Genomic DNA, 72,089 nt, shown 5'->3' on the forward strand with positions numbered 1-72,089 from the left:
TCATTACTTATTGTCTTTGAAACAATTTTCCATGCTGATTCCAGATCTTTCTGTAGTGCTCCACAGGTGCACTACTTTCTTGGCAACTGGATAACTCTTCTGATATTTCTTTTCACTCCTCTGTGTCCTGACCTCCAGTGTCTTGATTTTGCTTGCCTTTTTTGCATCTCCATTTCATCGTGTGTTCAAAATTCTTTCCCTGTACTGTTTCTCATTAGAACAAATAATTTATGGACATCTACTGGATGGATTGGTACTGACATCTGCTGAGAATTTCATGTCAATACCACCTTTCAAAATATATTTACTTAGAAAAGTATTCAATGTTTGTTTTACCTTCTGTATCTCTGACCATCACTGTAACAACAAAGGCTGTGTTGAACTTCCTTCCTTATCCTGTTTGATCATGCCAATGACGCAAATTCCTGAACCCACACAGCACAACACAAATGTAAAACGAAACCAACGTCTGCTTTCAATTCCTGTATGCTGAGCACACTGTTACGCTCACATAATTACAGACAGCTGAGGGCAATGACCGACATGTTTCGTGATACTGGAAACGAAGATCGGGTTGTTTTAGTAGAGTCTGAGGAGAGGCACGATGAACTTCAAAGTAGGAAAACTTTTTAATTTCCATTTCATTTTGTGTCTGTGTAGCTGTGTGTGTGTAGCAATGCTGTCTGTTTTCACGATGAGGCTGTTGCACAATGGAGGAATCTTGTGAAAGACTGTTTCTTGAAGTTTCTCTGCCATATATTGAAGTTGTGACATAAGAATCTTCTTTGTTTGTCTTTGGTTGTAATCAAAATTGAATTTTTGTGGCTGTGGTGGTTAGTACAGTTTTCAGAAGACGACATCTGCATTTGTTCTGTGTTAAATGTAGGCTTCAGAATTGGGGGAAGGGCGATAGGTGATGTTTATGTGCTCAAGCCCACTGACACTCAGCATATTTCATCCAGCATGTCAGACCTGTTAAATGTAAGAAGCAGAAGAGAGATTTTATCACTGTGCGTAAGCAGATTTTTCATTCATAATTCAAAGATTTAAGAAAAATTCAGTTGCGAGGACACAACAACCTTTTGGAAAAGCCTGGACCCCAAAGACACAGCTGTTACTGTTCAGTTTCTAACAGAGACAACTGCTTTAACTCCCTCACTGCCCAAAGACTTCAAAAATGAAATGATCAATGTCAGTAACTCTTTTCAATATCTTTCCTCTCTCCAAACTGCAGCTGAGCTCAGACCAGTGAGAGCAATGAAACCTCCAGCTTATGTTCCAATGCAGGTGAGGACCTATGATGGGCCCTCTGGACAGCCTGGAGGATCTGTATTGGTTCAGCACACCAGTGTGAACATCGTCACTGAGCCTCCAAAGGACCATATTATCTGGTCCCTCCTCTGCTTTTTCTACTCAAACCCCTGTTGTCTTGGGCTTGCAGCTCTCATTTATTCTATCAAGGTGAGGTTAAATAAATCAGTTTTTTGAGCATCTGTTATTCTTCTGAGTGTTTGTGTCTGTGTGTGTGCATGAAAAAATATATTAATATTTACCTGTCTACTTACTATGACCTACATTATATTGATTTTACCACATAGATCAAGTTAATATCCATGGTCTCCAACTACACTTTTACAATCTATATTTTTCTGTCGTTTTAGGCCAGAGACCGGAAGGTGGTTGGAGATTTGGAGGGTGCACGGCATTATGGGGCCACTGCTCGCCAGCTTAACATCACCTCCACAGTCCTGGTTGCCCTTGGACTCCTGATATTCATTATTACAATGATAGTTGTTTTTGCACGGGTATCTCGTTAAGCCCTCAAAGTAACACACCCTGACAAAACGCTTCCTTTTAACAGATTGCAGTGCATTGCTTGCTGCTGTGACTTTGGATTTGGATGATAAATATTAGCATCAATTTTATAATCAGTCTTCATTATGAGATTTTGACTATGATTTGTCTCTGTTGGCAAGTCTTTTGTTTGGAAAAGATCACATTTCATATATATTGTTTTTTCATATTCCAGTGAAGGTAAATGTATATAAAGATGATTTTTAGCCAATTAAATTAATGTTTGTGCCTATCTATCTACACCCAGGTGAAAAATAAGCACACTGCATTTGGCGTCTGCTAAATTACATACGGAACAATGAATGACAGTATACGGAATTCTTCTTTGTTCACAAAAACCTTTTTTCTGTAGCTGTGGATCATGCTGCATATTCACTGACGGGGATCTCAGCTCATTTGTGGCAGGAAAATCTTTTTATTGAGATGTTTCATTTTCCACTCACTAATATTCCACAGAAACAGTGTGGACATTTCATCCCCTTAGAATTTGTTCGATTTAGAGAATTTAGAGTTGATTTGTAAGCTATATTATAATAAATATAATCTTTGAGATTTAACCCTTTAAAGCCGGTCGGAGCGGACACGCTCCATTTTGCGTAACTATTTTTAAATCCCGGTAGCACTGCAACCACGTAAGCTAGCGCAATAATTTTTTTTGCATATGAAACCAGAGGAGTTGTACTTACATCTTATGCCATCAGCTTGTCCTAGGTCATAGTTTCCTTCCACATATAGCTTTGCAAAAACTGCATAAAAATCACTTGCAGCAACAAAAACATAATATTCCAGAAAAACGCTTTGCTGATCCGATCAGCTGTTTGTAACACTTCCTACGTCCATCAGCGTGAACTGTCGCATGTCCGCCATGACCTGCCCGAAACCGGAAGTGACGTCATTTTGCGCCAATGTAGTTTTTTTTTTACCATCGGGGACTTATGAGCCTATACTTGTGTTTTTAAAAGTTATGTTTGACTTTATGACTTTCTGTGTCATTTCTGGGATGCTTAGGACTCATATTGCACTGCTGGAAATAGTTTATTTTGATGCATATGCTGTTATTTTGCAAATTTGCATTATAATATTTATTTTCGTTTTTCCTGCAATATATGAAAATTGGTGTATTTCAAAAATAAAACTATGAAGACACTTAAAATTAATCTTCTGTGATGGGAAACTAGTTTGTGCAACTTTTTTGTATTTACAGTTTTGAGGGATAAGCCTCTTAAATTTCTCTAACTAGAAATATATGTTAAAAAAACAAAAACAATTTTCAATTTTTTTGTAGTTTATTGCACTTTTTGGCAATTTATGTAATTACTATGCACTTAATGCAGACATATTATTAAAGTTTGGGCTATAATGGTTGTATTGATGTATAGCAACTTGAAATGCTCCCAAAAATGGCTCCACAGCATGTAAAAATATAATATAAGCTCTGGTGGACTTGGTTCTATGGTAGGTCTTAAAGGGTTAAATGGTGTTGGACTGTAACTCATTAAAAATGTATTTCCTAGGGTTGGGTTTTTTGTTTGTTTTTTAGATTCCATTGATTTCCAGGAGCTCTTGTAGCCTCGATAGCAATTCCTTCTTCCTTTTTAGAAATGAATATTGTAGTTTAATATCTTAGAATGGAAATAGTCTACTTCTGAGGAATTGTTGTTTTAAGGTTTATTTCCAGTAGAGTAGATTTTTTGGTCGTTACACTAAACTGACCATCTTAACTCAATAAATGTATCACACTTGGGAATCTTCTTCTTCCACTGCCCACTTTAGGAGTTGCAACAGCAGATCATCTTTCTCCAGCTCACCCCATCTCTTGCATCCTCCTCTGTTACACCAACCCTCTATACACTATACCCTTGAATCTTTTCTGTGGTCTTCCTATTTTCCTATGAAGCCATACTTCTACTCACTGATGTTCACTTCTCTCTCCCTGAACTATCTTCACCAACTCTTTCCCATAGCTTCATTATATGGCACAGTTTTGCACATCTCCCATGTTCTCAAAAACCAGAACCAGTACACTTCTTCTCCATTCCTCTGCCATCCTCTCACTCTTCCCAGGAGGGTGGCACGGATGCCCCTCCGGTGGTCCTCCTTGGGGTCTCACACTCTTGGGCCTGGATCTCCTCCATACCTGCTTCATGCCCTGGGGAACTGGGCTATGGCTCCCCATACCCTCTAGCAGATCGTTACATGGAGAAACCTTTTGAATACAAGCGTGCTCATCCATACAGGTGTGCACACGGGTGTTCACTGTTCATAGACACAAAGTACACTTTTCTTGGCTTCTACCTAGGGATGGGTATTGATAAGATTTTAACGATTCCGATTCCATTTTCGATTCTGTTTAACGATTCGATTCTTTATCGATTCTCTTATCGATTCTTTTTTTTTTTTTTAAAAAGGAGAACACTAAGGTCGATTAGCTCAGAGCTTTGTTTTATATCTTCTCTTTGAACAAGATAGAAATTTAGGAGTAACATGGCCTTACAAACCCAACAGTGAGATCTTGAGAGATCCAGCCTACGGCTCTTCAATGGGGTGTCACAGGGTCCCCAGGAAAAAAAATTGTAAATGTAAAATAATAAAATAAATATTCTTGTGAGACATATCACATATTGACGGGGTCGGGTTATGTTAAAAAGTATAAATTGTTATACTTTGTTCATTGGTTCAAAGGTACCCCACACTTCTTTTTTTTGTTTGCTTGTTTGTTCTGGTGTATTTTTCATTTGAACTGTTACTCTGCCAGAGTACTCATATTTACAAGATGGCATTGAACGCCCCATTGGTGTATCAGGAAAACTATTTTGTAGGTATGTTCCTTGAAGGGGATTGAAGTCGTTCTTTTTTCCACCGCAGCGAAGGGCTAGGAGTAGGAGAGGAGCTGCTGTATGTTTTTGTTATCGAATCGATCTGATTGTGAAATAAAGCATATGCAGTGAGAAAGCAACTCCAGGAGTCATCCCTGCCTTAAAGCTGCAACATTCTTCTGTAGCAATAACAAAGTATAACATAAATTGTTCTGTGGCAATTACACAAGAATATCCAGTAATGTCCCTGCCCACAATTAAACACATTCACTTACCAAAAATCGGGGGCATCTGCTGTGGCAAATGGGTGCAAGCCTTTGACCACAAACTTAGACACTGCTCTGTGACATTAGTCTATCCTGGCCTGAAAGGAGACGCTACCGGTAGACTGCAGCGAGAACTACCAGCGAGCGCCAGCCAGACTCTGTCTGTCTCTCTCATCATGGTCACCTACATGTACAGTAATGGCAGGTCTTGTAATAAGGCAGATTGCGCTAACATAATATGCACTGTTAGTTGATTATTTACCTGCCGCATTAACGGGAGAGGACGTGCAAACGTTAGCGCTGCTGCTGGGTTGAGAGTCACGAGTCCGGAGCGGAATTAAAAACGCGTGTCATCGCGTGTTTTGTGAGCAAATGCTTTTGCATATTCGTAGTGTTTCCTCCCTTAAATGAAATATCTACTTTGCAAGTTGCCCTGTTGTCATCGGTTCTCATAAAGTATAATCAAACTTTTGAGCGTTTGAGCCGCTTAGGCGCCGTGTTTCCTGCCAGGTAAATGACGCTCCGCAACGTGGTGACGTCATTCGGGGCGACTGGAATCGATAAGGGAATCGTTTGCAAAAATGGCAAACGATTCCAAGGAATTGAAACAGTGGGAACCGGTTCTCAACAAGAACCGGTTTTCGATACCCATCCCTAGTGGTGACGTCATTCGGGGCGACTGGAATCGATAAGGGAATCGTTTGCAAAAATGGCAAACGATTCCAAGGAATTGAAACAGTGGGAACCGGTTCTCAACAAGAACCGGTTTTCGATACCCATCCCTACTTCTACCTCAAAGCAAATTGTGCGCTGTCGATCCTGCATGCTCCACAACAACATTCAATATTTAGTATTAACTGTTATTTACTGTTAGCTAGAATATTGTGATGGTGTTTTTATAATGTTGCTCTTTCTTTGCTTGTTTTCTCTTTTTTCCTGTTTTTTTTTCTCTCAACGGGTGATCCGGGAGATTTCTTTCTTTGTAAGTGCCCTTTCTCACTGTCCTGCTTCTCCTCTGTTTTTCTTTTCCTTCATCTTTCTTTCTCCCTTTCCAATCCCCAATCCATGTCTGTCCCATCTGTAACAACTGAAAATAAAATAAAACAAAAATAAATAGTAACAACAAAGGTCGATCAAATGGACCAATATGGCAAGGCCGTGATGCTCCACTTGTTAAAGTAAATCCTTCCTGGCTGTCAGACAACAATTCTGACGGCTAAAGAACCAAATAGGACAGGCAAAAAAAAAAAAAGGGATTGCGTCAAACAGTCTGGTCTAATGGTCCACTGCTAAAATATCCATTTAATATTATTATATTAATTATAAAATAACTGAGTTACAAACTACAAAATTAGTTAGAAAATGTAAAGATAAATAAAGATAACCTTACGCACCCCTATGATATGCACCGTATTTTGGATGGAATCCAATAGAATGATACTCCTGGTGGTAACACACATTCCAGCCATGTATTCCAGCCCTAACCCTAACCTTAATCCTAACTTAACCCTACCCATAATCTTATTCCTAACTCTGTCTCAGACCTTCGGACAGTGCACATCTCTATTGAGAGCCCTTCAACAGCCACAACTTCACTTTTTTTTTCTCTTTTCATGTGCTTCTCACCTAAGGAAAGCCAAATCTTGGCCAAAACATGGCAGTACAAGCACACGCATCATTGATTATTTTATTTGAGGAGTTTTAATGTATTTTTTTTTCATTTCAGTTTTTTCTATTTCATTTTTGTTCATTAATAAATATATAAATAAAGTTTTATTTTCATATAAACACATAAAAATACATTTATTAAATAACATAACAGATTAAATTTCATTTTATTTACTTAGAATAACAAAGCAAACAGGGGACACAAAGTACACACAAATAATAAACAACACAGGACGAAACCTCACGAAAAAACCAGGGCTCATAAATATTTTGTACTTGTAAATCAGGATTTGTATGTGTAAAAAGAATTTGTGTGTGCGTAAAAAAGATTTTTGTGAGGACTTTGCCAAAAAATACGTGTGAATAGTGTGAATACAAGTAAAAATGGTAAATGGCCTGCATTTGTATAGCACTTTTCTAGTCCCTAAGGACCCCAAAGCGCTTCACACTACATTCAGTCATTCACCCATTCACATACACATTCACACACTGGCGATGGCAAGCTACATTGTATATTGTATATTATTATTATTATTACTCTCAACAAGCAGCGGTGCTGCCGTTGGGAACTTGACCCATACCAAAGCGCTTACAGACGGAGGATAGTCCTCCCCCAGCTGCTATCAGGGCAGGAGATGTTCACACCCCTGCGTCCAAACTGCAAATGAATCGCGCATGAGCAAAGCCGCTGCTCCCGCACTGACTGTAACACAGTCAGTTCTTATTTTACTCTTATGCTGCTTTGTGGATCACAAGGTTTAAAACTACTTGTAAGCGCCAGACGTCTGCTTTATATTTTTATTTACGATTGAGTTCATGTTTGTTTTATAATTCATAGATTCATTACATAAGTCATCTTTTCAGTATTAATAAATGTGAAAATATATGTGTTTACATAAAGTAATTTTAAGTCACTGTTTTGGGATTGGAACCTAAAAGGGGGTACCTCTCACTTTAAGTATGTAAGTGCAATAGTAGCATGAAACCCTGTATGAGAGGGAAGGGGAGGAGCATGGACAGAGAGGTTAGGAGTCAAACACTAAATGACGTCATTGCGTAATTTGCATATAATTGGTCATGCTAATATAATTGTAACCTACGTTGTTGGAGAGAGAAATAACATCGTGGAAGAGACATAAAGTGAGTAAAAACGTCCTAAATGCATTTAGAATTTATTTAGAACTACAAATTAAATTTATTTTAGCAATTATTGTTTTTTTTAATGTCACAATTCCAACCCTGCTCCTTTATCCGGGCTTGGACCGGCAAAAGTGACCCGAAATAGGCACTCTGGTGGACTTATTTTGTGTGTGTGTGTGTGTGTGTGTGTGTGTGTTTATAAGTAGTTTTAAACCTCGTGATCTACAAAACAGCATAACAGTAAAAGAAGAATTTACTGCGTTACAGTGCGGGAGCAGCGGCTTCGCTCATGCGCGGTTCATTTGCAGTTCGGATGCGTAGGTGTGAACATCTTCTGCTCTGATAGCAGCTGGGGGAGGACTATCCTCCGCCCGTGAGCGCTTTGGAACGGACGAGGTGCCCACGGCAGCACCTGCTGCTTGTTGAGAGTAAAAGCGATACCCGCTTTCAGGTCAAAAAGTCATCATAAATAAGTCTCCAATAACACCAGAAAAAGTCGCCAGATTTGTCACTAGTCGCTTTTTAGAAAAAAAGTCGCTAAGGGGGTCTGAAAACTCGCTAAATATAGCGACAAAGTCGCTAAAGTGGCAACACTGCCCTCCAATAGCCAAACCCATCTGTTCTCTGATTGGATTGTTAAATTTCTAATTGACATGACATTGGCCAATCAGATGAAAGGAAGAAAAATAGGGTCAAAATTCATACTTGTAACTTGAAACTTGAGTGCAGAGTTTCACATGTATTTTTTGGCTAAGTCCTCACACAAATCTTTTTTACACACACACAAAAAATTCTTTTTAGACATACAAATCCTGATTTACAAGTACAAAACTGATTTACAAGTACAAAAAATTTATGACCACAATTTGAGCCCATAGAAGAACACTTCCCAGGAATTTTCCGGGGTCACACGGGGCACGCTGTTGGGGGACGGGCAGTGCCCTTCTTGTCTCCCGGCTGATGACAGGCTCAGTCCTCAGTTCATAACCTTATTCTTAACCTTAACCACAACTTTAATCATATTAGATAGGGTTTTCCAAAGTGATTCATGATGAGAAAGTAAAATAAATGCACACGTGTAGATTAATTCCAAATGGTTCTCATGTTTCCACAAGTGTAACATACTGGCGATTTGTCACGTAGCGTCGGTATGTTATATTTTGGGATGAGGACGTCTGACCAGCGTGATACGTCAGGTGAGACGTCATTCAGGTCTGGTACCTGAAATTAACCTGGTATAAAAATATAAATATAATAAAAATATAGTTTTCATCCATGCATTTTTGCAGTATTATTACTTGACGTCTTAATTTTCTTTGTAATGAAATAGAATAGTGTTTCAACAAGTCCTTTGACAAATGCTTTGACTCCATGCGCATCAAAAAGTTTTAAATATTAAGGTATGTGATTGTCACTCTGCTGTAGTACAGCTCTGCGTTATCTCCTGAGAAAGCGGAGCTGTGCACTTTATATAGAAATGTATAGTTTTTGTAGAATGAGCCTTACTGAATAAAATGCCAGCAATGACAGTATTTAAACCTTTTTCTGCTCCTAAATTTCCCCCTCCATCAAAATGTGAACACCAAGAAAACCAAAGAGATCATTTTCATCTTCAGAAGGCACAGCACTGACTTGGCCCCCCCCTTTGTGGAAAGGGTCCACAACTTCTGGTTTCTTGTCATCCTCATCTCTGCTGAGATCTCCTGGACAGACAACATCACAGCGGCCGTCAAGAAGGCCAGCAGCGGCTGAACTTCCTGAGAGTCCTCAAGAAGTACAAAACAGACTCCAACCTGCTGCTGACCCTCTACCACACCTCCATTAAGAGCCTGCTAACATACTGCATCACAGTAAGGTATGGCAGCTGCACTAAGGGGTATAGAGTGAGGCTTCAGTTGAGTAGTCAAGTTAGCTCAGAAGATCATCGGCTGCCCTCTCCCCTCCCTGATGGACATTTATTCCTCCCGCTGTCTCAGCAGGCAATGAACATAATCAACAACATTTCCCCACCCTGGCTTTGACCTGTTCAACCTGCTTCCCTCAGCGAAGCACTACAGGTGCATCAGCACAAAGACCCACAGACTCAAGAACAGAAGCCATAACCACCCTGAACTCACACATGCACCAATAACACAGTTCCACCGCCTATTTCAAGACTTCCCTCTATAAACCACCACAGAGTAATAACCCAAACTGTATATGCACAAGACTATTTATTTACATATTTGTTTCCTTTTTCCCGGATTTGTTTATTTTGTGGATTTTATATATGTATATATATATATATATTTTTTTCTAAATACTGTTCATATGTATATAGTGCTGCAGAAACTGTGCACCTCGCCCACATTTCTTCTCCCACATGTTAGCACTGAGTTTGAGATGCTCTGTATCTCATTGTACATCTGTATAGTGACAATAAAGGCATTCTATTCTATTCTATTCTATTCTATTCTAAAATACAGTCAGTGTTGATCAGAGGATGATGCCATTTGGAGCCTACAAATAAAGTGACACTATTAACCTTTTCTTTGTAGTTTCAATTATACGAAGCATGTTGGTCCCATTTGTTGAAGAACATCCCCACACCATCATGTTCGTACCTCCAGACTTCACTGTTGGTCTGGTATTTTTGGGATGATATGCAGTGCCTTCTGACCTCCAAAACACGGTGTGTATTGTAGCATTGTCATGGTCCTGGCTCATTTTGACCCAGCGTTCTTAGTTTTCTTGTGTTTTTGTATTTTGTTCTTTATTTATTCCATGGTTTCTAAGTTGTTCTGTTAAGATGTTGCTTATTAGATTTCCCCTCGTTACTTTACTCCCTGTGTGCCCCCTCTGTGTATCTGTGAGTCTCGTTTCTCCTCCTTGTGTTTTATTTCATGTTTTCCTCAGCCCGCTGTGTCTGTGTTCTCTCCCCCTCTCTGGTCTGCGTCTCTGTATACTTCCTGTTTTACTTTGATAGTCTCCCGTCAGTGTGCGTCAGTGTTGTGTTTGCTCCTGCCATGTCTCGCTATGATTATCACTGTCACCTGTGTTCCCCGTTAACCGTCTGTGAATTTATGTCCACGTCTCCCTCAGTTCTGTGTCGCGTCGTCAATGTCTCATCCCTGAAGCTGTGTGATTTTTCCCTGTGTTTCCTCGGTCCTCAGTTTAGCATTCCCAGTCTAGTTTTGTATCATTGTTAAGCCTGCAATAAAGCAGTGATTTTTGAGTTCAATTCTGTTTCCATGAGTTTTGCGTTTGGGTCCTCACCTGCCTGTGCACAGCCAGTTCATGACAAGCATCTCATCTGGTCTCATCTGACCAGACAATATCCTCAGAGTATTTTACAGGCTTGTCTAAATGTTGCTCAGTAAAGTTTAAATGCTCTTCAAGATGCTTTACCTCATTACTTATTTTCTTTGAAACAATTTTCCATGCTGATTCCAGATCTCCATTTCCTCATGTGTTCAAAATTCTTTCCCTGTAGTGTTTCTCATTAGAGCACATAATTTATGGACATCTACTGGATGGATTGGTACTCACATCTGGTGAGAATTTGATGTCAATACCACCGTTCAAAATATATTTACTTAGAAAAGTGTTCAATATTTGTTTTACCTTCTGTATCTGATTGTCACTGTAACAACAAAGGCTGTGTTGAACTTCCTTCCTTATCCTGTTTGATCATGCCAATGACGCAAATAGCTGAACCAAGCACAGCACAGCACAAATGTGAAACTAAACCACCAACGTCTGCTTTCAACTCCTGTATGCTGAGCACGCTATTAACTTCACATAATTACAGACGGCTGAGTCCAATGACCGACATGTTTCGTGATACTGGAACTGAAGATTCAGTTGTTTTAGTAGAGTCTGAGGAGAGGCACGATGAACTTCAAAGTAGGAAAACTTTTTAATTTCCATTTCCTTTTGTGTCTGTGTAGCTGTGTGTGTGTAGCAATGCTGTCTGTTTTCACGATGAGGCTGTTGCACAATGGGGGAATCTTGTGAAAGACTTTTTCTTGAAGTTTCTCTGCCATATATTGAAGTTGTGACATAAGAATCTTCTTTGTTTGTCTTTGGTTGTAATTGGTGTAATTGGTAGTGCAGTATTGGTAAGGTTAGTACAGTTTTCATTTTTTTTTTTTTTTTTTTTTTTTTGGTACAGTTTTCAGAAGAAGTAATCTGCATTTGTTCTGTGCTCACTCACAGAAAAGCAATCAAGATGTTAGGGTTGGGGGGGGGGGGGGATCTGTTTAATGGCTTCATGTAAAAAGCAGAAGAGAGATTTTATCACTGTGCGTAAGCAAATTTTTAATGTCACTGCATGCTAACTTAGTTTGTATCACCGACTGTGAGTGCAGAATCCTCAGAAAATCGTGTGTTCTGTCCCAAAACATTTATTCATATTCATATCATTTACATTATTTATTTATTAATTTATTTAGTGAAGTCAGATTTCAGGATTCACAGATTTAGAAAAATTCTGTTGCAAGGACAATGCAACATTTTGGAAATACCTGGACCCCAAAGACACAGCTGTTACTGTTCAGTTTCTAACAGAGACAACTGCTTTGCCCAAAGACTTCAAAAATGAAATCATCAATGTCAGTAACTCTTTTCAATATCTTTCCTCTCTCCAAACTGCAGCTGAGCTCAGACTAGTGAGAGCAATGAAACCTCCAGCTTATGTTCCAATGCAGGTGAGGACCTATGATGGGCCCTCTGGACAGCCTGGAGGATCTGTATTGGTTCAGCACACCAGTGTGAACATCGTCACTGAGCCTCCAAAGGACCATATTATCTGGTCCCTCCTCTGCTTTGCCTACTTAAACCCTTGTTGTCTTGGACTTGCAGCTCTCATTTATTCTATCAAGGTGTGTGTGTGAATATATACATTGTACCTACCTGCCTATCATATCTTACCATATAAATCAAGCTACATGATCATGGCATCGAACACAACCAAAGCTGAAGTGCAAATTTCTTTTTTAAAAACTACAACACTGAAAGAAATATCTTACATTTGTTATACAGTTTACATCATTTCCTACACTGATAGTAACAAAGAAAATATATGGGCACAAAAAAATCCCCACCAGTGAAAGAGCACCTGGGATTATTATTATAATTGTTTGCATTTACTAAAAACATGAAGCTTAACTTTGTCAAATAATGAAACTTAGGCTATGCTTAACATTTGCAGTTTCAGTTTACAATGGGATAAAGATAATTACATTATAATTACACCATTACAAACTATATGTTTCTGTCCTTCTAGGCCAGAGACCGGAAGGTGGCCGGAGATCTGGAGGGTGCACAACATCATGGGTTCATTGCCCGTGGGCTTAACATTGCTGCCACAGTCCTGTTTGTCATTGTACTCATGATTTTCTTTATTATAATCAGTGCTTTGTTTGCAAATGCACCTGCTTATGCTCACAGAGAACCATACTATTATCATTTTAACAGAGATTAAGTTGCTTGCTTCTGTGACTTGTTATTAAGCCTCATATTCGGTACAAGAAAAAACACAGCTTCAGACCCACTGTTTAATTTAAAAACTAAAGGTGTGCTCCAATAGTTCATTTTGCTTAGTCTCTCAGTTAGGAACTGTGGCAGTAGTAATAAAAGCTGTTCCAGTTACCCAATTACTAAGGAAAGGTGATTTGGTGCTTCCTTTATTGCTTCCTTTAGCATAGGATACACTGGAGCATCCTTTATGAAAATGAAGAAGAAAAAGGTGTCCCATAAGTCATTGCAACAGACCATCCGGCCATTCATGAAAACAATGGACATAATAAACAAAGTTGCACAGATCGTGTGAATGTTCGTTGTAACATTTTTCTTTTCATTTCATGAACTCCTGGTATATTTCAGCGTTTTTAATAACTGTTTGTTAAATAAATACTTGCTGTTGAGTTGCTTTGCATGTAGAATGCAGTATGCTATGTAAGCTCAAGATTTTGATCTACACTGACTGATCAAAGTGTGCTTAAACTTCTCTGTAATAACTGTTCTTTAGTAAAATCTTTCTGTTGTACTACAGTCTTCAGGATTCATTTTTACCTCAGTACAGTCCAGCTGGAGAAAGTGATGGATAGAGGGAATTTTACAGCAGTGAGTTACACTGGATCACATCAGTAAAACACAAGACACATTTTATACACTATGGGGCAGATTTACTAAGTGAGTCCAATTATTGTGATATTGCAATTGCAGTATGATCTATGATCTATTTACAAAGATGCAGGCTGTTCATATCAGTAAAAAACAGCATTCTGTCCAGAATCACAAAAAGTTACCTGAAATCAAAAAGATTAGCTTTTAACAGCTTTTGTTTTCATTGCCCTGCTTGAAAATCATTACTAGATGAGCAGGTTATAGAGGTGTAGTAGCACCCCTTTTAAGAGTTATCATGAAAGAGTCTGATTTTTTTAAAAACAGGAATGTTATACCTGCACATATATTGGCAAAAGTATTCAGGCAACCATTCAAATCATTGGATTCAGGTGTTCCAATCACCTCCATGGTCAGAGGTGTATAAAATCAAACAGCTGGCATGCAGACCGCTTCAAAAAACGTTTTTGAAAAAATGAAGTGATTTGAATTCCAGCATACTGTGATAGGATGACACCTTTGCAACAAGTCCAGTTGTGAAATTTCCTTGCTACTAAATATTCCACAGTCAGCTGTTAGTGGAATCATAACAAAGTGGAAGTGACTGGGAATGACAGTAACTCAGCCACAAAGTGGTAAACCAAATAAAATCACAGGGCGGGGTTAGCAGATGCCAAGGTGCATAGAGCGCAGAGGTTGGCAGCTTTCTGCAGTCTCAGTTTCAGCTGGGCAGCTGCATCTGCACCTTACATCACTAAATGCAATGCAAAGCGTTAAATGAAGTGGTGTAAAGCATGTCGCCACTGGACTCTAGAACACTGGAGACGTTTTCTCTGAAGTGACGAATCACGTTTCTGGGTTTGGTGGTTGCCAGGGGAACGGTATTTGTCTGACTGCATTGTGCATGGTCCAGTTTTGTTCACAATAAGAATACCCAGTGATGCCAGTTGATAAAATTGTGTACATCAGAATCTGCTTTAACTACTTTGTAGAGGTGGAGCAGCTGGCCCTCAACTCCACCAGCTTGTCACTTGGCATCGAGCCCAGTCTTGACAAGATGCTGCATGGCAGATTTTTTCTTGAAGTTTTTTAGATGAGTTTAAAGCTGGCGTTCCCAGAGAGAACCCACGCAAACATGGGGAGAGCATGCAAAATCAAAGCAGAAAGGGTGGAATCGAACTTAGCTTTGAGGCAGTGTTAACCACTGTGACACCATGCTGCCCGGTCTAGTTACTGTAGCTCAGAAAACAATCCTTTAATCTAAATCCATGCAGTATCGCATTTCAGGTAGTACTGATTTAATACTCAGTTCTTATTTCTGACTTCTTATTAAGTTCTTACTCATACGGAGATTGTTGTATCATTGTGATCATTGTGTATAAATGTTCAGTTTGCCTGTTATTAGCTTTACTAAACAAAATGTCAGCAGTGAATCTTCTCATCATCAGAATTTTGTGTTAAGTTCTTCCTGCCACTGAAATTTAATAGTAACTGATGGCCAGGAGATGTCAGCATTTGGTCTGTATAAATATTATGACACAATGAACCTTTATTAAATTAACTTCTTAAGTTAAAAATTTTTATTATGAGATTAGATTTGGCCATTTATGATAAGAGGTGCATTACATCCCCTAACCCAGTGCTCCCCATGGTACCAGTCTGTGAGCCGTTTGGTACCAACTCACAGACCGACTTTGGTTGAGGCTCGGGTGTGAAATTTATGGTTTTCAGGGTTCGTATCGGTTTTTATCATTATTTTTTATCAGTTTTCCTGGGTCTTTCCCCGTGTGTTATGAATAAATTTTCTTTTTTTGGTACTGGTACTGGTTTTATTTTGTTGTATTTATCCACCACACCTTAAAGGCCGATCCGTGAAAATATTGAAACCGGTCCGTGGTGCACAAAAGGTTGGGGACCGCTGCCCTAAACCACAGTATTTTACATTGTCCACTGAAAACTACGAATAAATCATTAATTTGAAAACTTAACATACTGTACAGTGTGTTAAGTGGCAGCTGTGTTTGTTAGGTAATTAATTGTGTCATTACTGTATTTATTGATCAGACCTACCCTACTAAGTATTTTGTCTTGCAAAACTCAAGCCTCAACAACACTGTTTTTCCTTCTTCTCCATCTCACTGGTATTTCATCTGCTTGACTACCAGGTGGCGCTCCAAACAAATGATCCCAACAGCGTCAGTGCCCCACAGACCCAGCTTCAGTTCAAGTTCAAAGTGTTTAGATGCTGCTCCTTACAACAGCTCAGATGAAGACAGTCTCACACAGGTAACAGTGATTTAACAGGATTTGTAAGCATGTGGTCGAGAGCTACAAACTGTGACTGGGTGAGAGTGCAGTGCACAAGTTTCTGTCAAAGTCTTGTCAAAGTCTTGTGCACTGCACAAGACTTTGGGTGTGACATATTTCACACTGGAACTTAAAATGAATTTAAAAATTAAAAAAGTGACAAATAGGAGGTATGGAGCCGAACCTGAATACGGTATTCGGAAAGGCGCAAATAACGTATTTTTTTTCTTTTGCTTTTGCTTTTGATTTGTTTTTGGTTTTTTTTGGTTTTTTTACGAATACTTAATTCGAACAAATATTTTAAAGATATTTATATTCGCGAACAAGAGAAACTTTATATCAAAAGCTGCGTTTCCTCATGAGACCGCAATGCATGCCCGATGACTGAGCGAGTGAGTAACGTGTAAAGACGTAACTGACACACGCTGCTGCACTCAGCAACAGAGAAGGCATGGCTGAGCGAAAAAAGAATGAACTGCATCACTAGTTTTGTTGAATTGATTTTTGTACCTTAACCGGGTTCTGGAGGGAGTTTACAACTTTCAGGAAGCGGAGTTTGATCGGGAGATTAATCCATTGCGCTGCATTATCGACGTCTGCACTGGTGTGCTCTCATGTTCGCTCTGTTTATGTAGCTGTGTTAGCTTTAGACAATAGGCTGCTGACCAATGACTGTAGAAAACAGTCATTGCTGCTGACAGAGTAACGTTAACGTTCGGTTAAAAAGGTTAAAACAATGCTTGTGTAGTTGTTTCAAATTGTATGCAGTTGTGGGCGATATATGGTACGTTTAACCTTCACAGGCATGGTACGTTTAAGTTATTCTGGCTTTTGCAGACAGCAAGATGTAGGTTATAAGCTATTTAACCTATTCAACCAAATAGAAAAGAGTGTGGCTTCTGCTGAGCCATCTCTTGGTCCTCCACTGACCCTAAACAACTTGCTCAATCTCTGTGTGGAAGCATTTCACAGTCAGTCCTGCAGATAAAACCAAAGTGATATGTAACTTGTACAAAATTCAAATTAGCAGAGGCAGATCTCAAACATCTGACAACATCTGCTATCCACCTCAGTGCAAAGCAAATAACAAACACAGTGGGAGAAATGATTTGCCTTCATGTGATGCCCTACTCAGTAGGGATGGGTATTGATAAGATTTTAACGATTCCGATTCCATTTTCGATTCTGTTTAACGATTCGATTCTTTATCGATTCTCTTATCGATTCTTTTTTTTTTTTTTTTAAAAGGAGAACACTAAGGTCGATTAGCTCAGAGCTTTGTTTTATATCTTCTCTTTGAACAAGATAGAAATTTAGGAGTAACATGGCCTTACAAACCCAACAGTGAGATCTTAAGAGATCCAGCCTATGGCTCTTCAATGGGGTGTCACAGGGTCCCCAGGAAAAAAAATTGTAAATGTAAAATAATAAAATAAATATTCTTCTGTAGCAATAACAAAGTATAACATAAATTGTTCTGTGGCAATTACACAAGAATATCCAGTAATGTCCCTGCCCACAATTAAACACATTCACTTACCAAAAATCGGGGGCATCTGCTGTGGCAAATGGGTGCAAGCCTTTGACCACAAACTTAGACACTGCTCGGTGACATTCGTCTATCCTGGCCTGAAAGGAGACGCTACCGGTAGACTGCAGCGAGAACTGCCAGCGAGCGCCAGCCAGACTCTGTCTCTCTCATCATGGTCACCTACATGTACAGTAATGGCAGGTCTTGTAATAAGGCAGATCGCGCTAACATAATATGCACTGTTAGTTGATTATTTACCTGCCGCATTAACGGGAGAGGACGTGCAAACGTTAGCGCTGCTGCTGGGTTGAGAGTCACGAGTCCGGAGCGGAATTAAAAACGCGTGTCATCGCGTGTTTTGTGAGCAAATGCTTTTGCATATTCGTAGTGTTTCCTCCCTTAAATGAAATATCTACTTTGCAAGTTGCCCTGTTGTCATCGGTTCTCATAAAGTATAACCAAACTTTTGAGCGTTTGAGCCGCCGTGTTTCCTGCCAGGTAAATGACGCTCCGCAACGTGGTGACGTCATTCGGGGCGACTGGAATCGATAAGGGAATCGTTTGCAAAAATGGCAAACGATTCCAAGGAATTGAAACAGTGGGAACAGGTTCTCAACAAGAACCGGTTTTCGATACCCATCCCTACTACTCAGTAGTGGAGGATAAAGATTTTCACAAACTTCTCAATGTGGTTGCACCTCGATACCAATCTCATTGGCATTTCTCTCGCACAGTTATACCACAACTTTACCAAGAAGCGAAAACAAAAGTAAAAGAAGCTCTCTCAAAAATTGAGGTGAAATTTGTGCACTGCACGTCTGAGATCTGGATGAGCAAAATTTCCACAAATGCATATCTTTCTCTCAATGGCCACTGGATAGAAAGCAAACAGAGTCCCCTATGAATAGATGAAGATAAACGTGTGACAGCACTTCTCAAGATGGAGGTTCTTAATGGAGATCACACAGCAGCCAACATTCTACCTCACCTCCAGGCCGCTGTGAAACAATGGCAAGATAGTGTTGGAGCATAAATTATTTTGAGTATTTTGTCACAGATAATGCCACTAACATGGTTGCACCAATGGCTGTGGTGCACATTATGTGTATGTCTCACACCTTACAAATAGCGGTAACAGCTGGTCTAAAAGAGTGCCAGGGAGTGATCAATGTGATATTGATTGCTCCCAAGATCATTGGGTTTGTACACAGATCAAACAAAGCTGTGAACAAACTTCACAAAATCCAGGAAGAGCTTGGCCTTTCCAAGAACACTTTGGTGCATGATGTGTCAACCAGGTGGAATTCCTCCTTCCACATGCTCCAGCGGCATGATGACAAGCAGAGACGACCACACCATCATTGATGGTAATGTCATACCATCAATGGGAACTAGTGCAATTATATAAGAATTTCTTTTATTTATGTATTATTCACATTATTTTATTGTATAATGCCTTAGTGCCACTGGATTTTAGCATGTCTCACACTCATGCAGCTAAACAGATGGTGGGGGTCTGGAAAGGAAGTTGGGGAAAGCAGACAACTCCACAGGAAGAGTCTTTTGTCTCTTTGTTCCTGGAGAAGGTATTTCACTGAGAGCCATGCTAGGCTCAGAGAGAGACTCTGCTGACCGTCTGCCCCGCAATCATGCATCCTCTCCACCAAGCTTGGTTTTCTGTGCTTTGTTTTGATTAAAGAATGTTAGCTACCGCTCACCACTTGTCTGCAGGCTTTATTTAATGGAAAACTTCCACAACACAGGCCACTGTGAAAACCATTGACAACCATTTGAGGAGGCCACACACACCCTGTGTGAGGATGTGGCTTCTCTGTCTTCTGTTATCCCTTGTGTGCAGGCTCTCAAGACTGCCTTAACAAACTTAAAGGTGAATGTGGATGTACAGGCTCTTCCAGAGGCACTTGGTGACCACATTGCAGTCTCAGTTGGCTCAGCGTTTCCAGGTTGTCTTTGATACTCCTCAGGTCATTACTTTAAAGCCACCCTACTGGATCCCCAATTTAAGAGCTTGCCCATGTCACTACTTAGTACATCAGAATTTGACAGGCTCAAGGCAGATGTGGCTGCAGAGGTGGATGCAGAACTCCAAGCGGATGATGTTTCTGGGGTACCTGAAGTTGCCAGCTCATCTTCAGTTGAGAGTGAGACCAGTGGGCAAAAAAGCCTCTTTTGGGGGGCAGTGCACAATCTTGCTAAACCAAAAGCCAAATCTGCCTCATATGGTGCTTAAGATAAGATAGTTGAGAACTGCTTAGCTGAGGACAGCACTGAATCACTGACCTCAGATCCTGCAGTGATCTTCTGGTCAAAAATGATGCAGCCACAGAAAGCCCTGGCTTATATGGCAATGAAATATCTCACCTGCCCCCCAACAAGTGTCCCCTCTGAGAGGATCTTTAGCACAGCAGGAGATATTGTGTCCCCACATCACTCCAGACTCCCCTCACATGTGGAAGAGCTTGTGTTCACAAAATACAACATGGAGAAATTTAACTGAGAGTATGTTGGGAGAAGATATCTTCTTCCAAGTGAAATATGGTTAAGTTATGGTTAACATAAAGCATAAAAAGGGGTTGATAAAGTCTAGTTCTTGGAATTCTGTGCAGTAGAAAGAAGCTCTTTCAGTATTTCATGTTTTAGTAAACATGTTTGTGCTTTGTGCATCCACTCAAACATCACTACTTAGCCATCAAACCACAGCAAAAAAAAAGTATGAAGGTTTATGGTGAGATTTAATTTCCATTGTGGTTGGAAACTGTGAAGAAAAAACAGGTTGCACCAAATGCAACAAGTGCATGACTTTTAAAGTTCCTGTGTGTTGGTAAAACCTGCAGAAGCACGTACACAAACTGTTACCTTTTCTATTGTGGTGACTGTGCTAACCGCTGAGTAACTGGCTGCATGTGCTACAGACTGAAAATGCACATGATATACAGATTATACACATTCAAGATGTACTTTGCACATCATTAAAAGACTCTTTGTTTACTGGTGTTATATTATCTTACTTCTTTCAAAGACATTGTTCTATAGTCACTTATTTCTTTTGCAAATAATTATTTATTTATTTTTATTACTTATAGAGAAGATTAAAAAAAAAAAATTCTACACATATACATACTTCTCTTCCGCTCCTGTTCTTTCATGCAGTACCACAGTTCCTCTCTTGGGACCCTATCATCTGCTTTCTCTAGATCCAAAACAACACAATGCAACTCTACCTATCATTCTCTATATTTCTCAATCTGTCTTCTCTCTCGGCTCTTGACGGAGGCGGTCTCATCTTCTCCCTCTCCCTTATCTTTCCTGCTAGCTATCTCCATCCCTCAGAGATCTCTCCCTCTCCCTGTCCAGGATGTGTTCATCCTCATTATTGATTTGATCAATGGTCTTTGATCACTGGACTTTGACCAGTAGTTGTTGATCAATGGTCATGAGAATTTGGATATTAATGATCAAAGAACTGACCTCCCAGCCCATTTCATTCAGTAGTGCTAATTACAGTCATTGTGCATGAACAGAATCAACCTTTTGGGACTTCCATTGTACTTGTGCGTGTGTGTGCATTTTTTCTTGCCTAACATATCCTAATAGAGTGATTCCCAACCTTTTGGAGCCACAGCCAGGGTTGGTCAAGTTACTTGAAAAAAGAAATTAGTTACTAATTACTGATTACTTCTCCAAGAACATAATCCTGTTACTTTACAGATTACTTATTTTCAAAAGTAATTAGTTACTTTATTACTTATTTACTTTTTAAAAACCTGAATACGTAATAAAGCAATAGATCTTTCAGCCCAAGTCTATTTTTTCTTCATAATCCATCATATAAAATTGAATCAAATGAAAAAGTCTGTTTTTAAAACTTGTTTTATTGGTTTTTATATTTTAACTTTATGCACATTGCATTAAGCAAAAATTAAATTATATGCAACAATCTTTGACTGGAAGAAATTTGTTTAACATTTTCTGCATATTCCAGCATCTTTTCACGAAATCAAACTCAAAGTACTTCCAAGCTTTAAATGCTGCATGGCCGTACTCTCTCCCACACTTCATATTATCCATTGTTGATCTACACACTGTTTCTGCCACGGACATGGCGGGTTCGTGTGTCATTGTCATGAGACACTCTCAGAAACAAAATCACGGTTTAGTAATGCAGTAACACAGCGTGCTTACGGGAAAGTAACAATAATCAAATTACTTTTTTGCAATGGTAATCCTTTGGTTTACTCATTACTTGAAAAAAGTAATTGGATTATAATAACGCATTAACGTGTTACTGTCCATCTCTGGCCACAGCACATATTTCAATTCAATTCAATTCAATTTTATTTATATAGCGCCAAATCACAACAAAAGTCGCCTCAAGGCGCTTCATAGATACAGAGAAAAACCCAACAATCATATGACCCCCTATGAGCAAGCACTTTGGCGACAGTGGGAAGGAAAAACTCCCTTTTAACAGGAAGAAACCTCCGGCAGAACCAGGCTCAGGGAGGGGCGGCCATCTGCTGCGACCGGTTGGGGTGAGAATATTTCACATTGGAAAAATCACAATTAACCACCACCAAACAAACATGTTACGAAAAGCATTTTAATTGAAATATAATGTAAATCTACTCTCAGTCTACTCAATTTACCTAACCTAGGATTGTTTACTTAAACACAATGTTCTTGCAGGAATTGAAGAAAGACACCTCAACAACTCTGAGTCTCTCTCTTTGATCATCTTCATAGCAGTCATGCTAGTTTTAAGTGCTTTCTCACTAATCTTGGTTGTTTTTCTCATTATTGCTGCCTGTTTCTAAGTCTGGATCATGTGTTATGTTATGGCTCCACTGCCCGTGGGTTTACCGTTGCACCATTCTGGTTGCCAATATATTTCTAATTTTCATTATTACAATCACTATTGTGTATATATGGGCAAATGCATACATTAAAAATATGTCATTCAGCAACAATAATTATCCTTATACAAAGGGAAAAAAGGAAAAACCCGAGTATCAGATTAAATATCATATTACAGGTTGCGTGAGGCCAAATCACCCACAAAGACATTTAGATTTAAAGTTAACCAGCAGTGCATCCTGTAGGTCAGATATGGGTGAACTGACTGCTATAAAATCATGTGGTTCACCAACTGCTACTGTGGAGAGAAGTGATGCTGGGTTTAACACAGTACATCTTTTTCCTGTGCTGTTTGTGTCATGAACAGAGGTTCTCACGAAAGGAGCCAAAAGCAGACTCAACACAAATTCCGCAGCGAACTATAGCAGAATTAACACGAGCCAAAAGACTAAAGCAGATACAGACCATAGGCGAGCCTAGTTACCACTATAGTGACTGAACAGACTGGCGTGTAGCAGCAGACCGTGCTGGCTGAAGTAGTACTCCTGTGATTACCTGTGATGGAATTCAGGTGTGATGCTGGTGGCCCTGCCTGAGGGCGTAGCCAAAGAGCCATCCAGAAACATTCTCTTGCACGACTGCTCCTACGGGCATGACAGTTTTGCATTTTTCAATAATACATGACGCACCCTCCAGATTTCCAGCCACCTTCCAGTGTCTTCAATAGTAATGTGGTGCTGAAAACACCGTGTTATGATTTTAAGAGAGATCTGTATTTCCATGCTTTTATCTATGGTCAAGTCTTTTATTACCCAGACACATCTCGTCACCAGCTGGAAGAACTGATGCTGCTGTCTCCCTCAAGCTTTATACCTGCATGTGTGAGTCTCAGGCTGGTTGTTCCTTACAATGCCCTCCTGGAGGCCTGACCTCCAGTTTGCTGAAAATGTGAGCGTCATGTCAGACATCAGCAATTATTTAATTATAATCTTAAAGAAGTCCAGCACTACTCAGAACATAACTAATGCAAACAGAAACCTTGAATTCACTCCCACCATTTGAATGCAGCAAAGCTCTTGATAATGCTTTTTAAAAAAAAAAAAAAATCTGCATTTACATGAGCTTTGCACTTGGTATTTTTCTTGATCATTTTCTTGATCATTTTTGAACAGAATGATTCCACGTGTTGCTTTAGAATATGAAATTGCATTATCTCTTCCTTGCTAATGTCCAGTGTTAACGAATTGATTTAGAGAGTTCCACCCACTCTTGTATGGCTTGCATGCAAATATTTCCTCATGTCTTCCATCTGATGTGCAAAGTTGATGATTTAAGAAAGTGCAAGTACAGTGAAGTACAGCTGTGAAAACCGATTTGCCCTGTGCAATAATAAGAAAAGATAGTTTCATCATATCAGGAACACAATGTCAAAATAACATTTAAATCCAGTCAATAAAGGTTATTTCTCAAACTATAAATGGCAGTGCTATGTATGTAAAAGGTTTCATGACTGGTAGTGCTTTCTTTGCATGTTCATATTTAGATGTGACCGTTTGATACATTCTTTGTATCGTACTTTATTTTGTAGTGATGAATGTTGTAGGTCAGGTTTTTATGGGCTTCCTGCTCCCCCCCCCAAAAAAGCTTTAAAAGCCACAACTTCTGGTGACTCTCTTGTTCTTGTTTACACCTTTCTCCTCTCTAAATTGCAGCTGAGAACAGTTTGAGCGATGTATCCTCAAGGTTACCCAACTGAAGCCGTTCCATTGCAGGCTGTGAGTTATGGCGGACTCCCTGGTCAGCCTGGAGTGGTCCAGCACACTGCTGTGAACATCACCGCAGGGCAACAAGTCATCACTGAGCGCCCCAAAGACCATATCATCTGGTCGCTTTTTTCCCTTGTCTACGCAAATCCTTTCTGCTTTGGACTTGCAGCTCTCATTTATTCCATCAAGGTGAGTTTACTGTGACACATTTTACTTTGTTAGAAATCACATCTTTTATGTGCTTGCTGATAAAAGAAGACAAAGTTATCTAAAATTTGGGGAAATTGATGTGTTACAGAAGCCAGAACCTTAAAGACGATGTGGAATAAAAAAATATATATAAACAAAAACAAATATATATGTTTTCAATAAATTAACATGCAATATGGTAAAAGGTTAAAATTACACAAAAGAAAGGAGTTCAGTTAAATGAAATAAGAGTATAAAAAAATATGCATACAAAGTACAAAAAACAATCAAAATAAAATTTAATAGACCATTACATGAAAAAAAAGAATATGATACCGGAAAGAGTTCAGCATGATAAAATCTTAAAATAAAGTGGAAAAACAAAAAATATTCAATAAAAAACAACAAAAGGAAATTAATATTCTGTCTTCATGAAATTAACCACCTAAATTTATTTAAGCAATAAATCAAACAATCGTCTTACCAAAAGTAGTAAAAGCAACACGGAAGATATCAGATGACATTAAAATGTCTGAGTGTAAGAGAGTGTAGTGGACAGTGCAATGAAGTGGCTTTGCTGAGACAGTACAGGACAAAATAAACTATAAACACAGAACAGCTGATTCACTGTAACTGTAAAACTATATAAGCTACCGTCTTTTGCATTTTGCATGTTTAAAAAAAATCTGTGCTTGCAAACAAGAATCTTAATATTTTCTGTGACTATGAAAGGATTATGTTTAACATCTGATGTTCTGAGTCTCTCTGGAATTGAACATGTGTTGGACTCCAGTTTTTAAAGTGTATAAAATACTTTCATCCTTCCAGGCCAGAGACAGGAAGATGGTTGGAGATATGGATGGTGCACGAAGTTATGGCTCCACTGCTCGCAATCTCAACATTGTTGCCACAATCATAGTTACCACTGTAATCCTGATTACCATTATTACATTCAGTGTTATTACAGCTCAAGCAGCTCAAGCAGCTTCCTATTACAGTTACAGTAACAGTTACAGATACAACTATAACAATTAATTACTTTATAATCATTTTATAGATTATACAGTTTGTGAGGTCACATTTGTGTTTTCCTGCTTAGAATAAATTTTACAACCTTCTAGAACCTTTTAATCACATCATCTGGAAAAGAAGACATTTGACAGAAATCTTAAATGGAAGTCTTCTCTATTTCTTTACTGATAAGTTTTATTTTCATACTTTGTTACTTGATAACAATATCCTGTCAGCAAATCATTGAGAATTGAAAAGCTTCATATTTCAATAAAGGTCCCTCTATATTACTGTTTTACATGTTTGTTTGTTTGTTTTGTCTTTTTTTCCCCAACAAGTTTTATATACCAAGAGTGGGCAAAGAGACCAAGTTGTGTGTATTCCGTGTCAGAGAATGAACTGACAATGTTTCATTCATGTGCAGCTACGACTGCCACTTTGATAAGGGGAATGATGTACGTTAACGTCCCAAACTTTGCAGCTCCTGGTACGTCTTAAATGGAAGTCATCTCAATTTCTTTACTGGTGAGTTTTATTTTGAGACTTTGTCACTTGATGCAGAAATCCTGTCAGTAAATAATTAAGAATTAAAAAGCTTCACATTTCAATAAAGGTCTCTCTATTTTACTGTACTTTACACATTTCTGATTAATTATAAATTGGAGGAACTGGATGTCATCAACTGGTGACATAGATTTTTTTCATACCACGAGTGGGTAAAAGGCCAGAGTGGTGAGTTATCCTAGAAACCTAGAAATGTCCCTGGGCCAGACATTTGAAGCAGCCTGTAAGCAACAAGCAACAAACTTCAAACCCATATAAAGGAACTAATGAAAAAAGTCAAATTTATTTATTGCTTCACTTTTAAACTTGATCACATCTGAAAGCATACACAAGAATAAGTGCATAAAAATAACTGAACTGAATCTGAAGTAGCAGTAATAGTTAAAAAAAACAAAAAAAAAAACCCCAATAAATTTTGCTCATATCGGACATCTGAATGTGCACAACGTTAATGATTCAATCATACCAAAGCCATCACTGCAGAAACTCATTACATTATACCCTGATGGAACATAATTTTACCTGTAAGTCAGGCATGGCCTGATACACATCCAGTAATGTTAATATTTAGGCTACAGTTACCCTGTTTACAATAGTCGGAAAAGTTATTTATCCATTTTGTTGTTCTGTACATTGAATGGGAGCTGATTTTTATTGAGTTCATGTGAGAAAAGCCTGAATCACAACTGTATGTTGATTCAAACATAATGAGCATGACTGCAAGTTTGATAAGGGGAATGATGTATGTTTGCATCAGTCCCAAACTTTGCAGCTTCTGTGCCATGGCTACATATGACTGCATGTCAGCAAGTTTGATTAGGTTGTGAACTTTCTCTCCCTCACCTTCATTGGCTTTGCAAATCCATCTCATTGACCACAAACACTCTTTTTTCAGATGGTTGAATATATTGCTCAGAAAGTAGACACTGACTGTGGAGCTGTATTTGTTTTTTTTTTTGGGGGGGGGGGGGGGGGGGGGGTCTTGCCTGCTGTTGAGCAGGAACATTGTGATCTCCTCTTTAAGATCACAAAAACACTCAAGCATGCAACCTTTATGTGGACTGTTGTGAAATGTGGAGCAAAGAGACACTGAAGTCCCCTTGACTGCCCCTTGCCATCACAGCTGAGGGAATAAAAGGACTTGAAAAGCAGCCTTGTGTTAATAATGTGTTGAAAGTGGTCAGCGTGCAAAAACAGAGCTTTTCCCAATCTGCTAGTAAGGATTAGATATAAGTCTGATTATATGTTAGCAGAGAGATCTGAGTAGTGAAAATTTCTGTGCAGTCTATTCTAGTTTTTGTGTGTAGACATGATCCACTATTGACCTGTTTAGTCCTGTCTGAGTTTGAGAAGATACTAACTGTGTTGCCTACCCATGATTGTACTTTTGAGCAGGAAAAATAGTGTTAAATGTTGTAAGAGTTAAACACAGAATTATGATTCATATGATATTTTTGCTGATAGTTAATTATGCTCATACTGATCAGAACATAATCAGTAAATAAAAAGATATTTGAGTTTGGCTAAAATAATTGTGATATCATGTGCAATAGGAAATCATGGAGACTATGTCGACCTCACAGTCACTCCTTTATTTACACCACTGGGGCATGCACAACAAAAACCGACACTGCTCTCCAAAAACTGTTGCCCCCTGGTGGACAAAACCCTGTACACCCCCTGTTACATCATAACAGTAACAAATATGAATAAATATTTAAAAATGTTTATGTTTTTGACAACTACTGAACAAATGTGTACTTACAGCAAGTGTATGGTGAACCCACTGGGACCTGTCCATCTGAACTAATGACTGTAGAAAACATGGATGACCTAAAGCAGCGCACATTTCGGTGCTTTATTTCAGTGCTTTTTTTTTTCCTGAGATGTCATACACTTTGGATTCAGCCAATCATTTTACCTTTCCAAGGATAGTAGGCGGGCCCAGGTACGTACATTCTTTTAGAGCAGCACTACAGATTAAAAATGCCCAAGGCAAAGCAGTCAAAAGTCTGGCTGTACTTCACAGCATAAGATGCAAACTCAGCAGCCTGCAACAAGTGCTTTAAGGTGATACTGTGCAAAGGAGGTAACACCTCGAATCTGATGAAACACCTGGCGACGCATAGTGTTTTTTTAAAAGCCGAGAAACGCTTACTAACGCTTAATAACTTACTGCAAGACCTCACATCGAGCACATCTACTGCGGGTGGGTTGCCTGTTATCAGACGCGGAGTTAGCAACATCCCCCAGGAACCCGAAGAGGAGAGTCCTGGCCCCTAGCCCTGCCAGTGTAGCAGAAATGATGAGGATGATGATGGCAGCATCTTCTCTTCTCTGGGTGAGTAGCTTAATGTTGTTCGTGTGTAATTTACGTAGAGTAGGCTAACCACGTTATTAAATTAATGCATGTAAGGTGAACTAGCAAACACCGTCGTAGTTACATGCGGCTGTCTTCTTGTTTGATGGCAGATACTCCCTTCACCCTGGCCAAAAAGGCTAAAATGACCAAAGAAAAAGTGGCCGAAATTCATAGGGCAGTGACAAAATTTATAGCCAAAGATCTCCATCCATTTTCAACGGTGGAGTCACCATAAAAAAAAAAAAGACTGCTAAAAATAAAAACATAAGAGGCTTTTGGACAAAGTTTGTGTTCTCCATTCTTTAAGCACCGGTTTGAGCACCGTTTTAGCACCGGCACAGTTTCAAAAGTACCGGTTTGGCACTGGTATCGGATAAAACCTAAACGATACCCATCCCTAATTCCCGGTTGTGCTTAGTGACATCGACCTGATTTTATGTGGTACATGGCGCTCAAAAATCTGTCAAATGTTTCAGTATGTGTTATGAAAACACTCGTTGAATCATTAGTTTTGCCATATTTAGATTACTGTTCAGTGCTTTGGTGAAACACAACTGAAAGAAATTTGTATAAGTTGCAAATGGCTCAAAAGGAAGCCGCTTGTTTAGTTCTAAACTGCCAATTTCTATTTAGAACTGCATACACCTGATCTGTCTTAGTCCATTTTTACCTTGCTCAGTTTTTATATTTGCTCTTATACTTTTATGACTGTCTATGTCTAAATTTTATTTTACCATGTTTAATATATTTTTTGCTGCTATTGCTCATGTGTTTTTGTAAGGTGACCTTGAGGGTCTGAAAGGCGCCTGTAAATAAAACGTATTATTATTATTATTAATTTAGTACAAGTGTTAAATAAATGAACACAAGGCTGGTTTGGCTATGTGTAAAAGGCAGGATTAATTATTCCATAGTTAATTATATTAGAAAAATCGTTATAGCAAAAGCACCAGAAATTCATTATAGCAAACTGTTATTTTTTTGCGATATACATCAAAACGCTACGCTAGTCGACAGACAGGCATTTTTTGTTACCTCCTTGTCAAACTAATCTAAATGCAGAGGACAGTGCAGTATAGAGCAATGGTGGCATGGAATTCACTTTTACAGTTTTTGATCCAAGGAATTAACACAACAACTTTTTATAAAAAATTGAGACATGATACATTTACACAGGAATAATCCTTAGAATTTTAGGTTTTGGACATTTTATGTAATTAGTATGTTGGTCCCTAGGGACCAGTGATGGGGATAACGGCGTTACAAGTAACGGCGTTACGTTTTTCAGTAACAAGTAATCTAACTAATTACTATTCCTATTGTTACAACGCCGTTACCGTTACTAACAGGAAAATGCTGTTTTTCAACAAACAAACAGGTGGAAGCTGCGTTCAGCTTACCGCACCTTATATCAGTTCCATGGAAGTAGCTGTAAGTAATCTGGGCGCTACAGCTTTAAGCAGCTGCGCGCGCTCCCACAATCACTTTTTGGCACAACACCTGGAGGTAGGGGGCAAAACAATCGCAGTTTGAGTGCTGCTGTTTGACTGAGGAAGAATAAAGTGGTCGTGGCAAGCAAATCACATGACCACTTCAAGATTACAAAGCAACAAGGTGATATATACCAGTTTTTAAATTGTGTTGATAGGCCACGTAAAACCAGAGTCATGATAAACAATATATACGCTGTTTTTTCCTCAATAGTTTCATCACGTTTAACGTCTAAGGACAGCCCCAGCAAGCACTCTCTGCTTATGACCCCAAAATAAAAAAACAAAACAAAAAACAGCCCTTTCGTGTTGGTGGAAAAATTTACCATGTCGACCAATCAAAAATGATATGGCAACATGACATTTGGTTGTTTAGGAAGAGGGACAGCAGAAAAAGAGAGAGAGCGAGTTTAGAGATGTGAGAGATTTGTGACGTTTAGCGTGTTTGGAGTGTGTAGTTAATGTGTTGTCTTGTGTAGTTATAGTGTGTAGTGTTGAGGATAGTTTTTGTGTTGTGTGTCAGAACAATGAGGTGATTGTTGTCTCCAGGTAGAGAACAGGAGTGATACACCTGCTGCTGTCAGACCTGCAGGTATCAGGCTGTGATGTTCTCCTTTATAGTGGCAGAAATTGTTTTTTTGGAGTGGCACAAATAATTTGTATGACATCTTATCGAATGCAGAATAGCTGATTGTTATGTAAACAGTTTGAAATGGTTATAAAAAAGTGTAAAAGGTAAATGGCTGCAAATACTGCAAAACTTGTGCATATGATTTTAAAATTGACAATTTATATTTGCATTTAAAGTCATGAAATATGATTCAGTAAACATGTTTGTGGTTGTTACTCTGATTTTATATTTTTTTGTCTGATTTCAGATCAGTTGTGTTAATACAGTATGTCAAAATGAAAACATAACTATAAATTCACACACATGAGGTTGTGGTGAAAGTATGATACCAAACAAGGCAAAGTAAATAGTTTTTAAAGGTGATATGTGAGGCAAGGAAAGGCAAGTTTATTTATATAGCACAATTCAACAACAAGGTGATTCAAAGTGCTTTGCACAGACATTAAAAAACAAAAACAATAAAAAGCATGATTTAAAATTGATTAAAAAAAACAGTAGATAAAATCAGTAGTTAAAATATAAGTTTTGAAATTTAAGCTTAAAAGTGTGGATTTGGTGCTTTATTCAAATGCAGCTGAGAATAGGTGAGTCTTCAACCTGGATTTAAATAAACTGAGTGTTTCAGCTGATCTGAGGCTTTCTGGGAGTTTGTTCCAGATATAAGGAGCATAAAAGCTGAATGCAGCTTCTCCGTGTCTGGTTCTGACTCTGGGAACTGATAAAAAACCGGATCCAGATGACCTGAGGGATCTGGTAGGTTCATACTGGGTCAGGAGGTCACTGATGTACACTCAACAAAAATATAAATGCAACACCTTTGTTACTGCTCCCATTCCCCATGGGATGGACGTAGAGACCTAAAATTCATTCCAGATACACAATATAACCATCCCTCCCAAACAGTGGTCACAAATCAGTCCAAATGTGTGGTAGTGGGCACATCTGCCATATTGAGATAATCCATCCCACCTCACAGGTGTGCCACATCAGGATGCTGATCTGACATCATGAGTAGTGCACAGGTGTACCTCAGACTGCCCACAACAAAAGGCCACCCTGGAATGTGCAGTTTTGTCTCACAGCAAAATGCCACAGATGCCACAAGCAATGAGGGAGCGTGCAACTGGCATGCTGACAGCAGGAATCTCAACCAGATCTGTCGCCCGTGCATTGAATGTTCATTTCTCAACCATAAGCCGTCTCCACAGGCGTTTCAGAGAATATGGTAGCACATCCAACCGGCCTCACAACCGCAGACCTCGTGTAACCACACCAGCCCAGGACCTCCACATCCAGCAGGTTCACCTCCAAGATCGTCTGAGACCAGCCACCCAGACAGCTGCTGGAACAATTGGTTTGCACAACCAAACAATTTCTGCACAAACTGTCAGAAACCGTCTCAGGGACGCTCAACTGCATGCCCGTCGTCCTCATCGGGGTCTTGACCTGACTCCAGCTCGTCGCCGTAACAGACTTGTGTGGGCAAATGCTCACATTCGATGGCGTCTGGCACGTTGGAGAGGTGTGCGCTTCACGGATGAATCATGGTTCACATTGTTCAGGGCAGATGGCAGCTGAGAATGTCCCAGTTCTTGCATGGCCAGCATACTCACCGGACATGTCACCCATTGAGCATGTTCGGGATGTGCTTGACCGGCGTATACGACAGCGTGTACCAGTTCCCACGAATATCCAACAACCTCGCACAGCCATTGAAGTGGAGTGGACCAACATTCCACAGGCCACAATTGACAATCTGATAGACTCCATGCGACGATGTGTTGCACTGCATGAGGCAAATGGTGGTCACACCAGATACTGACCGGTTCTGGGTCCCCAGACCCCCAATAGCGCAAAAAACTGCACATTCCAGGGTGGCCTTTTGTTGTGGGCAGTCTGAGGTACACCTGTGCACTACTCATGATGTCAGATCAGCATCCTGATGTGGCACACCTGTGAGGTGGGATGGATTATCTCAATATGGCAGATGTGCCCACTACCACACATTTGGACTGATTTGTGACCACTGTTTGGGAGGGATGGTTATATTGTGTATCTGGAATGAATTTTAGGTCTCTACGTCCATCCCATGGGGAATGGGAGCAGTAACAAAGGTGTTGCGTTTATATTTTTGTTGAGTGTATGTACAATATATAATAGTATATGCATTACTGGATGTGTATACTAAATATGTTTTTCTACGTGTGTGTGTGTGTGTGTGTGTGTGTGTGTGTGTGTGTGTGAGAGAGAGAGAGGGTGGAGCTGGATTTCAATGCAAGCGTGTCGGGAAAAAGAAAGAGACGAGTGAAAACGTGAAATAAGCAGCATCTGGCTGCTTTTCAATGATACTGAAGACTGCAAAGCTGAGTACAGAATTGATCCAATTAGGAGCTGGCTAAAGTGATGCCTGTTCCTATTTTCAACATTTTTAATTGTGGAGGACAAAAGTTTTAAACGAGGCCTTAAACGAGGCCTTAAACCTCGTGTTTGTTCTCCCCAGTAGTAGTAAATGCATAAAACAAGACTTTTAAGAAAACACTGAATATAAAATTGCTTCCTTGAAAAAGACTAAATTTACAGTTCAGTATTAAATATGAAACAAAATGTGCCATATTCCACCTGTCAGAGTGTCTTTGAATGGCAGAGATGCAGAAATGTGTGCATGTAGCACAGAGCCATGACTCAGTGTCTGAGGGGCTAAATGAGTCTCACAGGCCTTAATGTGCGCTTGAAGCCATTTATAACTCATAACTCTTTGATCTGCTGCTCACTACAAACAAGCACAAGCATACATTTTGGACTTTTAACTGTACTTTTAACCTCCCTTATGGCCAATCATACAATACAAATTAATTAATCAATAACCAAATAACAGAAAAATAACAGAAATAACAATAAATGACAGAAAACTTTCTTTTTTTTATTTTCTACTATAGAAATTTCTGGAGTTTTTTACGACTACAGTTAAAAAAAAACCTCCCTCAAAACATATTTTTTATTCATACATCATACTGTGGTAAACTACCAGAATCTATTTAGGACTATTTTATTTAAAGACTATTGAGGAAAAACAAAACAAAAAGGCTTCAGTGAGACTAAACATTGATCCATTTGTACTTTTGCACATTTTGTATAAGTGATATAATTTGGTTTGAGTGTTAAGCTCTGGTTGCATTCTTTCCTCTTTGAATCACTGCTGCAGTCAGGCATATAGTGGGTAAATATGCTACCATTCTTAAAGCCACACACTTTTATAAATCATAAGCTTTGTTGTTTCTTTTAAACACAATTAACCAACAATTTGAATGTGATAGCATTTATTTTAATATTGCCAGAAAAGCTATGCATTGTTAACATGTTATTCGTATGATAATACCACAGGACGTTTCTTTTGGAACCTAATGTTCCAGGAAGCATTTGCAGCTGTTGTGTGGTTTGTGGTGAGAATTTAACTGTCCTTCCCAACCATTGCATTGCATTTCTTTTTTGTGTGCATGTATTTGTATGACTGATATATATTCATTAAATTTTACTGTGAAAAAGCGTAGTGTCTTCAATTTGTGTCTGTCACAATTTGGCACACAATGGGGAAGACTGATTCAAGTGATTGCAAGAGTCAGCAATTCATTTGCATTCATAAATTATGTGGCAATTAATTGCAGACCTTGTTTAAGAGTGGTTGTTTTCATTCTGAGTCTGACAGAGACAGGTTGCCTCCCACCAGACTCAGCCTGCGGGCGACCAGTTGGTGGTCGTCCTATTTTTACTTTTGTGTGACTGAGGCCTAAATCACCTATTCTGTTCTACACTAACTTTATTTATGTATTTGTTATTTACTTGCCGTACTGTGATAATACTATTAGGCTACTGACATGTTTACATTGTTGGAGCTGTTTTCTTTTACATTTGTGCCCTTTACCACTGGTTTACCTGTTTAACACACATATATGAACACACACACACACACACACACACACACACACACACACACACACACACACACACACACACACACACACACACACACACACATAAACGCAACACCTTTGTTACTGCTCCCATTCCCCATGGGATGGACGTAGAGACCTAAAATTCATTCCAGATACACAATATAACCATCCCTCCCAAACAGTGGTCACAAATCAGTCCAAATGTGTGGTAGTGGGCACATCTGCCATATTGAGATAATCCATCCCACCTCACAGGTGTGCCACATCAGGATGCTGATCTGACATCATGAGTAGTGCACAGGTGTACCTCAGACTGCCCACAACAAAAGGCCACCCTGGAATGTGCAGTTTTGTCTCACAGCAAAATGCCACAGATGCCACAAGCAATGAGGGAGCGTGCAACTGGCATGCTGACAGCAGGAATCTCAACCAGATCTGTCGCCCGTGCATTGAATGTTCATTTCTCAACCATAAGCCGTCTCCACAGGCGTTTCAGAGAATATGGCAGCACATCCAACCGGCCTCACAACCGCAGACCTCGTGTAACCACACCAGCCCAGGACCTCCACATCCAGCAGGTTCACCTCCAAGATCGTCTGAGACCAGCCACCCAGACAGCTGCTGGAACAATTGGTTTGCACAACCAAACAATTTCTGCACAAACTGTCAGAAACCGTCTCAGGGACGCTCAACTGCATGCCCGTCGTCCTCATCGGGGTCTTGACCTGACTCCAGCTCGTCGCCGTAACAGACTTGTGTGGGCAAATGCTCACATTCGATGGCGTCTGGCACGTTGGAGAGGTGTGCGCTTCACGGATGAATCATGGTTCACATTGTTCAGGGCAGATGGCAGCTGAGAATGTCCCAGTTCTTGCATGGCCAGCATACTCACCGGACATGTCACCCATTGAGCATGTTCGGGATGTGCTTGACCGGCGTATACGACAGCGTGTACCAGTTCCCACGAATATCCAACAACCTCGCACAGCCATTGAAGTGGAGTGGACCAACATTCCACAGGCCACAATTGACAATCTGATAGACTCCATGCGACGATGTGTTGCACTGCATGAGGAAAATGGTGGTCACACCAGATACTGACCGGTTCTGGGTCCCCAGACCCCCAATAGCGCAAAAAACTGCACATTCCAGGGTGGCCTTTTGTTGTGGGCAGTCTGAGGTACACCTGTGCACTACTCATGATGTCAGATCAGCATCCTGATGTGGCACACCTGTGAGGTGGGATGGATTATCTCAATATGGCAGGTGTGCCCACTACCACACATTTGGACTGATTTGTGACCACTGTTTGGGAGGGATGGTTATATTGTGTATCTGGAATGAATTTTAGGTCTCTACGTCCATCCCATGGGGAATGGGAGCAGTAACAAAGGTGTTGCGTTTATATTTTTGTTGAGTGTATATACAGTACGATCGTCAATTGAAACCTGTTTATTATATTATGTATAACTGGGCAAATGGATCACAGACAGAATCACTTTATCATTCTTCATGAACCAACTCTGTCAGTGAAATGGACGTCAAGGAAGAAATAGAAATAGTTTTTGCTCCCATGGGGAATGGGAGCAAAAACAAAAGTGTTGCGTTTATATTTTTGTTGAGTGTATATTCAAGAATCTGCAATCTTTATCAAATATATAATATTTAATACCATTAACAAGGTACATGAGAACTTGTAATTTGATTTAATTCAACATATTTCCTATACTTTTAGATCAGCTTCAGCTCAGCCAGTTACAACATTAAAATACTGACTTCTGTGATTTAATATCTGATTAAGCTGAACTATACTGCAGAGAGAAACATTGCAACAGTAGTGGGATCAAGTTATTCTGCAGCTTCAGGGTTTACATGGTTTCCTGTGATAATTGAATATATGATGTATAGTTAGAAGTGAAATCATCACAAAGTTTGATGAATCTGTACCAACAGTGTACTGTGTAAAGCTCACAGATTTATTCAAATACTGCAGATATTTATATTTTAAAGTACATTTCTCTGATAGCACCACTGCAATCTGTACTCAAAATGTAATTAAATTAGTTTTTAACAGGATGTCAATCACTTAGTTCACTGCTCCATCACACAAAATCTCAAGAATTCAAACTTTCTACATTTTGTGTTCAAGTTAACAGACACATAAAAACAGCCACAAGGTTCAGAGGGGAGTCAGACTCCGTATCCCTTTAATAACCAAATTATAAACACAGACACACAACAATCCTCAGAAATGTTAATGCTTGTTTTCTGCTTTGAGCAATTTTGTGAGCAGGTCCATGATTTTTCTTTAAAGGAAACAGCTGTCAGATGTTACTTCACTGTTGTTTAACTCCATTTCCCTGGGTCTTTTCCTGTGTGTTATGAATAAATCTTCTTTTCTTTTTGGTCCCAGTACTGGTTTTATTTTGTTGTATTTATCCATGACACCTTAAAGGCCAGTCCGTGAAAATATTGTTGGACATAAACCGATCCGTGGCACGAAAATGTTTGGGGACCGCTGGGATAAATCCTACATTTCCTAAGGTTTGTGTTGGTTAGACACTTCAAACACATAATGATGCTTTAAAATCAAAATTTACAGCAAATATAATAATAAATCAAAAGTAGTTAAACTAGATTTGGACTCAAATTACAGAATACATGAAGTCTGTTAAGTTCACTTGTGGGGCTGGGCCTTCACTCCAAGAGTGATTCACCCTGTACACCAAAAATCACATTTGAATTTGACTTATATAAGTATATTAAAAAAATATGTGTTTAAAGTATTTCAACTGTAAGTAAACAATAAACTTAGGGTTTAAGATCAAATAGTTCATGTGTTAACGAATATAAAGCACTTCATTTGGCATGTGAACTGTGGTCTTATATACTCTCAGAGGCCACCTACCTGTTCAAATGATATTTAATGCAATTATGTAATGATTCAATCATATGTCAGCTGCTCAAATGTTTTAGACATGCAGACATGTTGAAGATGAGAGTGATCGTGGCACAGTTCTTGGTGCCAGACGGACTGGTCCGAGTATTTTACAAACTGCTGAGTTTCACACAAACACCTGTTGAGTTTACCTGGAAGGGTCTGAAAAAGAGAAAATATCCATTGAGCAGCAGTTCACAGGAGAATGGCCAGTGTGACTGAGCTGATAGAACAGCAAATATAACTTTTAAAAAAGTATGCAGAAGAGCATCTCTAAATACACAACCTGTCAAACCTTGCAAACTATAAGTGAGGCTACCGTTTGCACAGATTAAACAAAGGCACTGATCTATCCTGACTTTTAACAATGGTTCAGGCTGTTTGTGGCAAGATTATATCGGGGATATTTTCTTGGCACACTTGGGGCTCCTTATTACTAACTGAGCATTATTTAAACACCACAGTCTACCTGAGTATTATACCTAACCATGTCCATCCCTTTATGCCCACAGTGTTCCCATCTTTCCATTATCCAACTAATGCCATGTCACAAAGCTTAATCACCTCAAACTGGTTAAAACAAGCTTTAAAAGTGTGTCATTTTAAAGTGTTCTTCACATGAATGTACAAAAGAGTTGTTCAATAAACGATGAAGACTTATCCAGTGGTTATAAAATAGAGCAACATTTGCATAATAACAACAGATTCCAATGAAATTGATAACACTGCTGATTGAAATGTTAGATGTGCACTTGAAGCCATTTATAAATCATAACTCTTTGATTGGCTCCTCACCACAAATAAGCACAAGCATACATTTTGGGATATTTAACTATATTTTTAACCTTATGGCTAATAATACTATACAAATTAATTAAGCAATAAACAATTAAATGACAGAAAAGTTTGTTTTCCATTTACTGAAAGGGGAGTTTCACTGGTCTGACCCAATTAAGAGAAAATTGGGCTGTATGTCGCCTACAATGTAAAATGTGTTCAAACTCTGGTAAATACTGAAGCACATGCTTTTTGTTTGTGATTCAAGTTAAGTCATGCACCCAGGTTTGGGAATTCCTTCACACTGTCATCTATCCCAGGAATAGATGGATCCCAGGAAATGAGTCAAACATGATCAAATTAACGAGGAGGGTTCATTTAGCTATGATGGAAGTGTTGCTCATAAGGGTGCATAAAATGATCTGATTACTTAAAAAAATATCAAGTCCTCTGTTATTTTTTTTATGTTAAGAGTTTTTACATGTAATTTCTTCTAAAACAGAGCCAGTGTTCTGACAAAACACCCTATCAAACTGTCCTACCTCAAAGTGTCCATGTTTTCGGTGTTAATAGTATACGCCTATTATTTGATCCTCTCCAATCTCGTGCGTATGAAAAAAGGTTAGTATTATATGTTTTACTTCTTTATTACAGTTGATACTTGTTTTCCTTATGCTGTTGTCAATTTGTTAACTTTTCAAGCTAACATGCATTTTATTTTTTGTGCAAAAATACTCCAGTTGAAGTCATATTTCAAGTCTTGATTTAGTACTTCTACACTTCTGTAAACTGGCATACAGCGTTAACAATTAATTTACATTTCTTAAATGTAAAAGACAAAAGCGATGGGACCATTTCAGGAGTTTCATTCAAGTTCTATTGGTGGACACACTGGCAAGACTCTGCAATGTGTTCCAGATTTTACTGGTATGGCATGTCAGATGACATTGGGAATTGGGTATGTGTTTTTGAAGTTTTCATTTATAAAAAAAAAGTAAGGTATGTTGACAATACACAAAAATAATGCATAGTTATCCTGAAGATCTGTCCCACATTTCAGGATGATGTGCAGTAATTAACACTGTAGCTAGAATGAGTCTTTGTTATAGAATACTTGTAATTATGTATCTTGGCTTGTGACCAGCGCCAAAAAATAGGAAAACCTTTGGCTGCTGTGCAATCACTACAGTATACCAAGGTAAATATTAGCAGCATTTTAGTATAAAATAGTAATGTTATAATGTACATATTAAAAATGTGATTCTTTCATCATTGACAGGTGTCAGATGTCTGGCAGCTAATTGGAATCGATCTAACTGGACCTCCTCCAAAAACCTCGAGTGACATCAATACATTCTAACTGCAACAGACTATTTTTCAAAATGGGTTGAGGTTTTTCCGTTAAAAAGCAAATGTGCTGCAGTGGTAACTCATCAGTTGTGCTTAGTCATATATGGACATGGCTGCCCAAAAAGAATTTTATCTGACCAAGGAAGAGAATTTGTTAACGAAGTAAGTGCTAAGTGTACTTTTCCATACTTAAAGGTAGCTGCCAGGCCAAAGGTTTTGTGTGATTGTGTTTGAGAAACTTTTTTCTTTTGTCTTTGAAGCTCGAGTCTTTGCAGCTTAATTAAAATAGATTGATTGTCACAGCAGCATATCACCCGCAGACAAATGGCCTTGATGAAAAGACAAATGACAACATAAAAAAGTATGCTTTATTTGTATGTAAATTTTCAATAGCTTTTAAGACACTGTCACTATTGTGTTTATTTTTTTATGTCTACATGTAGAGCCCTCAGAAAATTAGTCAACAGTTAACAGAATGACTGGAATATGTATCTGGATGCCACACTGTTTTCTTTGAGGTCTAAGGTCCACACCACAAACAAATATTTAATGTGTGGGAGAGAAGCAACGGATCTTCTGAAGTTCCTGTTTAAGTCCCGGTAAGTCTTTAAAGAATTCTGTTGTTAGAAAGCGTGCATATCGATACTGCCTGCAGATTTAATCTTTTCTGCTTAATTTCTAAATTCAAGACACATTTTACAGATAAAGTAAGTGACTAACTACTTATTTGTATTTGTGTCTTTCTGCAAAGTTATCAATGGTGAGAAGACCTTTCAGTATAATGTGTTCACCTGTGCAAGTGTATCAAGAGTAAAAAGTGTTAATAATAATAAAAAAATGATAGGAGTCTATCTTTGAGGCATTTTGTGCTCAAAGCTTTATAATAGTATAATTCGTTTTAAACATTAGTTATTATTGTTAGTTTTTCAGTTCATGTTTCACATGCATTATTTACCTTTGTGATTTTAATTGTTAATTAAAATTTGAAAATTTTAGCTGTCCTCCATCCTTCTGTGAAGTTACAGTAACTTTGTATCTTCTACAAGGCGCTGAAACAAAGCATAGAAAATGAAGGTGGCATAGTCAACATCTCTTTTTGACCAGTTAGTCATTTGTTGCCAGTTTGGCGTTCCAACTTGATTCACTGTTGTATGACTTTGTTTGCATGTTTGCTGTTAAAAGTTTAAAATTCATTTTGTCGTCTTCTCTTGATCTGTTGGTCAGTTTAGCTGTCTGGTTTACAGAGAGTGGACATGTCTGATCATTTCCTCCCAACTTCACTGTCAAACAAAAATGTAACGCTTTATCTCTAAGTGCTTCCTGATGCCAGCTTCCTAAAAAGTAAAGATCTGGTATAAAAACAGAGATCTAAATACCTAGGCATCTGTATATATGCTGTCTTCAACTCAAATTGGATGTAATGCAACATACAATGTACAGAGTTTGTGGAAGTCTGGCAATGGACCTGTCTGACAGTAATTTTCTATTTTGTCCATCCCCTGTACCTGTCCTATTTCTCTGTGTGAAACTGCATGTTTATTGTGTTGACTTTTTTTCCTGTTGTGGCCCGTTGGCCTTTACCCAGGTTTCCCACTAAAATTCTCATGCCTGAGCTGACTTATCATATTTTTCTTTTAGTAAAGAGGCTATGGGCTGGCAAGGATACTGGGCGCTTAGAGGCAGTTCTTGGACCATACAAGCTATATGATTCCTCTTTTCGAACACTGCTTGGGTCAGGGTGGCTTTCTGATGAGGTAAGAGAAGTTATCATTATTGATTCTTATTTTGAAGTGCTGCTCCGTCTTTAGCAGTAGAGACACCATTAATGGTTTAAAATGTGCAGGTAGGTGGGGGAGTTTAGATAACAAAACTCCACTAAGATTTTTCCCATACAATGTATCCAGTGTTGGGGAGTAACGGAATACATGTACCGCCGTTACGTATTTAAAATACAAAATATGAGTAACTGTATTCCGTTACAGTTACCGTTTAAAAAGGTGGTATTCAGAATACAGTTACTTTGTTGAAATAAATGGATTACACTGCGGTACTTTCCTGTTTCATTTTGCCGCGGGTCAGGACTGTTTGGGTTTTGTTTGACAGCTACGTTCTGTTCATCCAGGCGGCAGCGTTACGGTTGCCATGGTTACAGGGCAACGCTCTCTCTCTCTCTCTGCGACTGTGTGAGAGAGCGCCTTTTCATTGTTGTTGTGCTAAGCTAACAGGCAGAATGCAACAAGCATAGCTCTAAAGAATGTAGCATCATGGGCAGTGTAGTCCGTGTTGCAGGGAGAATGGACTGCCATACACTATGGGTCTGTGAGCGCGAGGAGGGAGAAAAAGGGGAGTGGAAAGGTACAAGCTGTCATCGAGGAAAAACGGGAGCTGGGTGACATTTCAGACACTGAGATTCATCCTATAGCTGTCAGTGATCATGCTCCTGTATCTTTAAAACTAATGCACAGGAATAATACTACGCCAAGTAAAAACTGGAGATTTAATACATCACTGCTTAAAGATGAAGACTTTATTAAATATTTTAAAAAGGAATGGACTTCATACTTAGACTTTAATGACACTCCCGGAATATCTGCGTCTGTTCTATGGGAAGCAGGAAAAGCTGTGATGAGAGGTAAAATAATTTCTTTCTCATCACACAAAAAGAAAGAAGAAAACAAAAACATTCAGGAATTAGAAAAAACCATCAAATCACTAGAAGAAGCCTACGCGTGCAACCAAGATCAGGAAACATTGAACAAAATATGCAAGACAAAACTAGAATTAAATGAAACTATTAATAAAAAAACACAATTCCTTATACAAAGACTTAGCTTGCAGAATTTTGAACACAGTAACAAATCAGGTCGATATCTAGCTAACCAGTTAAAAATAAATAAAGAAAAAACAACTATATGTGCTGCTAAAGATTTATCGGGGAACACAATATATGACCCTGGAAGAATAAACAACATTTTTAGGGATTTCTATGAAACTTTATACTTACCACAAATAAACCCATCTAAAAATGAAATTAATCGGTTTCTTGACAACGTAAATCTCCCAAAATTACTAGACAGTCAAGCAATGGAACTGGATTCGCCACTGACACCAAGTGAATTCCAGGAAGCCCTGATAAGTATGCCCAATAATAAGGCTCCAGGTCCAGACGGCTTCCCTGCAGAATTCTACAAAGAATTCTGGACAATTCTGGCACCAGTATTCCACGGAATGTTGCAGGAAATCGAGGAAAATGGCAGACTACCACCAAATATGAACTCTGCCAACATTAGTCTCCTGCTAAAACCAGGCAAAGACCCTTTATTTCCCTCAAGCTATCGTCCAATTTCTCTTTTAAATGAAGACCTTAAAATAATCTGCAAAGCTCTCTCAAAGAGATTAGAGAAAATAACCCCCCTCTTAATTCACCCTGACCAAACTGGTTTCATAAAAGGTCGGCACTCCTCAACAAACACTCGTAGATTACTTAATTTAATAGACTACTCATACGATAAAAACATTGAAACCATAATATTATCTCTAGATGCAGAAAAAGCATTTGACAGAGTTAACTGGAAATTTTTATTCGCAACTTTACACAAATTTGGTTTTGGAAACTCTTTCATAAACTGGATAAGAATATTATACAATTCCCCAACAGCTCGTATCAGAACAAATGACCAGACATCCTCCAGCTTCTGTCTCCTGAGGGGCACCAGGCAGGGATGCCCACTCTCCCCTTCACTTTTTGCAATTTTTATCGAACCTCTAGCAGCAGCATTTAGACAGGCTACAACAATTAAGGGCATAAAATGTAAGAACATAGAACATAAAGCGGATGATGTGTTGCTTTTTCTGCAAAACACACAAACCAACCTCTCTGAGGTAATTACTCTAATAAACTGGTTTTCAAGAGTTTCAGATTATTCAATTAACTGGCCAAAATCTACAGTTCTCCCCATTAACTGCTTCTTCCATAATTCTTCCTCTGCCCCATTGCAATCAGGAAATATTAAATATTTAGGTATTAATGTTTCTCCTAAGCTTTCAGACTTAACTAAATTAAATCACATCCCACTTCTAAAGAAAGTAAAAGGCGATCTGACTAGATGGAAATCTTTACCCATATCACTCATGGGAAGGGTCGCCACTATAAAAATGATGATCTTGCCAAAAATAAATTACTTATTTTTGATGATCCCTAACAACCCATCTCAAGATTGGTTCAGATCTCTGGATTCATATATTTCCAAATTCCTTTGGAAAGATAAACCCCCGCGTATCAGCTTAAAAACGCTACAAAGAACCAAGGATAGAGGAGGATTAGATCTGCCTAATTTTCACCAATACTTCTTAGCCAACAGGCTTCAGTTCATCTCAGAATGGTCAAAACATACCTTCCTAGATGAGCCCTGGCTAGATGTTGAACAGGCACTATGCAAGGCTCTAGAGATTTCAGACCTACCATTTATTAGCTCAAACATCAAAAGACATGAATGTTTTAAAAGTATCAACATCAGCTCCTCTCTGACAGCATGGTGGGAGTTTCTAAAAATAACGGAGTCTTCACTAATCCCATGCAAACGTACTCCTATCTGGAACAACCCTGACATATTACAAAACAATAATATGATTAACTTCCCAGAATGGAGTTGTAAAGGAATTAAATACTTAGAACATATATTGGAGGGAACAGAATTGATCCCATTTGACAGACTAGTTGCACAATATGGGATCAACAAGAAAATTTTTTTAGAATATCAACAAATTAAATCCATTATAAAAAAGAAATTTAACCTCAGTCAAGTTGAATTACAAACACCACCAAGTGCGGCACATTTCCTTACTCTTAAATCCCCCAAATTATTATCTAAAATATATAGAACACTTTCTAAATTAGATGAATCAATATCCCTTCCTATTGCAAAGTGGGAAGCAGATTTATCAGTCAGTTTAGACCAAAACTTCTGGTCTCAGGTATGCTTAAAAACTTTTAAATTGATTAAAAATCCCAGTCTGCAATTAATACAATACAAAATACTACATAGAGTGCACTATACAGGTCATCGGATGTTCAAGATGGGCTTTACATCTTCCAACAACTGCTCACACTGTCAAAACAATACACCAGACAATTACATTCACGCTCTTTGGTTCTGTCCACCAGTGCAGAAGTTTTGGCACGAGATATGTGAAGACTTATCAAAGTGTCTGAAATGTAACATTCCAACTTCCCCCTTAGTGTGTTTGTTGGGCAGCTTAGATAATGTCACTTCAGAAAACAATATAGCCCATATGGTTTTCACTGCCCTATGCATAGCCAAGAAAACTGTCCTCATGAACTGGGAAATTAAAAACAATCTTAATTCTAACCAATATAGAAATTATCTATTAGATTACACTAGTTTTGATACAGCCTCGGCCACCACATCAGATCAATTGCTCTGGGCTCCTTTGATCGGCTCCATCACCTAGTGGGGGTGGGGGGTCATAGTTTGGTCCCGCCTTCAATGTTGTGATTGGTGTGGGGGTAGGGACAGGCTTAGGGCGTCGGGGGATTCCCCGGAGGCATCTTCCTTGGGGGGCTCAACCCGGGGTAGCGGTCATGTCCGGTTGGGGGCTCTTTTCTGACCATTTCCTCGTGGCTGCGTGCAGCGGGGCTAGGGGAGGGTCTGTGGTGATGGACGTGGGTTACTGACCTGGTAGCCTGTCTGCCCCTGGGTTGGTCCGGGATGGGCGTGAGGGTCTGGGGGCGCTCCATCTCTGGGCCGGGGCCCTGGCTGGGCCTCGGGGCCTTGGGTCCTGGTTTGTGTGTTGCCGGGGTTGTGGGCGGGTGTGTGCATGGGAGCCCATCCCTGGCGCAGGGTGCCGCCGGTGTGTCGAATCGCCTGTGGGGCTCTTCAACCGGTGGGGGAGATTGTTACACCTTGCAGGAGCTTTCCTCCCCTCAGGAACTCTCTGCAGGAGGGGGAGATACAGGAGAGGTGGAGGAAGATCTCAGCCTGGGCGTCTATTGTCTCATGTAGTCTGGAAGACGAGTGGATGGTGGGGTGGGTGCAGTTTTCTCTGTGGTGGGGTTGGGTGGACTGTCCCGGGCTCTGTGGGGCCGGGGGGCGCTGCCGCGCTGGGCCCCGGTCTGGATGGGCCTGGGCCCCCTTTTCCCTGGCGGGTCACGGAGTGTGGGAGTGCCTACTGGGGTCAGCGGGGGAGCTGGCCCCAGGGAGGGGTCACTGCCCCTCCCTTCCTTTCCTCCCCATCTCCAGCTGCCTCCCTCCTCCCGCTCCACCACAACCACCCACACATGCAGGGCCTTGGAGTAGGGGTATGTCACCTAGATGCAGAGGAGGCTCAAAGCACACTGTGCGCTGTCTATCTTGCGTGCTGAACAATATCGTCTATTATTTAGTAACTATTGATATTTATGACTATAGGTAGTTTGTGATGGTGCTTTTTTTTCTTTCTATTATTATGTTGCTCTTTGTTGTTTGCTGTCTCCTCTGTTTGTTTGTTTTTTTTTTCTCCATACAGGTGACCCAGAAGTTTGTTTCTTTTGTTGTTTGTTTTTTTTTCTCTCTTCCCCCCCTTCTCACCGTCTCTTCTCCCCTTTGGTTTTCTTTCTTTCTCTCCCCCTCTTTCTTTCATTCTTTCCCCCTGTCCTATTAAAAAAAAAAAAAAAAAAAAAGATGACAAAGGATGAACTGAAGCTCCGCCATCACGTGATGTCACATGCTGCTGTTTCTGATGTCACTTAAAAAAAAAAAAAAAAAAAAAAACGGGAGCTGGAAGCATGTAAATATAATAATAACCACTTCAGCCAAGAAGAGTGCCTGACGAGCCCAGTTGTAAGTAAGCTATTAAGACTCGACTGTACGCTGTGTTCGTGTTTTCCTCCGAAAACAATAAGTTCCGTTGGAGCAGTCTTTCAACGCCTCTCTCTGTCTCTCGCAAGAAAAGTTGACCCACACAACAAAGTAAAGCTATTTTTCGGCTACGAGCCGACAGGGACCCCCCCGTATTAGTCAGAGGTCCCTTTACTACAGTTCGGAGTCGCGGACCTTCAGTAATAGTAATAAATGTACACAGCAATAGTACATTCACATTGTTGTAAAAAGTTGGTTTGGTTTGTACCTAATCTTTGTTTTTTTTAACCAGGTTCTTACCTACTATGGCTCTGTCCCAATTCAGGGTCTGCACGCTTGAAGTACGCATTCCAAGTGCGGTTACGTCACCGCCACGCGACGACGGCAGAAGGGAGCGGCCAAAGAGGTTTTTTTTTTCCAAACTTTATTGAACTTATAAAGCGAACAGTCAGTCATTCCAGTTCAGTTTGTATAGCAGACATACAAGGCAAATAAGAGTAACAACATACAGTACAATGAAATAAGAAGGATAAATAAATAAAGGATAGAAAAGAAAAAAAGAAAAAAAAGGGGGGGGAATGTGACAGACTTCATAACAACTTTGTACTTGAAAGTTGTGACAGCTCATTCGTTAAACATTTCTGAATGAATTTCAATCAATGATAAACGTTTTTTATTGGAAGTTAATTTAAGAGAGTTTAAGTAATATTCAATTACAATCAAAAACAAATTAAATGATGGGGTTGAGTTTTGAAATTTACATTTATGTATATGGAATTTCCCTAATAAGATGGAGCGGCCGAAGAGTGAACTGTCAAAAGTACTGAATATGACGTCACTTATTTATGTGCGAATGTTTAATAATTAAAGTCAGTCATATATCCACAAACACAACAAGCTGAAAGTCAGTGATATATATATGTGTGTGTGTGTGTGTGTGTGTGTGTGTGTGTGTGTGTGTGTGTGTGTGTGTGTGTGTGTGTGTGTGTGTATATATATATATATATATATATATATATATATATATATATATATATATATATATATATATATATATATATATATATATATATATATATCATAATAATCTGACAATACTATAATATTGGCCATATTATATTTACATTGCCACAGTGAGATGACTTTGGTCTCATGAACAACATTAACTAATTGTTATTTACTAACTAATCTTAAATGACTGTTCAGCACAGAAGTGAAGCCCAACTATCATGTTTTACAGTCCTGTGGTCTCAGCCTCAGATACTCAACTAATCAAAGTGATGTCATGACAAAAATGAATGACCAACAAAACATTTTTCTCCTTCATTTCTGTCAAACAAAGCTGTATGTAACGTGTCTCGCGGTTAGTATCATGGTTGCTAGGCAACCTGAACAGCACGACAAAGCGTATACCGTCCTATTTCACAAGCCTCTCACTTCCGCACTTCTCGTACTTATAGTACGCACCGTACGTAGTACGCGTAGTGCGTGTACTTCAAGCGTGCAGACCCTGAATTGGGACACAGCTATTGATCCCTGGGAGTTGCCAAAGAAGAGAATCTCCTCTGTTGGCCTCTGCTCTCATTCTAACGCAGCTTCGTGGTCCTTGCTGTGGCTCCAAAATCTGATCTCATGATGGGCCCCAAACCGCTCGACCTTTGACCTCAACCACTGCCTGGGCTGTCAGCTATGCCTGGAATGGTTCTTGCTTCTCACTGGGCCTCTGAAGATTTCTCAGGAGATTACTGCTGCACCTGTATTTCCTTGCTAGGGGGAAAAACTTCTATTTGGAGAGCATTTCAACAATCAGCAAACCACATTCTTTTGTTCAGTGAACTTCACTTATAGGCCATCAAAGCCTCATCTGAACATGGATGCACCACTTGCATAGGTTTAATACCCATAAATGAACTGTTAATCACACAAATCGCTGCAAAAATCATATAAAACATAATTTAATGTTAATTCTGTCATGACTCGCTGTGTGGCAGGCAGGAGGAGGACCCAAACGCAAAACTCACAGACATGGGGATGAACTCAAAATCACAGCTTTAATGCTGGAATGGCAGAACATAGGAAATACAAAACTAAACTGGGAAAAGTAAACCAACATACGCAGAGAGACACAGGGAGATCCACACAACATGAGGGACGACGTCACACTGAACAGAGGGAGACGCAGACAGAAATACACAGAGGGTTAACGAGGGAAGTGGGAACACACGGGGAACACAGGTGACACTGATAATCATAACGAGACAGGGCGGGGTGAACTGAACACCGACGGGAGAGGTGAAACAGGAAGTACAGGAGGAGAGAGAGCACGAGTAGAACACCAACGTAACAGGCAGGGGAGACACGGAATAAACACGAAAGGGGGCGAGGGCTCATAAATACATAGAGGGCACACAGGGGGAAGAGAGAGCACGGGGAGAACTTAGACATAATGGGCAGGGGAAGCATGGAATAAAACATAAGGAGAGACGAGGGCTCACAGATACACAGAGGGGCACACAGGGAGACATGAAGGGCAAGGGATCAAAACTAGAAGCCATAGAATAAATCACACACACAAGTACAATAATACAAAAATCACAAAGAACTAAAAACGCTGGGTCAGGAGACCCAGGACCGTGACAAATTCATTGTTTCATGTTAATCCTGGACCCCTCCTCTTGACACATGGACTCCCATGAGTCAACTCATCAAAACCAGATTCCTGTCTTAAAGAAAAAGGTTAGCTAGACCATGTCCCAGGCAACATCAGGGCATCTTCTCCTCTGGAGCAGCACCACCCTGGACCTATAATCCTGCAATAAAAGATGTTAGTGTGTTTTGCATATTAAATTTGCTTAAAAACTGGCTCTGCCAGGAGCCTGCATACACACCATCATGGCCTGTAAAACAAGATCTGGGCCCTGTTTCAGGAAGCCGGTTTGGAAAACTCAGAGTGAAAAACGACACTCACGGTTGAGTAACCCCGAACTGTCCAACTCGGAATATTCCGTTTCAGAAAGGCTGATAACAATTAGTTCAATCAAGGCGGAGTTGCTTTAACCCCAAGTGAAGCGCGCGGACAAGGATACATAAAGCCCTGATAAGCGGAGCACAGATTAAGCGAGTCACCATGGAGACGGAGGGAAAGAAGGCGCGGTCAATGTATTTTACAGCGCTTGAGGCCGAAATTCTGATGGCAGCATATGCCGATAACATGCAAATTCCGCGGAAAAAAGTAACACAGCGACAGCTGCAAAAGAAAGTGAGCATGCATGGCAAAACATAGCCGACAGAGTCAATGCGTGAGTGTTAATTTAAACATTGATCTAGGGATTTCCACCCATTTAACACGTTATTTTATCATATGTTATTTTATTTGTTATTTTATACATTTTATTTTGTGACGTGATGTGAGCGCAGGTGCAACCCAACAGGCCCCAAACGTTCCTGGCAGCAAGTAAAAATGAAATATAAAAATATAGTCCAAACAGGTAAGGTGTAATTGTATTATGAGCCATAGTGCTTGGTCTGTTTGTCCGATGTAAATCAATTGCAGTTAGAGGCTACATTAATTTTCTGTCTGTAAGCACTTATTGAAATTATCTGAGCACATTACAAGTACATATTTGCTTACTCTGTATGCTCAAATGTGACCCGTTATAGCCAACAGAAAAAAAGCGGAGGCCCGAAAAACAGGTGGGGGTCCTCCACCACCACCACTCACAGAGGCTGAGCAGTTGGCCCTCAGCCAAAACAGTGGGCGCCCTGTGGCCGAAGGCATCTCTGCGGGGACATCCTCTGAGTCAATAACCCCGCAAGACACAAGTGCCTACATAGGGGGTAAATTCAAAATAATACATGATGTGCATACATCCTTTCTTCACAGTCACCTTTGCAGTGCTACTCATTCATTTGATAAACTCTTTACCATAATGGATTATTTTGTAGTGAAGTTATTTTCCTACTGATTTTGCCTTCCCTCAGTCTTGGTTGTCTTTGAGAGCATAATGAAAATGAAGTGTAAGGTGCTTGGTATGTTTGTTAATTGCCATTTGGTCCCTTGTAAGTTATAAGTGACCTGTATAAACCTCATATTCTATCAGTTGATGGTGTACTGCATCTGGTGCAGCCTCCTGTTGAGCCAGACCAACATGCAGTTGTGAGTAATACTCCACAGATTATATGAGTTTACAGTAGAACAGCAATGTTGTTTATTTCTTTACTACAGGAAAATAATGAAGAAACATTGACAGCTGTTACAGAGGAGGAAGCAACAGAGACACTTTATGAGGTTTACATCTTTTAATACTTTGTGTACAGGAAATACAGGCGACCAATAAAGCCAGTTGAACAACAAATCTGTTTATTCTTCTTTCAACATGTTGAGGTGATGGGTCAAAAGAAATGATTGTGACATATGGTGTCTCTGACTGCTCTTCCATCTTGTATGTCCGTGGGAGGGTCAGGATGTTCATGGTTTGGATCACTGCTGATGTTTGGTTCAGAAGGACAGTGTTCTCCTCTAATTGTGGCAATGTTGTGAAGAATCACACATGCCACAATAATGTCACATGCCCTTTCTGGGGTGACCCTGAGTCTTTGCAGGCACTGGAACCGGGCCTTAAGCATTCCGATAGTCATTTCAACTCTGGCTCTTGTCCTGCAATTAGCCAGATTATATCGCTGCTGTGGGCCCGGTTCAGGGTCAGAGTAAGGGGTAAGCAAATAGGGTAAACATGGATACCCCCTATCACCAAGCAAGTAGCCAGTGAACTCTCCTAAGACAGAAGGATACACTTCAGTTCAAATGTCCCTGAAGCAATTGGTCTTTATATATTTTAAAGTATTTTCAACTCACCATGTCCAAATTTTGTGCTCAGTGTACATTCACGGAATATTTGTGAGTCATGGACAGAGCCTGGCCACTTGGCTTCCACATTTGTGATAATGTTGGCAGCATCACATATGATCTTCACAGTGCAGAGAACACAAATTAGCATCCATTACTATGATGAAATAATTTGTTAGTTTGAAATGCTACAGGGAACTATGTACCTGTACATTAATGCTGTGGAAAGACTTCCTGTTCACATAGTCTCCTTCATTTACTGAAGGAGCAATAATTGGAATGTGAGTACCATCTATACAGCCAATCACGCCTGGGAACCCTGAAAATAAATGTAAAATTTAAGTAGTAGTTCAAGTATCACCACATCATAAATTAAGTTTTGTTCATCCTGATACCTGCAATTTTGTGGCATCCCTCTTTGATGAATCTTGTGGGTCTATGACCGGGGAACACCACACACGAGTACAGGAGACGTTTCAGTGCAACTGTAACATTCCTGACTGCCCGACAGACGGTAGCCTTGGAAACGTGCTCAGCGTAACCAATATTATACAGAAAGCTCCCGTTTGCAAAAAACCGAAGTGCAATACAAATAATATGTACAGAACTGAGAGCATGTCCGCGATGTGTCATATGCGTAATATATGGCCTGAGGATGTTATTCAAATAAATTATAGATTGTGCTGAGAAACGGTAACGTTCGCACAGGAAATCATCAGGTAAAATGTCCAGACGCGCTCGAATCACTCTCTCCCGGCGGAGAGCTCTGCGGAGAATTTGGGCTTCGATATCTACCGGCTCTTCAAGGAAGGGACACGCCATGTCTGAGACTTCCTACTGTCAGGTTTCCGACAAAGGGGCGGAGACAGTCAGGGTTAGTTGTGGTAAACCTGCTAGGGGGCAGGTTAGCTTCACGGCGTGTGTCGTCATAGTGACTCACTCAGGCTGCAGCTGAACTCGCTTTGTGAAACCGAAAACCCAGAGTTTTCGTTAACTCAGGGTATACTTACTCAGTTTTTCCACTAAACCGGCTTCCTGAAACAGGGCCCTGGACGTGAAATCAAACTTCACACTTATAAACAATTGTATCATAAGAGTAATAAGTATTCAGCACTAACAAGACAAGTGTCATGTGCAGGTTTTCTCAAATCAGTAAACTACAATTATTTCCATAATTTGCCTCAGACATGTACTCAGTCAACATCAATGTAATCGGTGACTTCTCTTAAGCAAAGTCACTCAACTCATCAATCACTATGAGCTCAAAAGTGGCCAGCTAATGAGCTCCATATTAAACTATTCCATAAACACTACACATCTGTTCAATTGTCACTTGTCTGTCTGTGCTGAATCCTTTACAAGCACTCTTAAAGAAAAACAACATTAGCCAAACACACGGTTCATCCTGGTTGTCAGGTGGTGGCCATCCAGGTTCCAGAGGGGCCTCATCACAGTATGTCTCAAATTGTATTAATTTCTCCCCTGTAACATTCACATTTTCTCCAACATTCTCTCAACAAAACAGTGTAATTTCATCATCAACATACAGTGGGGCAAAAAAGCATTTAGTCAGCCACCAATTGTGCAAGTTCCCCCACTTAAAATGATGACAGAGGTCAGTAATTTGCACCAGAGGTACACTTCAACTGTGAGAGACAGAATGTGAAAAAAAAATCCATGAATTCACATGGTAGGATTTGTAAAGAATTTATTCGTAAATCAGGGTGGAAAATAAGTATTTGGTCAATAACAAAAATACAACTCAATACTTTGTAACATAACCTTTGTTGGCAATAACAGAGGTCAAACGTTTACTATAGGTCTTTACCAGGTTTGCACACACAGTAGCTGGTATTTTGGCCCATTCCTCCATGCAGATCTTCTCGAGAGCAGTGATGTTTTGGGGCTGTTGCCAAGCAACACGGACTTTCAACTCCCGCCACAGATTTTCTATGGGGTTGAGGTCTGGAGACTGGCTAGGCCACTCCAGGACTTTCAAATGCTTCTTACGGAGCCACTCCTTTGTTGCCCGGGCGGTGTGTTTTGGATCATTGTCATGTTGGAAGACCCAGCCTCGTTTCATCTTCAAAGTTCTCACTGATGGAAGGAGGTTTTGGCTCAAAATCTCACGATACATGGCCCCATTCATTCTGTCCTTAACACGGATCAGTCGTCCTGTCCCCTTGGCAGAAAAACAGCCCCATAGCATGATGTTTCCACCCCCATGCTTCACAGTAGGTATGGTGTTCTTGGGATGCAACTCAGTATTCTTCTTCCTCCAAACACGACGAGTTGAGTTTATACCAAAAAGTTCTACTTTGGTTTCATCTGACCACATGACATTCTCCCAATCCTCTGCTGTATCATCCATGTGCTCTCTGGCAAACTTCAGACGGGCCTGGACATGCACTGGCTTCAGCAGCGGAACACGTCTGGCACTGCGGGATTTGATTCCCTGCCGTTGTAGTGTGTTACTGATGGTGACCTTTGTTACTTTGGTCCCAGCTCTCTGCAGGTCATTCACCAGGTCCCCCCGTGTGGTTCTGGGATCTTTGCTCACCGTTCTCATGATCATTTTGACCCCACGGGATGAGATCTTGTGTGGAGCATAGTTTCGTTTCCCTCTCTTTTATGAGCGCTCAGCCAGATCTCCATCTAATAATGTGTAGCTTGCTCATCAGCTCAGAAGAGACCGCAATGCAACCTCACAGTGGTTGCGTGCTTTGCCCCACACAGTGGCAAAGACTTGCACTTTCATATTCAATTCAGCTTCTCCATCATGTAATTTTCAGCTGTTTCATACAGGGTTTAGCATATTAGTTGTTTTCATAGGTGTGCTCTATATCTCAACAATGGCTCATATTAGGATGACAGTTTTTCAAACAGGTCAAGTGCCTCTATACATGTAATTAGTTAAAATATTTACCTATTTCTCTCCATCTCATATGTGCTTAATTTGAGCAACCCTAAGCTTAATGCAGGTTACTTTCAACAATTATCCACCTCACATCATAACTGACTGAGGTGCCTCTTCATATTAATATTATTTCATCATTAATGCTATTATTTTTTATATAACAGCAATGGTATATTACAATATGTTATTTATATTTTACTTTGTATCCACCAAGGGCTCTGGGTGATCTGCAGTTTCACCCTTTCTCAAGCTGGAGACATTTTCCTTTTCACACACTTTCCTTGGCTGAACAATGACACAACCTTATGCATACCTTATGCATCTCTCTATTTCATTTAATATGTGTTTGTGTGAATTATATGCTTTCATTCATTCTATTCTGGGCATGATCTTAATCCCAACTATGTTTCATTATTAATACCAGTTTATAGGTTGTTATCCTTGCTATTATTAGTTTGAATACATTAAAATTAAGTTGTAATTTAGCCTTTTGTTTATTTTACTTTATTCCTCTTGTATTTATATCTATTCAGTCGGGTCTGTTTCCAACCCTTTTTAAACTACTTTAAACTACTTTGATCTCTAATTTTCACTTGGTGAGGGATTATTACCGTATTTCCCGGACTACAGAGCGCACCCAAATATTAGCCGCACAAGCTAAAATCAGGGGAAAATCCTGTTTTGTACATAGGCTACATTAGCCGCACCTGACTAAAAGCCGCAGGTGTTTCAATGTTGACTTATCATATGTAAGAGAATATGCACAAAGGGAATTGTCAGGAAAGAGATGGCTGTTTGGAGGCACATCACTTTTATTAATATTTTGAAAAACAAGTTATGGGTACATATTTGCATAACTTTTTAGGTATATGTACAAGTACCGGTAATTACAAGTACAAAACATGTACTGTGCTTCATAAATGAGTAACAAATGTAGTATATAACAATAACCTACAGCACACCAGAACAATTGATTCGGCCTACCTTTTAGGCTCAGGTGCAGTGACACAGCTTTAACAAGAAGAAAAGTCAGTCATTCACCATCTTTCTCTTCTTCCTGCGCAATAAAACCACCAAAGTCCTCTTCTCCAGTGTCGGAAACGAACAGGCTCAGGATGGCTTCGTCATCCACTCTCCGCTTCTCTCCTTCGTTGTCACTTTCAAAACCAAACAAATCCTCGTTGTCAGAGTCAGAGTCGAACACCCTCAGAATGGTCGTGGCGGTGTCCTCCTCTCCATCATGCAGCAGTCCAGCCCTTCGAAATCCGTTGGTGATCGTGGATGTTTTCACACTTTTCCACGCTGTCAGAATCCAATGGTGGAGTTGGGCATAACTTGCTTTTCGCAAGTTTATCGCCGCTCATCATCCATGCCTCCAGCTGAACGCGTAGCGCTACTTTGAAATTCGTTTTTCGGGCTACTTCGTACGGCACTACGTTGCCTGGCGGATGGACATGTGACCAACATACCACTCTTGAACCCCGATCCTTCCGCCAGGCAACGTAGTGCCGTACAACAGCGGAACAAACAAAACAAATCCGCTCATGGACAATCCATAGAAAAGCCGCACCTGACTAAAACCCACAGGGTTCAAAGCTTGTGCAAAAAGTAGTGGCTTATAGCCCGACAATTACGGTATGTTCTTCCTAGTCTGAACTGCTCTCTTCACCTGAGCTGCTATCCTATTCTGAGTTACTGTCTTCTTTGTTTCTTACAGTCACGTACAAAATGTCCCTCTTTTCCACACTTCCAGCATGTAGTGCTAAAGCCACTGTTTGGTGTGTGTGTAGCTCTGCCTCTACCTCTTGCTCTTCCACTATGCATTCCTCTCTCTTTCTTTTGGATTAGTCCTGCTCTGGCTTGCTGTTTTTCTAAACATTTCTCATCAGGTGTTAATTTTACTTGTTTATTCCCCATTTTCAAAGATTTTGCTGGGCCGTCGCTGGCATGCTTGACTTCAGAGTGGTTTACTGATACGGCCTTCAACTTCACCCTAACAGTGAAGCGGTATCAGTTTTATGAGATGAAACTCAACCGTTCTCCTTTGTCACCAGCACGTGAGCCTCAGCAAACACAACAAAAATGGAAGTAGTTCAGCAGCGTATTGTGCTGTAAAATCAACTTACTTCCAGACACACACACACATAGACGTTTGCGCGCTAATTTGTCACGAAGTAATTTCGGCTACCTCTAAAACCTAAGTCTAATTCAGCTCCTTCCGGCGAACCCAACCTATTTTAATTTCTCTGTCTCAACGTGTTTTCATTTGCCTAAACATATTTTAATTTATCACGAAGTAATTTCAGCTACCTCTAAAACTTAAGTGTAATTCAGCTCCTATCGGCGAACCCAACCTAATTTATCACGTTTCTTTAAACCTTTGCGGCCGTTTTATATACCAAAATAGTGTTTCTCACTCTCCGACATGTCACTGGTGGTTCGGATCATCAGACTGAATTCCAGCTCCCTGGACCAGGCCATCGGCCCAGAACCGAATTCACGTCCTGGGGCTCTCTCCTCGTCTAAGAGGGCTGTGCACAGGCTTCGGTGCTGGCTCCCCACGGTGTCAGGAATCAGTGCTGGATCCTGGAACAGAGTCACAGATAACAGTTCTGATATATTCTGCTCTGGCTACGAAGGACAAAATAATGTTAAGAGATATACTCTAAAACACTTCTTCAGTAGAGACTCAGAGAAGAGAAACACACAGAACTTCTTGCTAGCAAGGGCAGCCTCCAGAACTGAGACTCGCACTGAAGACTGCCCTGGTCTTTATTTATATGCTTCAGTGAGCATTTGTTCCTTACATTGGAATGTGGAGGTGTACGTGTGTGTGTGTGTGTGTGTGTGTGTGTGTGTGTGTGTGTGTGTGTGTGTGTGTTAGAGTGTGACCCCATAAACGACTTCCCTTAACCTGCTGGTCTGGAAAATCCAACAGTTCATCTATATGTAAAAAAGGCACTTAGACTAAGACAGATTAGTCATACACCTGTGCAAGGGAGAGCTGGGAAGGCACCATCCAGAAAGACATTTTCAAGTTACCTAGACCAAGAATATGCCAACATGGAGTCAGAGCTCAAAAATACACTTGACATGGTAGAATATATCGCCACAACAGCATACATTTGGACTGTGCATAATAAAAGTTTTCTTGGTGTAACCGCGCATTGGATAAATACACAAAACGTGAAATGTGAGAAAGCAGCGCTGGCATGCAGGCCATTTATGGGTCGACATACGTATGACAGTATTGCACCTGAGCTGGACAACATTAACTCATCTCAGGGCCTATCATTTAAAATCACATCAACTGTAACGGATCATGGCTCCAATTTTGTCAAGGCTTTTAAAGTGTGCCAGCCACCACCTGAGTCGGATGACTCTGAATATGAGGAGGATGAGGTGACTTTTGTTTCCATTGGGGATGTGCTGCAGAATGGTGCTGATGATGCTGATGATTCAATTTCTTTACCGCCACATCAGAGATGTGCATCGTACACAATGAATCTTATCTCTTGCACTGATGTGGAGAAGTGGCTATTGTCTGAAGCTGCAACAAAAACCATCTACAGAAGTGCCACCACAAAATGTGCAGGGCTGTGGAACAAGGCCAGTCGTTCCACAGTGGGAGATTGTGGAAGACATTATTGCAAAGAAGCTACAAGTACCTTGCACAACAAGGTGGAACTCGTTCTATTATGCTCTGGAGAGAATTTCAAAGATACCTTTGGTGGAGCTGAACACAATAGTCATCCACACTACAGTTGAAATGTTTCAATGAGAGGGAGCATCAGTGTATCAGAGAGTACTGTGCAGTCATGAAACCACTTACTGTGGCACTGGACATTCTTCAAGGAGAACACCGTTGTTTTTATGGCACACTCCTACCCACACTGGAATCACTGATGACCAAGACTCTGGCTATAAAAAAATGGTCTGCAAATTCTTGTTGGGCTACCAGATGCAGTTGTCCAGGTAAGAGATGATATTTTCATTTGTGTTTATCTTTAATGACATGTATTACTCAATTGCTTTTTATATTTTGCTGTGCTGTTGTGTCACATGCAAGTGAATGCTGTTACAGTTACAGATACTTAACCCCAATAAATAAATAAAATAAATACAACATAGTAAAATACACTATTTACAAATTAAAATACATTCTATATAAAACTGCAGCATGCTGTTAATGTTTAATTAATTCAATGTTGAAACAATGCATACTTTCTCATGCAAAAATGTTTTTTGCACTTTTACTGTGTCATTATTACAGGCAGTCAAAAGAAGGTTTGCACATGTCCTTGGAAGTGAAGATGCTTTGCTGGCTGCTGGGACCCTACCAGAATTTAAGCTTCGTTGGTTACATGACCAGGCGCAGAAGGACCTCGCAAAGGCACGTCTGCTTGTAGAGTGTTTAAAACTTCTCCCTGAGCAAGATCCGCTACAACCAGGTACCAGTGCCACCAACGCAACACAGCACCCGGGTTCTAGCAAAGAGGATGAGTTCTTCTCCTTTGAAGAGAATGAGGACATATATGCCACTGCTGAAGGTGAGGTAGCAGAGTACCTCAAATCAGAATAAAATCAAACTTCACACGTATAAACAATTATATCAAACGAGTAATAAGCATTCAGCACGGGCAAGACAAGTGTCATGTGCAAGTTTTCTCAAATCATTAAATCACTATTATTACCATAATTCGCCTCAAACATGGATCATCCCATGTGCTCAGTTAACATTAATGTAATCGGTGACTTCTCTTAAGCAAAGTCACTCCACTCATATATTATTTATGGGTTCAAAGTGGCCAGCTAAGAGCCCATAATCAACTTGTCCATAAACACCGTAATCTCTTACTTGTTTTACTCATGTCACTTGTCCGTTTCAGCTGAATTTTCCACAGCATCCTCAGAGAAACAAACATTAGTAATACACATTGACTGTGGTCAGACGGAGGTCAGACACAGGTCAACAGGTTCCAGAGGTGCCATAAAAACACCATAAAAATCAACCATCCATTGCTGTGGAAAATATGTTATTCATATCATCAAAGTAACGTCACATTTTCCCAAAAACACAATGTAACAGCATCACCACTCATAACCTGTAAACACAGTTTTCCTCACACATAAACCCAAAAATCCTGTAGTAGGAAAAACATCAACCAGTTGTCCTGGTATAAATCATGTGATCAAACCACATGAAGAACTGTAATGCTGTAGAAAAGAAAATGCAAATGTTAGCGCTGCGCAGATGTATACAATTTCTCACAGTTTCTTTCACCAGTCAGTCAGTTCGTTCTTTATTTCCATTCATACATTAGAGAGTGATATTATACCCCTTTCGTCAAAAAAAGTGACAGGTTACTTCCGGAGCTCATTAATTATTCATGAGCTCCGGAAGTCCGGAAGTAATTAAATTATTCATGAGCTCCGGAAGTCCGGAAGTAATTAAGTAATAAAAATATGATATTCATAAAAATATGATATTCATAAAAATATAATTGATTATTTAGAAAGTTTCTTATATATCAAAATAGCATTCTTTTATTTCTTTAAGCAATTAAATTTTTATTTTTATTTTTTTTATGCTCAAAAAACGCCATCTGGTGGCGGGTCAGTGTGTGCGCGCGCCCGCGCGCGCCCGAGGCTGTGTGTCTGGGCGCGCGGGGGCGCGCCCGTGTCTCCGGACCGTGCTCTCTCGGGCTCCGTGCTCATGTGTTTAAAAATGTATTAAACCATATTAAAATTGTTTAGTTAAACTTGTGCTTTTGTAACGTTCAGTATGGCCACAAACACATGCTGCATGCCTTGGGGGAAAACTTTATTTCGATTTATATGCATTTGTAGATTTAGAATAAAACTCATACTCAGAAAAAACTCGCGATCCCCTAACCCTCCTTAGATACATAAGCAGGGAAAACTCCTTAAAAAAACCCTCCGCGATTTCTCCAAAACCCTACAATAACTTGTTAGGGTACCCCCTCTATTCCCAAAACCTTATATTCGATAACAGGGAAAATCCTGAAAAAATCCTTAGTCTTTTTTCTCAAATTCAGCGCCCCGCGGCTCCCTTCATGCTCAGCCAAACAAAGCCAAAACTCCTTTTAAAAATTTCTCCGCGATTTCTCCAAAACCCCTAGAATAACTTGTTAGCTACCCCTCTATTCCCAAAAACCTTATATTCGATAACAGGGAAAATCCTTATTCTTTTTTCCTTCAAAAACTTCCCTCTTACTAGCAAGCTCTAAAATTCAACCCACACTCTAAGTTCTACCTCGCTCTTAATCGCACCGACCCGCAACAGCTTCCAGAGCACAATTTGTCCTGCTTGTTCGCTCCGCGCTCAGACCCCGAATGCGCTGCTTACCTCGTTTGAAAATTCCCCCCAGAGACCAACTCCCCCTCACTTCGCCCCCCTGCCAATCACATAACAAATCGCACGGCTCCCTTCGCACCCCGGTTAGCCAATCGGCTCCAGGTCTGATTTTACGATCTCCCGCTGAGGTTAAGACTATCTTCGAACCCCCAGAAGACATCTGACTTCAGACGTATCAACAACTGGCGCCGCTCAGACTGCTTGCGAGTTCGCTTAGGGAGCGGCCGATTTCAACAGCAACTACCTTCGCGTGCCCTATGTGCATATCACTCGGTAAGTGTTAATCTTCCTCTCTAACTACATTTTTGCATTTTCCTTTTTACCATTCTGTCAATCCTTTCATTTAAAAAAATAAATAAATATCACAATGGTTTGTAACGTACAATACACCATCCATCCATCCATTCGCCTCCACTTATCCTTTTCTCAGGCTCGCGCGGTGCGCTGGAGCCTATCCCACGTACAATACACTTTAAAATATATATACGCTCCACTTTTAACTCCCGTAAAAGTTTATACATTACATGTCTACATCACCTATCATGGCCTCATCGGGTATCTCATATCATCTTGTTATTGTTATGTTATGCTCCTTTGATATTTTGCTAGTTTGCGTGTTTTAAAACTCTTTTTGTTTTTCTTTATATTTTTAGACCCAGATGTGTTAACCTGATCCCTGCGAAACACCAGCTCTGCGTGGATTTTGACCGCGAGTGACCGGATGTTGTTTCCGGCCTGAGGTTGCCTGAAATGCCGTGAGGCTCGTTTGAAAGATTGCGCCCGAGACCAACTCCGCCTCCAAGGCATGCCTACCTTTAGCTGCCACCAGTGAGATATCAGAGCCGGGCTCCACATATCCAATCAGGAGCACGAGCAAGACAGCTTTTGCAGACTCTCCAGAAATATACAAGTCCTTACCAACTGCTCTGCAACCCAGTGTTTCTGGTCCCCTCACTAACATCGCTTTTTGAGATATTTTTTATGAACCACCAAAAAAGCAATTTTACCCCACAGACTGGGTCTGAGGGCAGCAGCGGGGACAAATGATTGTAATGAAGCGACGGACATTTCATGGCTGGTCTTGCATAATCGTGAGTTATTATGTCATATGGTGATAAGTACATAGTTTTGCAAGAGGCATACAAGCACTGTGGAAAAAGTAATCATAAAACTGTTTTTGTGAACACCCTACGTTATGCTTTAAAAAATGTGATACATGTAATGTGATCATCAAAGAACATGATTTAAAAAAAAAAAAACTTTTATTCTTATGCTTTTAAAGTATGTCAGATTATCTTAAAACACTTATTTGTATGTTATAATGTTTTTCTTACACCATGTGTAATTTTTATAGACACCTTATTCATTGTATCAATGTGTAATTATGTATCTTTGATAAATAAATAAAATATTTAATCTTGTATTTGTGTACTTTCTGGTGATTCAATAATAAATTAGTCACATATCGCTCTGATAAACACAGATGGCTGAAAGAAATGTTTGATGGAACAAAGGAAACAAGTGTCTTGCTGCTAAACTTTTAAGTCACCATGGTTTAAATGAGAAAGTCTGTATGTAAAACATGAAAAACTCCATATCAGTGATATCTACAAAGGTGTACTCATTTCTTTGTAATGGTACTTTACTGTTCCAATGAAACAAAAAGAAAATCTCATTTTTAAAGTACATTTTTCGGCCATCCTGACCTATTTTCAGGGGCAAGAATGTTGATGTTAGACTGTGTTTTAAATCAGGTTGTGATCTTAAACTAACTATCACAGCACTGATTTCAGTTGTAATCTCAATTAGAATCCCAATTTGGCTTTTCTCCAGTCAGTGTTATGGTGAAATTTAACTTGTTCTTTTGTGTAATTGCACATGGCCCAGCAAAGGACCCCTTAGTAAGCTGTACAGCATAAGTTTTCAATTCACTTTTGTCAGAAAACTTCACAGTATGAGAAGTTACAGCACAGTTTCTCCAAACGTGTGGTTCTTTTTCAGCCAGCGTGCTTTTAGAGCATCTACATTAGCTCATGTAGTAAAAGTACAATCAGTAAGTGTACTTTAACATTTGAGATTCCGAGTCACTCTTGCTTAGATCATGTGAACTACATCATGAACCTTTTTTTGTATAATGCATCAAACATGTTCAAATCAGTTTAGTTAAAATAAATTGAAAATAATCTAGAGACAAGCAACTCCTTTTTAGCTTCTGTTATGTATTTACCTCTCACACCTTAATCTAGATGTTAGTGTTCTCAGAGTTAACATGTCTCATGTTGCCATGTTGTATTTCTAATACCCAGCCTCAGTGTTCGCCTTGTTGACCCTCAAATCCAAACACCAATGATCTAGATATTCACAACATTCATAAGGAGATTCTTAAGGTCTTATGTTTTGTTGTTTTTATGTTTTACAAAAAAAAAACTTCACATTTTTTATATTTTTAAACGAAAGTGACATGCAAGGATATTTTTCTTTAGTGATGTTGCTTCAGCAATCTCAAATACTAATTGTGTGTGTGTGGAGTAAAATGACCTTGTTCTTATGATGTTGTCACCGTGAATCATTTAGGATTAACAACACAAATTGTATCGATAGCAGAAACAGTCTTATAACTTATAATTCTCACACGTTACCGCTAGTTTTACAAACGCAGTCTTCTTCAGCTCTGTTTATGTAGCTTTTATGAAACTGATTTTCCATAGTACAAGTAGAATTTAATTTTTCTTTGCTCTCCAGTATAAATGCAATAATTTGCAGGCTTTTTACTGAAACTCTCACAATGCAACACTCAATGCTCAGAGCTTCATATATCAACAGCTCTGAAAATATCTTCTTTTTTTAAAGTAATGTAGGACAGGATCTCTCACTCTCTGTGTCTCAAAAAAAAACCCCAACTAAACTGGCAATCACCTCTAAACAAATGGAAGTAGTTTATGGATCTTTATCACCTGCAACACCATGTAACACCTAGATGTTAGACTCTTTTACCATCACATTTGCAAGGGTTTATGTGTTATCCTTGATCACAGTTCTAAATAAGTTAACTTTGCTTGACATAAAAGTAGCCCAAAGAAGACAAATATATGTCCAGTTCTTTTTTACTCCAAATCTACTGATCGGAAAACATTATGTGATGCTGGAAGTTTTCATCCTATCCATCTGCAAAACAAGTTTACCTGTAAGCCAACACATTAGACGTAAGCAAATTTGTGAAATTCCTGAACAATGTGCTTTGTGGAGTAGCAGTAGTACTAGAACTAGTACTAGTAGTCCTAGTATTCTGCAGCAACCAGGCTTCAAGAGTGATCACTCTTCTGGCTTTCAAATGGTGAAAACATGTCACAGTCTTAACCGCAAATCAGAAATGTTGGTAAATTTAAAAAGGAATTTAAACGTCAGCTTTGACATAGACACAGACTTTATTAATGCCACACTCAGGAAATTCACATGTTACACATGATTTAGCTCACCTGCTAAATCCCCAGAGCAATAACCCCATCAGCATCATTAGCCTGAGTGTTGATCCTCCAGGTGAGTGAGTGGAGTTGTGTGTGTGTGTGTGTGTGTGTGTGTGTGTGTGTGTGTGTGTGTGTGTGTGTGTGTGTGAGTGATCAGAGGTGAAGCTGCTTTCTGCAAAGTCTCATCAACAACATCTTTAGAAACAAACATCAACAACCAGGAAGAGTCTAAAAGCACTAAATATGAAACAGACCATTTACCATACCCAACACTGAGCTCCTGCACAGTCAGATGGAGTGAAACATAATGTCCCAGTGGTGTTCTGTTGGATTTAGCAGGTGAGCGTTGTTGCCAGTCAAAACCTTTTTGGAAACTCTTTACAAGAATCAATGTAATTATTTGTTTTACTTGAATCAAATGTATTGGTTTATATACCTGAAATAAAACTTTTTTTTGGAAACCCGTTACATCAAATAAAATTTTCTTGGAAAAGCATTGCAAGAATCAATCGAGTTATTTGTTTTACCCCATTCAAATCTATTGGTTTCATTACATCAAATTAAATAATTTTGGAAACCCGTTACATCAAATAAAACTTTCTTGGAAAAACTTTACAAGAATCAATGTAATTATTTGTTTTACTTGAATCAAATGTAATGGTTTATATACCTGAAATAAAACTTTTTTGGAAACCCTGTACATGAAGTAAAAGGTTTTTGATCTTGTAAGTTCTGGCTTTAATATTTTCAGCTGATAAAGTGAACTTCATACAAACTCTGTGTTAGAAAAATCAAACTGTGTCTCGTGCGGGTGTATTGTGACTGCTCCATCACAATGTATAATTTGACTTGTGAGGTACACACAACAAGGCCAACAAGAAAAAGTGAATTAGAGATTCATTACAAAATACAAAAAATAAAAATAAATAGTGCACAAATTTAAAACAAGCAAAACACCTATGCAAGAGTAACTACTAATGATTTACAAATACTTGTCATATACAACCAATACACTCAGAGAATTTTACCATATCAGTATAAAGCTCTCTGTAATTCCTGGACAGTTCGTGAAATAATTTAAAATTAAATCTGCACTTCAGTTAACTATTCTTTTTTAACAACAGGTTTATGTCTTAGATCTACGGATACAGCTAAAACACTCTGCTTGTATAATTCTATATTCTCTCCCAGCTTATCCTTTTCTCACAACAGGGTGATTCCCAAAGTACGAGTCAATAAAACAATCACTCTAAAAACCAGAACAGAAAGATAAAGTTGCAAAAAAAAAGATTAAGGATTGTGTTTTTATAGCATGTAGTAAACTATCCCCTTTTTCTAACACAGAGTTTGTATGAAGTTCACTTTATCAGCTGAAAATATTAAAGCCAGAACTTACAAGATCAAAAACCTTTTACTTCATGTACAGGGTTTCCAAAAAAGTTTTATTTCAGGTATATAAACCAATACATTTGTTTCAAGTAAAAACAAATAATTACATTGATACTTGTAAAGAGTTTCCAAAAAGGTTTTGACTGGCAACAACGCTCACCTGCTAAATCCAACAGAACACCACTGGGACATTATGTTTCACTCCATCTGACTGTGCAGGAGCTCAGTGTTGGGTATGGTAAATGGTCTGTTTCATATTTAGTGCTTTTAGACTCTTCCTGGTTGTTGATGTTTGTTTCTAAAGATGTTGTTGATGAGACTTTGCAGAAAGCAGCTTCACCTCTGATCACACACACACACACACACACACACACACACACACACACACACACACACACACACACACAACTCCACTCACTCACCTGGAGGATCAACACTCAGGCTAATGATGCTGATGGGGTTATTGCTCTGGGGATTTAGCAGGTGAGCTAAATCATGTGTAACATGTGAATTTCCTGAGTGTGGCATTAATAAAGTCTGTGTCTATGTCAAAGCTGACGTTTAAATTCCTTTTTAAATTTACCAACATTTCTGATTTGCGGTTAAGACTGTGACATGTTTTCACCATTTGAAAGCCAGAAGAGTGATCACTCTTGAAGCCTGGTTGCTGCAGAATACTAGGACTACTAGTACTAGTTCTAGTACTACTGCTACTCCACAAAGCACATTGTTCAGGAATTTCACAAATTTGCTTACGTCTAATGTGTTGGCTTACAGGTAAACTTGTTTTGCAGATGGATAGGATGAAAACTTCCAGCATCACATAATGTTTTCCGATCAGTAGGTTTGGAGTAAAAAAGAACTGGACATATATTTGTCTTCTTTGGGCTACTTTTATGTCAAGCAAAGTTAACTTATTTAGAACTGTGATCAAGGATAACACATAAACCCTTGCAAATGTGATGGTAAAAGAGTCTAACATCTAGGTGTTACATGGTGTTGCAGGTGATAAAGATCCATAAACTACTTCCATTTGTTTAGAGGTGATTGCCAGTTTTGTTGGGATTTTTAGAGATACAGAGATCCTGTTCTGCTTTACTTTAAAAAAAAAGGATTTTCAGAGCTGTTGATATATTAATCAGTGTTCATAGAAACATGGATCAACCATGTTTTGACAGTGAGAGTGTTACATTGTGACAGTTTCCATAAAAGTCTGCAAATTCTCTGAACAGGTAGCCATGAAGCAGCCATTTTTTTTTTAAGATTAATTAAACTTAATATTATTTGTATGGCCATATCACAACAACAGCATAGCCTTAAACCAGGTTTGAAGTAAAGAGAACTGGACATATAGTTTCTTTTTTTGGGTTACTTTGAAGTGAAGAAAGTTAACTTGTTTAGAACTGTGATCAAGGATAACACGTAAAACGTTGAACGTTTCAATATAAAAAGTGTACAAACTCCAGAAAAGTGGCAACTGAGGTGGCAAAATTGCAGGCAATTTTCACTTAAGTAGAAGTACAGCTGCTAGTGTCAAAAACACTCGAGTAAAAGCTTGATAAAGTATCGGGTCAGAAATGTGCTCAAATTGAGGAAGTCAAAGTAGTAACCTAACTGAACCTTGTGCTATAATAAAAAAATAAAATAATATTAGTAGAAAGGACTACAAACTTAGTCTGGTGGTAAAAGGCACAAAGGCCTCAGGGGGACATTTGGCAGCCAGGGTTAGAGCTCAGACAGCCGGAGCCTGGGGGTTGGGGCTAACAACACTGACTGGTAAAAGAATCTAACATCCAAGTGTTACATGGTGTTGCAGGTGACAAAAAGCCATAAACCACTGTTTAGAGGTTGTTGTGGAAGTTTTCCATTTAATAAAGCCTGCAGACAAGCGATGAGCGGTAGCTAACATTCTTTAATCAAGACAAAGAACAGAAATCAAGCTTGGTGAGGGACTGCCATCGCTGGGGCAGAGGGTGAGCAGAGTCTCTCACTGAGCCTAGCATGGCTCTCAGTTTTGTCTTTCCCGCAAAGAAAGTTTCACACTGCCTTGCTATCTTTTACAGTGGAGAAAAGACAAAAAGACTCTTCCTGTGGAGTTGTCTGCTTCCCCCCAACTTCCTTACCAGACCCCACTATCTGTTAAACTGTTTAAATGGAGTGTGAGGCAGACATGCTAAAACAGTGACCTAAAAGCATTACCAATAAACAATGGGATCAATACATAAATGAAAGAAATGCAGCTGATAAAAAAGCCATAAACTACTTTCATTTGTTTAGTGGTGATTGCCAGTTTAGTTGGGTTTTTTTGAGACACAGAGAGTGAGAGATCCTGTCCTACATTACTTTAAAAAAGAAGATATTTTCAGAGCTGTTGATATATGAAGCTCTGAGCATTGAGTGTTGCATTGTGAGAGTTTCAGTAAAAAGCCTGCAAATTATTGCATTTATACTGGAGAGCAAAGAAAAATTAAATTCTACTTGTACTATGGAAAATCAGTTTCATAAACGCTACATAAACAGAGCTGAAGAAGACTGCGTTTGTAAAACTAGCGGTAACGTGTGAGAATTATAAGTTATAAGACTGTTTCTGCTATCGATACAATTTGTGTTGTTAATCCTAAATGATTCACGGTGACAACATCATAAGAACAAGGTCATTTTACTCCACACACACACATTTGGAAAATCACATAGTTTGACCATAAAAATTCCCAGAATAATTAGTATTTGAGATTGCTGAAGCAACATCACTAAAGAAAAATATCCTTGCATGTCACTTTCGTTTAAAAATATAAAAAATGTGAAGTTTTTTTTTTGTAAAACATAAAAACAACAAAACTTAAAACCTTAAGAATCTCCTTATGAATGTTGTGAATATCTAGATCATTGGTATTTGGATTTGAGGGTCAACAGGGCGAACACTGAGGCTGGGTATTAGAAATACAACATGGCAACATGAGACATGTTAACTCTGAGAACACTAACATCTAGATTAAGGTGTGAGAGGTAAATACATAACAGAAGCTAAAAAGGAGTTGCTTGTCTCTAGATTATTTTCAATTTATTTTAACTAAACTGATTTGAACACGTTTAATGCATTATACAAAAAAAGGTTCATGATATAGTTCACATGATCTAAGCAAGAGTGACTCGGAATCTCAAATGTTAAAGTACACTTACTGATTGTACTTTTACTACATGAGCTAATGTAGATGCTCTAAAAGCACGCTGGCTGAAAAAGAACCACACGTTTGGAGAAACTGTGCTGTAACTTCTCATACTGTGAAGTTTTCTGACAAAAGTGAATTGAAAACTTATGCTGTACAGCTTACTAAGGGGTCCTTTGCTAGGCCATGTGCAATTACACAAAAGAACAAGTTAAATTTCACCATAACACTGACTGGAGAAAAGCCAAATTGGGATTCTAATTGAGATTACAACTGAAATCAGTGCTGTGATAGTTAGTTTAAGATCACAACCTGATTTAAAACACAGTCTAACATCAACATTCTTGCCCCTGAAAATAGGTCAGGATGGCCGAAAAATGTACTTTAAAAATGAGATTTTCTTTTTGTTTCATTGGAACAGTAAAGTACCATTACAAAGAAATGAGTACACCTTTGTAGATATCACTGATATGGAGTTTTTCATGTTTTACATACAGACTTTCTCATTTAAACCATGGTGACTTAAAAGTTTAGCAGCAAGACACTTGTTTCCTTTGTTCCATCAAACATTTCTTTCAGCCATCTGTGTTTATCAGAGCGATATGTGACAAATTTTTTATTGAATCACCAGAAAGTACACAAATACAAGATTAAATATTTTATTTATTTATCAAAAGATACATAATTACACATTGATACAATGAATAAGGTGTCTATAAAAATTACACATGGTGTAAGAAAAACATTATAACATACAAATAAGTGTTTTAAGATAATCTGACATACTTTAAAAGCATAAGAATAAAAGTTTTTTTTTTTTAAATCATGTTCTTTGATGATCACATTACATGTATCACATTTTTTAAAGCATAACGTAGGGTGTTCACAAAAACAGTTTTATGATTACTTTTTCCACAGTGCTTGTATGCCTCTTGCAAAACTATGTACTCACCATATGACATAATAACTCACGATTATGCAAGACCAGCCATGAAATGTCCGTCGCTTCATTACAATCATTTGTCCCCGCTGCTGCCCTCAGACCCAGTCTGTGGGGTAAAATTGCTTTTTTGGTGGTTCATAAAAAATATCTCAAAAAGCGATGTTAGTGAGGGGACCAGAAACACTGGGTTGCAGAGCAGTTGGTAAGGACTTGTATATTTCTGGAGAGTCTGCAAAAGCTGTCTTGCTCGTGCTCCTGATTGGATATGTGGAGCCCGGCTCTGATATCTCACTGGTGGCAGCTAAAGGTAGGCATGCCTTGGAGGCGGAGTTGGTCTCGGGCGCAATCTTTCAAACGAGCCTCACGGCATTTCAGGCAACCTCAGGCCGGAAACAACATCCGGTCACTCGCGGTCAAAATCCACGCAGAGCTGGTGTTTCGCAGGGATCAGGCTGAGTCGGAATCCGAAGCAATGTGCTGAAAACCCCGGACTGGGAGTTTGTAAGGTCGATCACAAAATCATCTGTGCAAGCTTGCTCGCATGTTTGTCGACTAACTCTACATACCCATCTGCAAAATGGAGTGCTCTTGGTCTCCCACTGGCTGTATGTGACGGTTTTGGTCACCGTGTTTTCATTCCGGAGTCGTTTGTGTTCTTGGGTGAATGGAGGGAACGAGTATTCCTCTTTGAAAACCCGATGCGTCTGTGTTTGCTGGTCTCTGGTTCGCGGTTGCTGAGAGCTGGTTTCCCGCACGCTTCTCTCTATTTCAGGGGTGGTAATGAGTGTAATAACCGCCCAGTCAGAGCTAGTAAAAGCGATTCGCGGTGTTAGCGGTCCAAAACTTTCACCGGCTTTGAGCTGATAGAAAAAGATTTCACTCTGTGGTAGGCTTAAGGCATAACCCCAAAACCTGCCATTGTTGAGGCTGAATCTTTGCTCCAAACGGTTGGCCGCTGCTGTTGGCTGCACTCTGCAGAGATGTAGTCTTCTGAGTTCAGACGCTGTGGCGGAAGCTCTGTAGCAGTTTACAGGAGTTTGAGAAAGCACCGTTAGGTTGGTAGGTCTCACGGCCATGCTTCTTTGAGAAAAAAGAGAAAACTTGCTTGTTTTTTCTGAGAGAGAAAAAAAAACAGTTAAATTTAAGCTGAAATGTTCGATTATTTATCCTGAATGCCAGTAAGTGAATTAACCTATGGCTGAGAAGGTAAATCGAGCCTGGAGTGGATTGGCTAACCGGGGTGCGAAGGGAGCGGTGCAAGGGTTATGTGATTGGCAGCGGGGCGCAGTGAGGCGGAGTTGGTCTAAGGGGGGAATTTTCAAACGAGGTAAGCAGCGCATTCGGGGTCTGAGCGGGGGGCGAACAAGCAGGAAAAAATTGTGCTCTGCAAGAAGTTGTGGATCGGAGATTAAGAGCGAGGTAGAACTTAGAGTGTGGGTTGAATTTTAGAGCTTGCTAGTAAGAGGGAAGTTTTTGAAGGAAAAAAGAATAAGGATTTTCCCTGTTATCGAATATAAGGTTTTTGGGAATAGAGGGGTAGCTAACAAGTTATTCTAGGGGCTTTGGAGAAATCGCGGAGAAATTTTTAAAAGGAGTTTTGGCTTTGTTTGGCTGAGCATGAAGGGAGCCGCGGGGCGCTGAATTTGAGAAAAAAGACTAAGGATTTTTTCAGGATTTTCCCTGTTATCGAATATAAGGTTTTGGGAATAGAGGGGGTACCCTAACAAGTTATTGTAGGGTTTTGGAGAAATCGCGGAGGTTTTTTTTAAGGAGTTTTCCCTGATTATGTTTCTAAGGAGGGTTAGGGTTAGGGGATCGCGAAAGTTTTTTCTGAGTATGAGTTTTATTCTAAATCTACAAATGCATAAAAATCGAAATAAAGTTTTCCCCCAAGGCATGCAGCATGTGTTTGTGGCCATACTGAACGTTACAAAAGCACAAGTTTAACTAAACAATTTTAATATGGTTTAATACATTTTTAAACACATGAGCACGGAGCCCGAGAGAGCACGGTCCGGAGACACGGGCGCGCCCCCGCGCGCCCAGACACACAGCCTCGGGCGCGCGCGGGCGCGCGCACACACACTGACCCGCCACCAGATGGCATTTTTTGAGCATAAAAAAAATAAAAATAAAAATTTAATTGCTTAAAGAAATAAAAGATTGCTATTTTGATATATAAGAAACTTTCTAAATAATCAATTATATTTTTATGAATATCATATTTTTATGAATATCATATTTTTATGAATATCATATTTTTATTACTTAATTACTTCCTACTTCCGGAGCTCATGAATAATTTAATTACTTCCGGAGTTCCGGAGCTCATGAATAATTTAATTACTTCCGGACTTCCGGAGCTCATGAATAATTAATGAGCTCCGGAAGTAACCTGTCACTTTTTTTGACGAAAGGGGTATAATATCACTCTCTTACATTCATTCATTCTTTCTTTGTTTCTTTCTTTGCTGATGGCGGAACCTGTCGTCGCATTTAGTTTCCACTCTCAGCAAAATGACGTCATTTCAAAAAGA

At 39.5% G+C, this 72,089-nt stretch overlaps 3 protein-coding genes across 3 annotated transcripts; all 3 read left to right on the plus strand.

Annotated features, from left to right (window-relative positions):
• Nucleotides 1–383: 383 nt before the first annotated feature.
• Nucleotides 384–2,413, plus strand: LOC113026439 (dispanin subfamily A member 2b-like). The gene is made up of 3 exons (XM_026175244.1): nt 384–616; nt 1,235–1,461; nt 1,662–2,413. Exons 1-3 carry the CDS (start codon nt 487–489, stop codon nt 1,815–1,817), a joined length of 513 nt encoding a protein of 170 aa, XP_026031029.1. The 5' UTR covers nt 384–486; the 3' UTR covers nt 1,818–2,413.
• Nucleotides 2,414–11,463: 9,050 nt separating this feature from the next.
• LOC113027444 (interferon-induced transmembrane protein 3-like) lies at nt 11,464–13,734 on the plus strand. Its single transcript, XM_026177056.1, has 3 exons — nt 11,464–11,629; nt 12,380–12,606; nt 13,011–13,734. The coding sequence occupies exons 1-3, from the start codon at nt 11,500–11,502 to the stop codon at nt 13,206–13,208; spliced, it is 555 nt and encodes a 184-aa protein (XP_026032841.1). The 5' UTR covers nt 11,464–11,499; the 3' UTR covers nt 13,209–13,734.
• Nucleotides 13,735–24,258: 10,524 nt separating this feature from the next.
• On the plus strand, nt 24,259–25,552 carry LOC113024945 (dispanin subfamily A member 2b-like). The gene is made up of 2 exons (XM_026172247.1): nt 24,259–24,517; nt 25,346–25,552. Exons 1-2 carry the CDS (start codon nt 24,293–24,295, stop codon nt 25,550–25,552), a joined length of 432 nt encoding a protein of 143 aa, XP_026028032.1. The 5' UTR covers nt 24,259–24,292.
• Nucleotides 25,553–72,089: the final 46,537 nt, after the last annotated feature.

This window comes from Astatotilapia calliptera, chromosome 7 (genome assembly GCF_900246225.1).
Source record: "Astatotilapia calliptera chromosome 7, fAstCal1.2, whole genome shotgun sequence".
Lineage (NCBI taxonomy): Eukaryota > Metazoa > Chordata > Actinopteri > Cichliformes > Cichlidae > Astatotilapia > Astatotilapia calliptera.

Excerpts from the sequence above, each read along its gene's own strand:
- LOC113026439 (XM_026175244.1), top strand. The coding sequence starts at position 487 with ATGCTGAGCACACTGTTACGCTCACATAATTACAGACAGCTGAGGGCA. Across the intron at positions 617-1,234 it reads GAGGCACGATGAACTTCAAA|CTGAGCTCAGACCAGTGAGA; the intron begins GTAGGAAAACTT and ends TCCAAACTGCAG. Across the intron at positions 1,462-1,661 it reads CTCTCATTTATTCTATCAAG|GCCAGAGACCGGAAGGTGGT; the intron begins GTGAGGTTAAAT and ends CTGTCGTTTTAG.
- LOC113027444 (XM_026177056.1), top strand. The coding sequence starts at position 11,500 with ATGCTGAGCACGCTATTAACTTCACATAATTACAGACGGCTGAGTCCA. Across the intron at positions 11,630-12,379 it reads GAGGCACGATGAACTTCAAA|CTGAGCTCAGACTAGTGAGA; the intron begins GTAGGAAAACTT and ends TCCAAACTGCAG. Across the intron at positions 12,607-13,010 it reads CTCTCATTTATTCTATCAAG|GCCAGAGACCGGAAGGTGGC; the intron begins GTGTGTGTGTGA and ends CTGTCCTTCTAG.
- LOC113024945 (XM_026172247.1), top strand. The coding sequence starts at position 24,293 with ATGTATCCTCAAGGTTACCCAACTGAAGCCGTTCCATTGCAGGCTGTG. Across the intron at positions 24,518-25,345 it reads CTCTCATTTATTCCATCAAG|GCCAGAGACAGGAAGATGGT; the intron begins GTGAGTTTACTG and ends TCATCCTTCCAG.